Source organism: Lactuca saligna, chromosome 1 (genome assembly GCF_052625555.1).
Source record: "Lactuca saligna cultivar CGN05327 chromosome 1, ASM5262555v1, whole genome shotgun sequence".
Lineage (NCBI taxonomy): Eukaryota > Viridiplantae > Streptophyta > Magnoliopsida > Asterales > Asteraceae > Lactuca > Lactuca saligna.
The window spans coordinates 89,435,255-89,507,343 of NC_136417.1; the positions used below are offsets into that span (position 1 = coordinate 89,435,255).

The window sequence follows — 72,089 nt, forward strand, 5'->3', positions numbered from 1 at the left end:
GCTAAAAGTATCGCCGAATTTGTGAATTCGCTCACAATGTCATGGCGAAGCTGCACCATATCGAACCGAATAAATTTCAACGATGTTTATTAACTCATCAGGAGGTATTGCCTTTAGGTTTCTGATTTGCTCACCGGTGACGGGAACCAACGACTCTGGGTACCAAATTTCTGATATATTACTTTGTATCATTTCATCGTTCTAGCTTGATGCGATGAAGATATATTGATATTCTTACGCACGGGTACAAGTACTGAAGCAACATCATTGATTGGAGTTTGGTATTAAGTGAGATTCGTTGGAGAAGGAAGCTTCACCGGAGAGTTGCTTGTCACCGGCCTCCAAGGAAGTTCAGCGGGACGAGGTGACTGTAATACAGGAATGGTGAGCCTGGAATGCAGATAAGCGGAGGAATTGACAGATTCGATGTCTCCGGCTAAAAAGTTGTGGTCGGAATTAGAGATGGATGTCGTCGGTGAAAGAAGCAGTGGACGGACATGAAGATGGAGGCTAGGAACGACTACAACTGATGAGGTATGGAGTTCACTGTGTTTCTTTAGAATGGATTAGGTTAAAATTAGCTTTATCTAGTATTTGGGCCTAATTTAGGCTTCAGGTTATAATACTTCTTAATTGCAAAATTAAGAGGCAATATCTTAAAATTTCGGATTCAGATCGCTTGTTTAAAGTTATAATTACCTCTTATTTTTTCAGATATTGAACAAGGTCTGAAAAATAAAAAATGATGCGTACCTAATTTGCCCTAAAGAAAGACCGACAAACGCTTCATCGCCTTTCCTTCCCTTCGTGTGTGCTTCCATTCGCGTCTGCTTCTCTTCACCACCAAGATTCCGACGAGGCTCACGTCCACCCAAAACGTCGACGATGTTGCACCCTGCAACGCCGACGCCGACGCACGTCCTCTGGCTCGAACTCGTTTTCAAATTCTGCCCAACAGGTATGTTTCTCTTCTTCTAAAAATCGATTTCATTGCCTGCATCCGATCTGCAACGCCACCGGTGCCGCCGACTTCGCCTCCGACATCTTGTATAGGTAAAGTTTTTCTATTTCTCTTGCTCTGCAATCCGAGTTTAAATCTTGAAAATTGAGTCTCGTAGTTTTTCCCTTGAAATTAGAGTATCATTCCTGAAATCAGACCATTGTTTTCCTTTTTTTCCTTTTTTTTTTTTGAAATCAGGGTATCAATTGAAAATTTTGATATTGTTGTCTTCTCAGCACAACTGCAGGAAAAGAAACTAGAATTAGATGTAAGCTGATGTTTTCTTCAATGTTTGTACAGGGATACACACGACATATTCTGTTTTCACTTCATTATGAAATTATTGAAATTGCTTCCATATTCTGTTTTCACTTCATTCATTCATCTTCAATTTATCAAAAATCATGACTCCTTATTGTTCTGATGCATTGTCTATTAACTTGTCATCAGGAATTGGCTATATTGTGCCTCAATAGGTTGAAGAGAGTGATCCAATACTACCTGCCATTAAAACAATATATGGTTCAGCTACTACCCTCCCATTGCCAACCACAACTCTAATAGTTCCTTTAAAGCCATAGAAGGTCAAACCAGTCAAGGATCAGCTCTCAAGTCTCTATTGTACCCTTTTTATAGTTGAAAGAATTGTGAAGATCTGTGAAGCTCTTGAATTGGAGGTTTTGATTGTTTTGGGTGCCACAATTAAGAAATAGGTTTGTCATTTGTGATATAAATTGATTTTCTTGTATTATTGCAATTAGTTGGTTGGGGTATACTCACGAAATGATAGTGTTATGTTTGATTTGGTTATTTTATAAGAAAAAATATTGAATTTAGCAAAAAATAACATAGAAGGGCAAAATGGTCATTTTTTATAATTCAGCACTGCAATTCAGAGGTTCTAAACAAACCACATTTAAAAATTCAGACCATCTTAGAAATTCAGACCACTTAAAAATTCAGATCTTGAAAATTCAGATCCTACCAAACAACACCTTATTTCATAAAAATAATAAAATGGGTTTATTTATTTACTTTGAAGATATACATATGCTTCTGTATTCTATTCCTCATAACTAATATCTAATATTATTTTTAAAATTTATTGTTTTAATTATATAACCAATACGTAATAGTATCTAATGTTATTTTTAAAATTTATTGCTTTAATTATATAACCAATACGTAATAGGATCTAATATTATTTTTAAAACTTATTGCTCTAATTATTCATAATAAGTGTTCATATAAATTAAACATAAATTGTATTTTAAGAAAATATCCCTAAGGCTAATTAGCTAATATGAAAAATATTGTATGTTATTATGGGTAAAATATAAATAGAAAATGGCAAGTGATTCAACATGGAAATTAGTAAAAATGAATTTTGTCCATTTTAATCATATATGATTAGATATATTTAATTACATGTTTTTAATCACATTTTATTAAATACACGATAACATCTATTTAAACAAAAAAACGTGAAAACAAATCTTGTTTACATAAATCATGTGTGATTATCACATACAATTTATGTGGACAAGGTTCATTTTCGTGTTCGCGGTTCAATAGTTATTCTTGATTATTCAATCACATGTGATTATATATATCTAATCACATACGATTTATATGGATAATATTCGTTTTCGTGTTCTCGATTCAATAATTATTCTCATATATTTTAACCAAATGTGATTATATGTATTTAATCATATTTTATTATATGTATTTAATCATATATGATTCATGTGCACAAGATTTGATTTTGCGTTTACAATTTAAGAGTTGTTCTTTGTCGACATTTGAAAGGAATCTTGTCTACATATTCTGACAACCCGGAACTTCTATCAATACTAAACTCGACTCTGTCACCTTTTAACATCGTATAAGGGTCCATTTAATTGTTCTAAGCTTGAGTACAACCAAGGTTGAGATTAAGGATGAACTATAAAGTCGTAAAGTAGCAAAATCGGGCCATACACCCTCTTGGGAGGTGTGTCGACCGTACACATGGGTGTGCGGCCAGACACCCACCCCTCAACCGCACACCCGGGGTGGTGGGTCAACTACCCCTATAAATATAAGGAGACCCCTCTCATTCAGTCTTTTCTTCCTTTAGATGCACACTGCTACTTTCTCTCTCTAGAATCTTCATCCAAGAACCCTCCAAAGGCATAGAAAACGTAAGTGATTCATCCCCTAGCTCGTTATACTTGAAAGATCCCTTGACTCTTCATGTTTTAGGCCTTGTTCTTCATCCTTTGAAGGTGTACGGCCGCCACCTTCATAAGGTCGGCCATAAAGACCTTAAAGGCCCTCCAAAGTGAGAATTTGACCCCCTATCTTCTAGTTGGACACAACCCTAGCCTTGATTCTCTTGAAAATCGAAATTTTGGGCATAGATGAAGAGTGTGCGGCCGTACAGCCCTCTGTATGGCCGCACACCCCTTTGTACGGCCGCACACACATCCTCAGGGTCGCACACCCTCTTTGATGTTCATATTTGGCCTTAAACTTGCAAAACCACTAAGCATGGGACCTAGAACACCCCTTAGATGGTAGATAGAGCCTTGGAAACACCTCAAAAAACTCTCCATCATGAGTGTACGACCGTACACTCATGGGTCGTACACGCATGGCCATACACCTCCTTCACTCGATTACATATGGTTTTAACACTTGGTTCAAGTGTTTCCAAGTCCTTAGAGTGGTTTCCTATCATGTCTAGTCGTAAAATACCCTAATTTGAATCATATATGTGTCATTACATGTTAAATAGGGTCCAATTGTGTTCGAAGCTTCAGTTAACACCCAACATCCATACCGGTCTTACATTCGAATCCTACGTCAAAACGGTGAGTTCATACCCTACATTTTCCGAGTTTTTAAATGTTTTTAGGGGGAATACAAGTGTAAACACAAGTAATCCTCTGTTCAAATATATTATTTCGTTTAACATATTACTGTTATCAAGATATAGTGAATCTAGAAATCATTTTACATAACGAGTTAGGTTATGAACCATGAAAAGGCCATTTTCAAAACTAAAGAATGAACTTATGAATCATGAAACCAAAGATACTATCTTATAAAGATTCATATTAATAACAAAAAGGGTTTTCTTGTATTATTACTCGTAAAGTCATCACCTAAATTGGGAGACACGTCCTCGTACACTTTAATAACAAAGGGAAGGACTTGGTCCTTGGGTACTATCAATCATCAGCTAAATGGAGGACTACTCTTATGAACCAGAATTTCCTGGAAGGAAAGCATGGCTTTTGTGTATAAATCTATATGGGACTGACTAGCCCGCACCTTGCTGCTAGCTACAGTGGGACTGACAGGTCTACAGGTGACAAATGTCATAAAGGATATTGGCCTGGATACATGCCATATCAAGTTTAAGTATGGTCATAAAACTCACCAGTCGGACGGAGCTTCTACGTAATAATAATATACCTCTCTTAAGTAACTCCTTTAATAATATAAGTGTAGTACTTATATCTTACAATTTCGGAACTATTAAACTTAAACCTCACGTATTCCAGGGAAAATAAGGGATTTTCCTAGCCTCAACCTCTTACTGGTGGTAGCCAGGGTTTTCAAAAAGGAACTATGTTTAACCTATATAAGTATGGTAGATACTTATACTTTCTGATTTAAAACGAGTAATTCACTAATTTTCACTTAAAGGAAACGCAGGATTTCCCGGGGTAATCACCGGTATTTTATAAATAAATGGTTTATAATCAACTAACACACATTCATTATTAATTCCATGACTCCTTAGTTTATGCATCCGGGTTATGTATAAAGAATACCTGATAGACGGTGGATTGTGTGGCTTCTGCCTCATTCCTTGTTCCTTGTTTGGTTGTGGGTTTAGGGCAGATCCACACAATTAACTGTTTGTCCGATGTTCTTTATACATAACTAGTATGAACTAAGAAGTCATAGAAGGAATTTGTTAATCATACTTTTCATAAGAAAATAAGGGATTTTCTTGAGGTTCAATAGCAATAGATCAACACTGGTTAACGTTGTAAGTACCTAGTGAATACTTCAGGATTATGTACATGAGAATCTGACAACCAGTGGAATGTGTGGTCTCCGCCTCTTTTCCTGTTCCTTTTTTGGTTGTGGTCTTGGGGCATAACCACACAATCGACTGTTTGTTCGATTTGGATTGTATATGATTTGTATACACTAAGTACTCGCAGGAAGAACTAGCAGAAATCATTTTTACCTAACTTTTACTATATCAAAAAATGTAAGTTTTCTGGAGAAAAATAACGTACTTTTCAAAAGAACAAAGAACAGTTTTTCCAAAACAAAATGCTTATGAACTCACCAGCTTTATGTTGATACTCTTTCAAAACTTACTTGTATTCTCAGGACACTAGTAGACAGGTACACGCACCGGGTTCAAGAAGATGGAACATAGTAGCTTCGAGTCTTTATTTGTTATTTACTTTTGGCGTCAAACATGTATAATTCAAATGAAATGTAAACATTATACTATTAATACAATGGTTGTTGTTGCTTTGATTGCTATTATTCAATTGTTGTGATACTACATATGACATCCTCCGCCCCCGAACATTTCCACCGTTTCAGTTTAGGGGTGTGACACATATAATCATATATGATTTATATGGACAATATTCATTTTGCGTTTTGGATTCAATATTTATTATCGTGTATTTAATCGTAGGTGATTATATGTGATTAGATACATAAGAAAATTATTGAATCGAAAATTCGAAAACAAATCTTGTCTATATAAATAAAATGTTATTAGATACATATAATCACATGTGATTATATGTATTTAATCACATACGATTTATGTGATTAAATACATATAATCATATATGATTTATGTAATTATATTTATTTAAACACACGAGAATAACTACTGGATCACATTTGATTTATGTGGACATGATTCATTATTGCGTTCTCGATTCAATAATTGTTCTTAGTCAACTTTAATTATATATGATTATATGTATCTAATTACATATGATTTATATGGGCAAAAAGAGAATCTTATTTATATAAATCATATGTGATTAGATATATATATATATATATATATATATATATATATATATATATATATATATATATATATATATATATATATATATATATAATCATATGTGATTATGTACAAGAGAACAACCATTGAATCAAAAATGCGAAAACAAATCTTTGTCCATGTTAATCATATGTTATTAACTACATATAATCAGATATGATTAAATACATGAGAAAAATTATTGAATGGAAAACATGAAAACTAATATTGTTCATATAAATCATATGTGATTAGATACACATAATCACATGCGATTATATATATTTAATCACGTATGAATAATGTTATTAAATATATATAAATCACACATGATTTATATCATTATGTGATTTCTGTACACAAGATTCATTTTCACGTTTTTGATTCAATAGTTTTTCTTTTTCTACATTAATCATATATGATTAAATACATTTAATCAGATGTGATTATATGATTCTAATCACATATGATTTTATTTGGAAAAAACGAATATTGTCTCTACAAATCATATGTGATTAGCTATATACAATCACATATGATTATATACACAATAACAAATATTGAATCAAGAACGCGAAAACAAATCTTTATCCACACTAATCATATGTGATTAAATACATCAAATCACATGTGATTATATGAATCTAATCACATATGATTTATGTATTTAATAACATATGATTAAATATAATTAAATACTTATAATCATATGATTAAATTCTTATAATCACAAATGATTAAATATATGAGAAAAATTATTGCAACGTAAACTCAAAAATGAATATCGTTCATATAAATCATACGTGATTGGATACATATAATCACATGTGATTATATGTATCTAATCACTTATGATTAAAGTTGAAAAAAAAATTATTGAATCGAGAGCGCGATAATGACACATGCTCTCGATTGAACGTTATATATATATATATATATATATATATATATATATATATATATATATATATATATATATATATATATATATATATATATATATATATATATGATCATTTGAGAAACTTAAAGATTCGTTAAAACTCGAGAGCTTTTCTATTGGGTTTTTAAATACTTTGAGACATATATGTTTTTTAACAACATTAGACATTAAGTAGCTTATTAAGCAATTAGACATTAAGTAGCTTATTAAGCACTTCATTTGCTGGGAAAAAATGTGATTTTATTTGTAACATATATACACTTTTTCATATCTACATATCTATTCACATCTACACACAAAAAACTTCATTTTTTTTAATTGACCTTTGATAAAATTTAAATTTGAGAAACAAACTTACTTGCAAATGCTAAGAAATGATGATGTATGTGATATATTAAGTTTAGCCCTTGATTCAGACAAAGTTCAAGTCAATTGTATAAAAACATTCAATCAAGTTAAAAATAATTATCATACCCTTTTATAGAGTTTTGAGCTTTCAAATGGAGTTTTTTTTATAATATTATATTTAAATTCATCTAGTGGTACATTATAATTTGGATTATATTACTAATTTAGAAATTAATCATCAATTAGAATCATGTTTTGATGTATATATATATATATATATGGGAAAAGTGAATATTCCCTTAAGGGTATATAACCTTAGGTATCCAAACTCACCATAATACGCCGTTTTGTTTGATATATTCATTATAATGTTCTTAAACTTCAATCCTAACTTGATTTACTTTCAAGATTTTTCGAAATTTCACTATTACCTTCATCTTATATCATATCTTTTTGACGAACACCTATTAGACTATATATATTATAGTTAAAAATGAAAATTATGTAAAATGAAGATAAATGTGAAATGTATAAAATTTTTGAAAGTAAATCATGTTAGAAGTTGAATTATAAGAACATTGGACAATTACAATTTTTATATTTGATACATAATGACGTAATAATGTGAGTTTGGGTACCTAACCTTATATACCCTTAAGAGTATATTTACTTTTCCATATATATATATATATATATATATATATATATATATATATATATATATATATATATATATATATATATATATATATATATATATATATATATATATATATATATATATATATATATATATATAGAGAGAGAGAGAGAGAGAGATTACATCTAAATAAACATTGAGAGCCATTCATCATGCATATATGAATGGAATTTATGGGTAAATGATCAATGTCCATTCGTATTGGATGACATTTTAATCATTCACATATGAATTCCATCATCATGTAAATAATGAAATTCATGAAGATTCTCAATATTTGTGTGATTCTCATTTATAAGTAAGATAAACTTGTACTTACCAGGTACAATGAAGTATAACATCCGCAACAATAGATAAACCATCTTGAAATGTCAATGTACCATTTGTGCTTACATAACTTATCTGTCAAGTGTGCATATATGAAAATAAAACAGGAATCATTTATTCATGTAATCTATTTATAACATAATACTTCCCAAAGTAAATTTCTTGTAATTAAAAGCATGTATATAATTCTTTCATAAGACTTTATCAATCAAATTTGTCTTGTTGTATTTGTTTCTCGAGTAAAACAACTGAAGTAGTATTTATTGACATTTTTATCCAACATTGTCTTGAAAATCACCCAAAGTGAAATGAAAATTCAAGTCTGGTTTTTTTTTTTTTTTTTTTTTTTTTTTTTTTTTAAATACATGGTGTAAGAAATGTATAATTAAAAAAAAAAAAAGATATCAACTTATGGTATGGAGTAGGGGTGTTGATCAGGTAAAATTTTCGGGTTTCGGGTAATTCGGTTTTTTCATATAAAAAAATTTACCTGTTACCCTACCCAAATTAAATTCGGGTAATGGGTCGGGTAAGGGTAATTCGGGTATTACCCGATTTTTTATTTTTTATTTTTTAATTTTTTAATGGCACCTAAAAATAAATGTAATGAAATAAATATGTCATGTTAAACTTTGAACATTGAGAATTTTTACTAAATAATATTTGAGATATCAAGTATTCTTTCAAAACTTTTGATCTTGGATTGAATTCTTTATTTTTTTTTCTCTTTTTCTTGTGGAACTTGATCATTGGTTAGATTGTCAACTTCAATCGTCTCATCTTCTACTTCAATATAGTTATCCATTGGTGTCGAATACCAACGAAGAGCGGACGAGGTAAGATGATTTTTTGACGTGGGGAAAATAGAACGAGCCTTAACGAGGGAAATTGGGATTTGGGATTTGGGAGGGACATATAAACTCATAAATGGACATTATTTGTTATATATATTTCGGGTAATCGGGTATACTCGAAACCCAAACAACTTACCCTTTACCCGACCCGAAAAAAATTTCGGGTTACCCACTTACCCAAAAAAATTAATCCGATATCCGATTTATCCGACCCGATTTACCCGTTACCCAAAAAAATTGGGTGGGTAATTCAGGTAACGGGTATTTTTGACAGGTTTAGTATGGAGTTAAAACTTAAACAGCCAAAAATTATTTGGAAAATAATTCCTTATTAACCCATTAGCTGGCAATGAAACACCACAAGGAAAAATGCCATTACCGGCGACAAAAGTCGCCGGTAAAAGTCCCAAAAATCGCCGGTACTGATAATAGCGGCGTCGCGTCGCCGATAATGAGTCTCCGCTACTGCCTCGTCGCTATTGATCAGTTTGTCGCCGCTAAAGATAATAGTCGCCGCTATTAGTATGTCGCCGCTACTGAGTAGTTGTCGCCGCTAATAATGTTGTCGCCGGGAATGACATTTGTTGCCGGTAAAAGTGTCGCCGGTAATGAGCTCTGTCGCCGGTAAAAGTGTCGCCGGTAATTTGTTTTCAATTTTTTTTAAAATAATGATTTTCGTTGCCGGTGATAATATCGCAGGTAAAAATGTTGCCGGTGATAATATCGCAGGTAAAAGTGTCGCCGGTAATAACAATATTCGATTAAATATCAAAACCAATAGTGTCGACGCTAATTACAAAACAAACATCCTATTAAATATCAAACATAATAGTGTCAAACAAACATCCTATTACAAACAAACATCCAAAATACAATTAAATATCAAAAGTCATACTATCCGAGTAGCAAAACAACAAAATTTTTACAATCTACTAAGTAGCAAAACGAGACAACATATGCAAATAAAACCCATTCTTACATACCCTCATCGCCGTTCCCATCATTTCCTTGATTGTTTTGGGATTGAAAAAACGAATAAAGCTCATCCCTACATGCCGGGTCGGCGAGCATTGCACGAAGATTTTCCAACTATATAATTAATAACAATATATATAAAATTATAAGTTAGATCGTCAAACATAAACAAAAACTATCAAAATACATTGTTATTTTTAAAGTAAGATAGAAAACCAAAGTACATTGCTATATTTTGCACTTGGGACAAAAACCAAATTACCAAACTTTTTAGCAAATAACCACCACAAAACCAAAACTACCAAATCAACATGCATTTTACGATGCTAAAGTAGATTGCTATTTTACCTGTGATGGTTGTGATGGTGGTTGTGATGGTTGCGAAGGCTGTGGAATCGTCGGGAGACCAGAAGGTTTGCGGCCAATGCCTCTAATGTGGCCACGTCGCTCTCCTAATACTTTCTCGAACGTAGCTCTTTCTTGAGTTGGCGTAAACTCACTTTCACCTTGAGTTTGTTCTAGCAGCTCTTCAACTAACCGATTCTGTAACTCCCAAAAGTGAGTAACAATTAAGTATAAATAAACATTTAAATATATGATAAAATTATAATTAAATACTTACATATTGTTGTTCCGATTCAGCAGTAACAAATACACCATTCTTATCGGTATGAGCTTTGTGAAATGTTTCCACTCTCTTAAGGTTCTGTTTAAGTTTAAAAATTAGATTATATTTTAAATAAATAATTACATGTATCGTACGGTACCTTCTTATAGCAAGTACTGCTATACGAGCTCGAACCCCCACGATTCACAATTGTTTGCTTTTCACGGATTTTTTTGTTCCTTTCTGAAGCAATTTTGTGTTCGTCAGTTTGAAAATACTCAACTGTCTTCTCCCAGTTATCAACAAGCATACCATCCGGAGGATTTGCCAATGCTCTCGGGATATCTTCATACCCTCCGACCATGTTGAAATATTCTTTTGCGTCGGCTTTACGCTCTCGAAAACCTCTTAACAAGGCTGCTTGAAAACTCTCTGTCAATAAAGTAGCTTGTGCATCCTGGTACATTTGATTGAGATCAAACTTTGTCTACAATAAAATAAAAAGTTAACCAAGTAAGAAACAATTATAGTTAAACCTATAAAATATATTTAAATAAATAATTACCGCTAAATGTTGTAATACAGTGTCCTTTATATCAGGGGAAACTTTTTTCCAACTCCATTTGTCGAAAGGGACCATCTGCCACATTGTTTTCCCAACTTCTCGGGAAAACATGTCTCCCGCCTCTCCTACGGGATTAAATGTGATATCCCTATCAAATTGCATGGCTATTGGTTTCCCCTGGTTCTGCAAGATTGCTTTTTCAAGCTTTATATTTTTTGCTTTTCCTCGAGCTTTCCTTCGGGCACGTCCCTCAACTACAAATGTAATTAAAAATTATTAGAAACGACATTTAATTTATGATAATTGAACAAAAATAGTAAATAAAAATTCATGATAAGACTTACCGTCCTGCTCGTGCTGGCCAGGACCTCTACCACCTGGGAAAGGTGGGTCCTCAGCTCCGTCTCCCCCATGTCCACGACCCATGACAGCAGCCATGGTAAACATAAACAACAGCCACACTCTCATCATTTCTTGAAAAATTATAAGATATACAAATACAATTTTTATTATAGATACACATTACATAGAAATAAACATTTAGATAGGAATAAACATTTAGATAGGAATAAACATTTCCATTTAAACTAGAAATCCAAATACAGTTCATATTACAAACACATATTACAAATACATATTACATAAGAACTATTCTAATCAGAATCTTCCTCATATCCTTCAGTGTCTTCTTCGGTATCATAGTCAGAATCGGTGTCATCGTAATCAGTATCGCAATCAGAAACATCATTGACTCTACCAGTTGGCAGAGGAACTTCAGATGCACTTTCTACATCAACAATGACTCTAGGAATGTTTTGAAAGTACATGCTGAAATCGATAAAAAGTGGAGCATCGGATGAAGAGATATTTTGAAGTACATCGACATCGTCTACATTTTCGTGTGAGACATTGTCAACATTTTGAACAAGGTCATCGTTCGATGGTAGATCCCAAATACTTCGATGATTAACATGCTCGACAACACACCGATGGTTATTGTTTGGCTCTCTGATGTAGAACACTTGTTTGGCTTGTGACGCATATATGAGTTGATCATCTTTGTATGCTTCGCGTCGTGTGTCGATACTGGTGAAACTATCACTAGAAATAACTCCTGTTCGAGTATCAAACCACTTGCAACGAAATAGTACAGTTGAATAATCATGTGTATACCTCAACTCTATAATCTCTTCTAACTAGCCATAATACTTCTCGCCTTTCTCACCCACCGCTAAAACCCCAGAGTTTTGTGTTGTACGTTGTGTGTCACGACTAAGTACCATAAACCTAACACCATTGACTATGCATGCGGTGTAAGAATAGGCATTCATTTGCGGGCCCATTGCAAGAACCGACAACTCTTCGTGGAATTCTGGAGATTTTTCTATTTTCATTTGATGAACCTAACAATTATAAATTAATATGTATTATGTATTCGTTAGATCAATGAAAAAAATTTGTTTATTAATTTATATTACCTTTTCACGAAACCAATTACGAAATTCTCTCTTTTCATCACTTTGGGGATGCTCAGATTTGAATTTCCTATGTTGATGACCAAAAGATATAGATTTAAAAAGATAAAATAAAAAATTAAGAATGAAAGTTAGAGATAAGATTAATTACTTGATATACTGTCTGACTTCTTCACAGCTATTCAATACAAACCATTACATGTTATGCATTTCCGTTAAATTAAGAGTTTTGATTTGAGTTGTGCTGGTCGGTCGACATTTAGACTCAAACATCCAAAACTTTGTTTTTTCAATGACAACATCTACATTTCTTTCCGGACGATTCTTTACATCTCGAAGGTACATTGAATAAAATGATAAAGCTTCTTCAGCAACATAACCCTCAGCTATAGAACCTTCTGGCTTCGCCTTGTTTCTGACATAGTTTTTTAGTTTTTTCATATATCTCTCGAATGGAAACATCCATCTCATACAAACCAGGCCTCCAGCAATTGCTTCATCAGGTAAATGCAAAAGTAAATGAACCATAATGTCAAAAAACGCCGGAGGATAAATCAATTCTAACTTGCACAAGATTGCAATAATGTCTACTTTTGCTTTCCTCATATCCTCCACCTTCAATGTTCTGGAACAAAGTTGCTTGAAAAACGTACAAAGGTCTACAATAGGTGTATAAGTATCTTTGTCTAACAACCCTCTTACTCCAATCGGTATCAAACGTTGAATAAGAATGTGGTGGTCATGCGATTTCAACCCAATAATGTTAGTATTGGTATCGTTCACTTTTTTTTTTTTTTTTGGAAAGGGAACTTTCCTAACGAGGGTTTCCGGGCCAGCTTTCGCGCACCGGCTAATCCCCCGCTGCAAACATAAAGCTTTGCCTTATGCCCTGGAGTCACTGCAGGCGAACCTCCATGGCCACAAGGGCTGATGTTAGAACCAAACCCATCCGACAGCTTAACCTCTTTTATAAATTGACAAAAGAGTTGTCGACTAGATTTCGTGAAAGAGTATCTTGCCTGGGGTCTATGAAACTTGTCACCATTTTTTTGCAACCATTCATTTCTCCGAATGTTTAGAATTCTCAAGTCCTCTCGTGCATTTGATGTGTCTTTGGTTTTATCGTTCATTAGGAGAGTACCTAACAAACTCTCGTCCACATTTTTCTGGACATGCATGACATCTATATTGTGTTTCAACTGTAGAGAAGACCAATACTCGAGTTCGAAGAAAATGCTTCGTTTCGACCAGTTCAACTCATAATCTTGCCGCTTTGGCTCCCCGCCTCCATGCTCAAGATGTTTACCTGGTTTACGAGTTAGTAGACGACCTAGCTGCTCTTGTATGTCATCATTATTAAAGTGTCTCGGAGCGGGTCTTGTCTCTTCCATCCCATTAAAGTCCAACCTCTTTCTTAACGGATCATTAGCATCTAGGAAATGACGATGACCGATATATACGACTTTGTTTGTTGCACGGTACGAAGGAGTGTCTTCATTGCAAGTAGCACATGCTCTGTACCCTTGCCCACTCCAACCCGATAAACTACTACGAGCTGGCCAATCGTTTATTGTCCACAACAACATAGCTCTCATCGTGAAGAATGTGTTTGTCGCCGCATCTTTAATACGTACGCCTGAGTTCCACAAATGTTTAAGCTCTTCCACCAACGGTCTAAGGAAAACATCCATATCCTTACCTGGAGCTTTCGGTCCTGGAATCAACAAAGTCAACATGAATGATGACTCTTTCATACAAAGCCAGGGTGGCAGATTGTATGTGGTGAGTATGACCGGCCATGTGCTATGTGGATTACACATGTTTCCAAATGGATTGAAACCGTCAGCTGAAAGACCTAGTCGTACGTTACGGGGTTCACTCGAGAAGTCGGGGTATTTTTTATCAAAATCTTGCCAATGTTCCCCATCAACAGGATGAATCATCACACCATCTTCTGAACGTCTGGTACTATGCCAAATCATATTTTTGGCAGTGTGCCTCGAACAATATAAACGTCGTAGTCTAGGGGTCACAGGAAAGTACCGTAACACCTTATGAGGTACTTTCTTACCCTTGGTGTTTTTATCGATCCATCGGCTCTCTTTACAAACGGGACAAACTTGCAATGAATCATGTTCTTTCCAAAAGAGACAACAATCGTTTTTACACACATGTATCGACTCATACCCCAGGCCAATAGACTTTAGTTTCTTTTTGGCTAGATAATGTGAAAGGGGAACCTTGTTGCCTTTGGGAAATGCTAATTGCAAGAGCTCAAGGAGTTGATCAAATGAACTATCAGTCCATTTGTTGTTCACCTTGATATGCATTAACTTTGCTAGAAACTCAAGGGAAGAAAAGATGCAACCAGTATACAATTGAGTTTCCATTTCTTCCAACAACTGTGCAAAATCATCATCCACACCGCTACCCCTTGTATTCGAGGTTCCTTCATCGAGGTTGGTATCATTTTCTCTCGACTCCCACATCACATCGTCGATTAAATCAGCCATTTCGTTACTTGGCAAGACGACGGGAGGAATAAAAGATTCACCATGATAGATCCAAATTTTGTACGCCTTACTGAAACCATTTATAAATATATGGCGTTCAACTACAGTCGGGTACTTGAAGTAACGGTTATCACATTTTTCACACGCACATCTGATTTTACCATTACTATCAAGGTGCAACTTCGACTTCTCAATAAAAGCTTTGAGTCCTGCTTGGAACTCGGGATGGTTTCGATATGGATTAGTAGTCCAGCTTTTATCAATAGACATGATGTTGTTGAAACATAATTTTGGGTTTAGAGTTTAGTATACAGAATTAGCATTGTTTTTTTTCAATCCACATTTTTTTACATCTAAAATAATACAAAAATTAAGTAATAAAGAAATGAAAAAAATAAATTAAAAATTTTTATTTATGCATTTTTTTAATTATTTTTAATTAAAATTACTTGTAAGTTAGCTTGGGTAAAAACTAGAAGCTTTCTAGTTTTTGTATATAAGTTTTTAAACAATTTTATAGTTTTTTTTTTTGTGTTTTTTTTTTCAATTTATAAAAATAATGTATTTTTTCTTTTCAATTATAGCATCCTACTTATAAGAAAACCACATACTTTTACATACGTATTATGTTGTTGTGTTGTTTTTTTTTTTTACCGTCGAGATTAAAATGTATATAAGTTTTTAAAGAATTTTATAATTTTTTTTGTGTTTTTTTTCCAATTATAAGTTAACTATATAACTTATTGGTTAATTAATTTGGAGTTAGCTTGGGTAAAAACTAGAAGCTTTCTAGTTTTTGTATATAAGTTTTTAAACAATTTTATAGTTTTTTTTTTTTGTGTTTTTTTTTCAATTTATAAAAATAATGTATTTTTTTTTTTTTCAATTATAGCATCCTACTTATAAGAAAACCACATACTTTTACATACGTATTATGTTGTTGTGTTGTTTTTTTTACCGTCAAGATTAAAATATATATAAGTTTTTAAAGAATTTTATAATTTTTTTTGTGTTTTTTTTTCCAATTATAAGTTAACTATATAACTTATTGGTTAATTAATTTGGAGTTAGCTTGGGTAAAAACTAGAAGCTTTCTAGTTTTTGTATATAAGTTTTTAAACAATTTTATAGTTTTTTTTGTGTTTTTTTTTTTCAATTTATAAAAATAATGTATTTTTTTTTCAATTATAGCATCCTACTTATAAGAAAACCACATACTTTTACATACGTATTATGTTGTTGTGTTGTTTTTTTTACCGTCGAGATTAAAATGTATATAAGTTTTTAAAGAATTTTATAATTTTTTTTGTGTTTTTTTTTTCCAATTATAAGTTAACTATATAACTTATTGGTTAATTAATTTGGAGTTAGCTTGGGTAAAAACTAGAAGCTTTCTAGTTTTTGTATATAAGTTTTTAAACAATTTTATAGTTTTTTTTTGTGTTTTTTTTTTCAATTTATAAAAATAATGTATTTTTTTTTATTTCAATTATAGCATCCTACTTATACCAAAACCACATAGTTTTACATAATACATAAGAAGGTGAAATTCACATACTTTTACATACATATACCACAAATACGTCAAATACAAATACACACAAAATAACATCCTATTTAAACCAAATACACATAATTTCACATATATATACATAATAACATCGTATTTATACCAAATACAAAAGTTTCACAATCATATATCACATTTACAACAAACATACATACATTCACATACACACAATAACATTCTACTTATAACAAATACATATAATTTCTACTAATATACGACATATACATCAAACACACATACATTGGAATATATATACCAAATTCACATATATTCAAACAAATACAAAATATACAATCCAATTTTCACATATGACAATTATCACATAATTTCACATATAAATACAACTTGAAGCTATACAACTAATTGCAATTAAATAACCACAAACAAAAAATTGAATAACTTGCTTCTAATCCAAAACAATACCACCAAAAACAAGAATATGAACAATTTATTATCATTCAATCATTACATAAAGCTACAAATCGAAATTCATACAAAATAAAAATGAAATCATCAAAAAAAACTTACCTTTCTTCAAGAAATGGAGGTACCTAGAAATTGATCCCAAAGCTTTAACCACTTGCTTGGAACAATGCTTCTAATCCAAAACAACACCACCAAAAATAAAGAACATGAGCAATTTATTATCATTCATACAACATAAAAATGAAATCATCAAAATAAAACTTACCTTTCTTCAAGAAATGGAGGTAGAAATTGATCCCAAAGCTTTAACCACACCTAGAGACACTTGCTTGGAACAATGAGGGGAGAAATTTGCTTGAAAGAAGCAGATTGAAGAAGAAATCGGCGATATGGTGAAGGAACTTGGAAGCAAACAGAAAGGAATATGAAGAAGGGAGGTTATCTGCGTGCGTTTTTTTTTTATCTGCGATGACCAATAGCGGCGACACCTTTAGCGGCGACGCTAGGGGCAATACCGGCGACAATCAGTAATAGCGGCGACAAACTGGAGGGAAGGGTACCGCGTCATTTTTAGCAGACTATTAGCGGCGATTTTTTTGGAGTTTTAGCGGCGACATCTGTGTCGCCGGTATTAGGTTAGACCGGATAAGGCACCCCACCCGTTGGATTGGATATCTCATCGAACGGTTGAGATGCAATAGAGGGGGAAAGTGCGGATTCGGGTGACAACCCTTTAGCGGCGACAAGGGGCTTTACCAGCGACTCAAGCTAGAGTTGCCGGTAAAGCCCCTTGTCACCGCTAATAGTGTCGCCGCTAAAGGGTATATTTCTTGTAGTGAAAGTTAACAAACCCTAAGATTGGAATCATAACGAAAAATTCAAACTTGACATTAGGCTAATCGAGTTGCCAAGGAAGACCTATATAACAAAACTCACATTGTCAAATAATCTAACATTATATTATAATGTTTCCTACTTTCCTAGGTAGTCCTAAAGGCACCCTAAGTTGCTACATAGCATCACCAAGCCAACCATGACACACAAACATGGAAACACAAACTTGGAAATCAATCAATCATGTAGTCAACTTGCATAGGTTAGCCTAGCCTTAGATAACTTGAGTTATCAAGGCATCCTAGTTGTCACTTTGTTTGTAGAAAATTAACGGATCCTTAGAGTATCTTAAAAACACAAAGTGTGTATACATACATGAGGCGTCAATCACATCTACGCTACATATATATGTGTATTACTCTCACTATAACTTCCACGTTTTTTAAATAGATGGCTAGAAACTACTTTCCATATATACTCACTAAAAGTTTGGCATCCCACCTATGTTTGACAACCTGATCCCACTTTTCTCAGCCTTTTATTTTCCTATTACAAATATATCCTCGAGTGAATATCTTATTCACTTTTGGTCAAATACGGATGTGTGATAACCATTTGCTAAGATTTCCTCCCGCTTAATGGATAACCATTTGCTACCAATGGAGAATTGAGGTGAGTGGATTTACACCAATAGAAACCATAAATTTCATACACAATAAAAGGGATATGCTCCATTTTCTTATTTTTAGATAGGAAATGTAGTTCGTTTTCCATTCTATCCTATTTGATCATTGATATTCGAACATGGCTCTCTTTCCTTGTTCTAGTTCATGATCTAAACGAGTCGCACATACACCCTAGTACATGTTCCTCGACGCTGAGGGCATCCCCGAAGCGCGGGGGATTTTGTGACATTTCTAATTGGCTGTCTTGTATTTCTAATAAGTTGTTTAATCATTGGCATGTTGAATTCCTTTTATTGAATAGAATAGTAAATAAAAGTCATAATATATTAATATGAAACTCGGCAGGGGTAATTTCAAATCACGAATTAATGCGAAATCCAGGCCATGCTATTGTCATTCAACCGCTACAAGATCAACAATTTCATAAGTTTGGGCCTCTGTTGTTATATCTATCTTCAAGTGAAGACAAGCTCCGTTTATATAATATACAACTAGATAATAAACATCTAGATTTACACATGTTCAAATTAGAAAAAAAAAAAAAAAAAAAAAAAAAAAAAAAAAAAAAAAAAACCTTATATTTTTTAATTAATTCGATTGAAATAAAATTTGAGGTACAAATTACACTTCTTTCATATGAATTGAATTTGTTTCTTATGTTTGGTTGAATTTTATTCTAATGAATGAAATTTGTTTGTTACCAATATGGTTTATTCATCTTCACTTATGATAACAAAGTGTCACATGGAATTTGTGTAAAGGTTGCTAAATCTAATTTATGTAAAGGTTGCAAAATCTAAAGATGGCTCTATAAGACAAATATAGATCACTTAAAACATCCTGCCAATTCTAAAAAGTTTTTAAGAGTCTCCTTAGTCATTTGATCATGCAAAAGACAGTCAAAAGGGGTGAAAGGAAATAGAGACCATAGTTTGGTGCTATACTAGCTAATAAATGAAATGCTAAAAGTTGGATTATGAACATAGGTAATATTGGTAATGAAATTGTGAAGTACCATTAATTAGGAGTATAAACAAAAGTAGCCAAATTAAATAATACGAAATTACGAAAACATATCCTAACATATATAAAAGTTTATCTCTTGCATTTATAAATAACCACTGAAGAAATATCAAGCCATTTTATATATAAGCATAAGGGAAAGAAAAATATGATGTTTTCTTTTTTAGCATCATAAGGTATAGTTATATGGTCTTGGATGATAGTGAATTAGTCATGAGTACTTTTTATCTAAGCTAACCTGAAGTTTTATGCAAAGCCTTTTGTTGAATCATTCATCAATCCATAGGCACATGGGATTCTTAATTTATGAACTCAAAATGAAGGAAGAAGTGCTATATCATGATTATTCTTCCGGAATTCATTGCTAATTCATTGCTATGGTTTTTCTTAAGAGCGTAATCTTACCAATGATTATAAATTTATTGGTAAACCATAGGTAGTATTGTAATAAATTACCCACAGACATTCTTTATTTTCAATGGATATTTTCCATGGCTAAAATTCTGTTGCTAATACTTTTGTTTTCTAGTAGTGAGATTTTAACTATACCTTAGGACCAAATATTTTATAGGGAAAACATATATTAGAATTCAAACTAAGAAAACTACGATTATAAACTAAAGTATATAAATTATATTACCTTGGAGTGTTGCCATAGATTATCAAATTTCTCCAGTTTTGACATGTTAACCAGTGGAGATCTTGACGACATATGAACTTTTGCAACCATTGCTATTTCTTTTGATATGTCAGTTGCGCTTGGTCCACTTCCAATTACAACTACAATCTTTTTTCATTTACAAACCACATATTATATTGTAACATATGTGACACAAAATATGCAAATAAATAAAAATGACTGTTGATGTGAAAATGTATATCATACACATAATATGAAGTTAATACATCTGAAATTAAAAATAAAAAATAAAAACTAATCAGAAGGGCCTATTTAGTTAACATAAGCTAGCAAACACGGTTAAAAACGTTTAAAGTTTAATGGTTTATAAATGGAGTTTTGTTTACATGGAGTTTTGTGCTACTAACCTGGTTTATAAATGGTTCAGGAACACGATAGTTGTGGCTATGCATTTGTTTTTTAGACCATGTCTCGATACCTGCTCCAATGTTTACAATATTTCAAGTTAATTGGATATGAAATCGCTACAAATTATTTTTAATAAGGTTTCAACATTGTTGTGTGATTTTTGTGTGTTTTATATATTGCAAATTTTTTTATTTAAAAACAATACGGTTCTTGATCACTTTTATGTCTAAATTAAATAATATAGTTAGCTTTGGTAGTTAAATCTCTAGTAACTCTCAATATTTAGTCTAATTTATGAAAAAAATCTTAAACTAAATTTTATTTATAGAAAAACACAGAAAAACGGTTAAATTTCTAATAAACCCTTTTTGATCGGTTTCACAGAGTTAGCCGGAACTGATCCTTTTTTGTTAATTTTGTTAAAATATTAAGATTTTTTGTAAAAATTAACTTTTTTTAACTAATAACCAAAATATTATGACTTTTCTAAATATTAACCTTAAATTAATGTATATTATCTTTATATTATAAAATATATTTGTTATTAATTTCTAGAAATGTAAAAATGGACAGCATATTCTATCCTTTGCTTACCACTTCAAAATTTCTATCTTCCTCTTGTGCTTTCTTGTTTCACACCATGTGGGTGTTCCTTTTATATTCTTTAATCTAACTATCATCCAATCTCTCTCTCTCTCTCTCTCTCTCTATATATATATATATATATATATATATATATATATATATATATATATATATATATATATATATATCTTATCTAGTAACAATCATGGACTAACATACATCCATCGAGATTGGAAATTGAACTTAGAGTAACAATTTAAATACATAATCACTCTTAACTTGTTTCAAATTAAAATTTTATTCAATGTTTATTTTTCATTCTAAATGAATATGTGTTAGTGATGGTTATTACTTATATGTAAGGTATGAAGGTTGAATCCTAATTAGGTTAAAGAACATTAAAGAAACACCAATACAAGAGGAATACGATAGAGTGCATCTCATCATGACACACAAACGATGTATATAAGTAAAATAGCGGGTTTGAAGTAGTCAAGAAACAATAAAAGAATATTTAATTAGTCCACTGACAACTATATTTTCTTTTAGAAATGCCTTAATATTTTGGTTATTTGTTAAAAATAGGTAATTTTCAGAAAAATTTTAATATTTTGACGAAATTTATGAAAAAAAAATATAAGATACGGTTAAATCTAAAAACCTGTTGAAAAAGGGTTTTCTCTAAACTTTAGCCTTTATTGTGTATTTTTTTGTAAATAAAATTTATTTTGACACTTTTCCATAAACATGGCTAAAATATTGGTATTTTATGGAGATTTCTTTTCTTATTAATAATGTTTTTATTTAACATTTCAATTTTTAAAACAATGATTCACTAACACCATCTAGTAACAATAGATTAGTAATATGGTTTAATGACAATATATTAATGTGTCGATAGTTATATATCAATGATTTAGTACCACTAATGAGTATATGTTTTTACATAAAAACTGAATAATAGGTTTATGGTTGTTTTACCAGAACATTGTTAATATATAATATCTTTTACACAACAGTTATTGTTGCAAATGATTCGTTAATACTTTAGTAAAATTATTGAATGTGAGTTTTACATAATATATAAGTTTGTACCACTGAGATGACTTGCATGACCGAATATTTTTTGGAATGCATGAGCCATTAACAATAATGTAGTAACATGTTTCGGCTACGACAAACGACTGATACAGTAATATTATACAAAAATAATAATAAAATAAATAAATAAATAAACTCCAAATAATAGATTTTTTTAAGTAGACTGCACCAAATTTACACAAACAAATACTAAATTTACCAAAAAAAATACATTTGTTGTTGAACGAAAAACTAGCTCACAAACTATTATTGTTTTCAACAAACAACTTGCATTTGTTTTAATAAAAAACCTGACAGTGTTTTAAATTCTCCCTTTTATTAAAATAAATAAAACTAAAATATTTGAACTCAAAATTTTACATGTTATTTTAACAAATCATAAACGAATTGTGGTGAATCATAATTATAATTTACATACAGGTGAAGACTGAAATTAGGCATTGAGCGATTGTATTTATGCTTTTTTTAGTCACCAATTTTGTTTAATATTTAAATTGTCATTCAACTTGTTTTTTTAATTTAATTTGGCCCTTTTAACATGAGAAATTAGGTTTCCAACGTTTTTTTAATTATCTAATACCATTGAGCTTTTTAATAGCTTTCCTAAGGTCTAGTTCCCGCATTTTACCAAAGAAAAGAAAAATAGAGAAAGGAAAATAATGGGAGAAAAGAAGAGGAAAAAAAAATTGTGCTTTGTGTTCCTAAGAAGTAAAAGTAAAATTAAAAATTTTAATCTTTCTTTTGAAATCATTCCAAATCGGAAATGAGAAGGAAACTTAGATATAATAGTTTTTTCAAAACTTATTAATTAGCAAGTTTTTCTCTTCAAGCTTTTTCAATAATCCGATGGGTCATATGATTTTTTAATCAATAACAAATAAACAACGACGACAAAAAAATCAATTTAAAAAAAAATCAAAGGGGAAAATCTCTCGTATTTTCAAAGATACAAATACTTTTTTCATTTTAAGATTTTTAATGAAAAAGTCTTCTACCGGAGGTTCTAAGATCACTTAATTTTTTTTTAGCTACTCTTACTTTCTTTTTGGACAAAATTACAAAAATGGTTCCTATGGTTTTGTCAAAAGTTACAAAGTCAATCTCTGTTAATTTTTTTTGACGAACATGGTCCCTGTGGTTTCCAAAACTTGCATCAATGGCCCTTTTTGCTGACGCCGTTACTGTTCATCCGTTACTGTAGGGGTATTTTGGTCTTTTCAAGTAGCAGAGATTGGGTTTGTGACTATGGGTAAACCATAGGGACCATTTATGTATTTTTTTCTATATTTTATGTTTATGATTTTATGACTTTTCCATCCATTTACTTTTTAAAATATCACTTTGAACCCTTCACTTTAAACTTTGAAAAATGTTACTTTTATCCCTCTATTTTCTAAATTTTCGTGTTTAACCCCGTATTATATATAATTTGTTTTTTATTAATAGCTTTTGTTCGCTAATCTAAAAAAACTATTTTTACGTGTTTATTTTCATATATTTGTCAGTATAATTGAAGGTGATCAACGTTTCGATTATAATTTAGAACTTTCTTTCGTTATTTTTTTAAAGTTACATGGTTTTTTTTTTTTTTATAAAATTGTCGGTTTAAATTCGAGCTTATTTTTCAAAATAGTTTTTATTTTTATTTTTTATTTATTTTTTTTAAAAACTTTATGTACGTTTCCTACGTATAAGATGGGTCATATATAATAACTTTCGTTTGTTAATTTTAAAAAATATATTATATTAGTAGTTTTTTTTTTTTTTTTTTTTAACTTTATGTACGTTTCCTACATATGAGACGGATCATATATAATAACTTTCATTTGTTAATTTTAAAAAATATATTATATTCGAGATTGTCTATGTTTTGATGTATTTTTTATACATTTTGTGCTTAATTTTATATACATTCCTACGTATCATTCGGTTCATATATAATAACTTTCGTTTGTTAGCTTAAAAAAAATGTAGTATATTTGAGTTTGTCTATGTTTTGACCTAACTTTTGTTTCAAGTTTTTTACGTATCAATATAGATTCGAGTTCGTCTATATTTCGACGTAATTTTTTTTTTTTTTTATGTTTCGTGCTTATTTTTATGTACGTATTTTTTTCATTCATGTTTTTTTATGTCGAAATGCAACTTTTATGACTATAATCACCAAAATTCAACTTATAAAATTCAAGCTGATAATTACGCTTTTATCTATTATATGTGAACAAACTTATACGTAGGAACATACATAAAATAAGCACCAAAACATACAAAAAAATTAAATCACAACATAAAAAATAAAGAAAAAGAAAAACTCAAATTTATATCAGCACGTGCATAAAAATAAATAAGATTTTTTTAAGTTAACGAATGAAAGTTTAAATAATAAAAAATATATAATATGTGACCCTAATCATAAGTATGAAACGTACAGAAAATAAAGCACGAAAACGTTAAAAAAATATGTTTCGCAAAACGTTTTGGTGCTTATTTTATGTATGTTTCTACGTATAAGTTTGTTCACATATAATAGATAAAAACGTAATTATAAACTTGAATTTTGTAAGTTGAATTTTGGTGATTATAGTCATAAAAGTTGCATTTAGACGTAAAAAAACATGAATGATAAAAACAAGTACATAAAAATAAGCACGAAACATAAAAAAAAATTACATCGAAATATAGATGAACTTGAATCTATATTGATACATAAAAAACACGAAACAAAAGTTAGGTCGAAACATAGACAAACTCGAATATACTACATTTTTTTTAAGTTAACAAACGAAAGTTATTATATATGATCCAAATGATACGTAGGAATGTAAATAAAATTAAGCACAAAATGTATACAAAATACATCAAAACATAGACAATCTCAAATATAATATATTTTTTAAAATTAACAAACGAAAGTTATTATATATGATCCGTCTCATATGTAGGAAATGTACATAAAGTTACAAAAAAAAAAAAAACTATGTCGAAAAATAAGCTCAATTTAAACCGACAATTTTATAAAAAAAACCATGTAACTTTAAAAAAAAATAATGAAAGAAAGTTCTAAATTATAGTCGAAACGTTAATAACCTTGAATTATACCAACAAATATATGAAAATAAACACGTAAAAATAGTTTTTTTAGGTTAGCGAACAAAAGTTATTAATAAAAAACAAATTATATATAATACGGGGTTAAACACGAAAATTTAGAAAATAGAAGGGTGAAAGTAATATTTTTTGAAGTTCAAAGTGAAGGGTTCAAAGTGATATTTTAAAAAGTAAATGGGTGGAAAGTCGCAAACTCATAAACATAAAATATAAAAAAATACATAAATGGTCCCTATGGTTTACCCAGAATCACAAATCCAGTCCCTGCTACTTGAAAAGACCAAAATACTCATACACTAACGGATGAACAGTAACGGCGTAAACAAAAAGGGCCATTGATGTAAGTTTTGGAAACTACAGGGACCATATTCATCAAAAAAAATTAGCAGGGACTGACTTTGTGATTTTTGGCAAAGGATAAGGACCATTTTTGTAATTTTCTCTTCTTTTTGGCTATTTAAAACCACTTCACATTTTTTTTAAACATTCAAGGTCCTTACGTGTTTTTTTACTACTTTCTATTTATTTCATTTATATATTTTTTCATAATCTGTTTTTAAAAGTTAAATTTTAATTTTGTTTTTACATGTTATTTCACTAACCGGTGTTGCAAGTAATAAAGAAATTGATCAATTGTACTATCTAAAGACCTATGTTAACCTATCTTAGAACCGACGTAGAAGGTCAATCGTGAAACTAATAATGTTTTGGTATACCAAGATTTGAACCCTATACATAGTAGAATTTCATTTTTCAACTACTAAGCTTCTAGAGTAAATTACACGAGTGGTCCCTATGGTTTGGGGTAATTTGCACGTTTGGTTCCTAATTTATATTTTTAACTCGGAAGGTTCCTACTGTTTGTTTTTATTACGTGTTTGGTCCCTACTGTTTGTTTTTGTTACGCGCTTGGTCTCTATCTTACCTAAAAATACTATTATTTAAATAGGAAAAAATGGTAGGGTAGGTAAGGTAAGGTGAAGGGGGTGGGGTTGGGAGTGGGTTTATCTAAATAAATTAAAAAAATCAAGGGCAAAATAGTCTTTTTAGCTAAGACAGGGACCAAACGCGTAACAAAAACAAACAGTAGGGACCTTCCGAGTTAAAAAAATAAATTAGGGATCAAACACACAAATTACCCTAAACCATAGGGACCATTCGTGTAATTTACTCAAGCTTCTATCATATTACTATTATTTCCTTAATAGAGTTAAAAACAAATTTGAACCTTAAATTAAATAAAACCAACAACCCAATGTGAACCAAATGTAGAAAATAGATGAAAGGACAAATTCTCATTATTCCAAACCATGATTGTTACAATCGTGATCCTGATTGTAGGAGCATACGATCCTACGATCCCACATACATAAATCGATCCCGATTTTACTTGGATCGTTTTCAGTAGGGTCCCGATATTATTGTATGATCAAATCGTAGGATTGATCGTAAAATCGTTAATTTATGTATTCTTTTTAAAATCAAAATTTTTTTGACTAAATACTTAGAATATCCTTTTTGAATTGTTTATCATTAAATAATATATTAAAAATATATTTTTTATGTTTTAAAGTATTTATTGTTAACTGGATGGTTAATTGAGATATATATATATATATATATATATATATATATATATATATATATATATATATATATATATATATATATATATATATATATATATATATATATATATTGTGTTTTAAAATGTTTTTGGTACGATCTTACGATCCGATTCAATCTTATGATTACGATCTTGCAAAGCAAAAAATGATCATCTTGATCTTAACAACCTTCCAAAGTGCAACACTATAATGATTTATTAATTAATAAAACAAATTTCTAAATAAATTTATGAAACATAAGCAAGCATGTCCGTAAACTAAACTATTGCATCTTCTATGTAGTAGTAAATAAAAGTCGTGAGTTTATTAATAAAAGCATTCGGAGTTTTATACATAAGTTTTTTATCAAACAAAAACCAATTAACTTCAATTTTATACGATCATTGAACATTTTGAAAAGTTATATTATAAAACTCCCTCATATAAAATTTCCATATTTTACACAAATGAAATGTTACACGAACGAAAAAAAAAAATAAATAAAAAAATAAATAAAAAACATTTAATTAAAATAATATATAACGGTATAGAAACCGACAATTAAACTAAATGAGTATTTAAAAAAAACCCGGTATCATAAAAACCCAAAACTAAAAACACAAATTTCTCCGGTACGAAAGATAATAAATTGTTACATACTTATACGAAATACTAAATATGTTATATTATAACTAAAAATTTAATATTTAACATCAAACATTAAAAAATATATTATTTAATATTTATAAAAATAATGGTAATAAATAAAAAACGATTTAAAGTATAACTATAAACTTAGGAATAAAATGCATTGGGTTAGTTGGTTGAATTAAATATCAAAAAAATTTAATTTATATTGAGTGTTTGAATTATTTGACAAAAATATGCATAGTTTCCAATACTAAAAACCTAGTTTTCATGTGGATTTTAAATATCCAACCTCTATATCGATTTCTAATTGGAGATGTTCTAAGTAGTACTACGTCTTATATATACCTGGAATATCTGTAGCCAATCGAGGTTCAAAGTTGTGACCATTACAGACAACAACTGCATCGAACTCCTCCACCTTATTCACCCCATTTGATGTGGATTTTAAATATCCAACCTCTATATCGATTTCTAATTGAAGATGCTCTAAGTAGTATTACATCTTATATATTTGTAGCCAATCGAGGTTCAAAGTTGTGACCATTACAGACAACAACTGCATCGAACTCCTTCACCTTATTCACCCCATTTGTTTTCTACTCAACCACAAACTTAGTGATCCCTGAGTCTATTACCTCGACTAGGGTTACCAACGTATTGAACCGAATCAACTTGATAAGCTCAAAATTATTTGCAAAATCTTCCAAGAATATTAGAACTTCATTGTGGCATGGAAACATTCTCGCATCTCGGTATATTTTCTCGCTAAATTTGAAATCCGTGAAACTCATGAGCTCACGAGGAAGATTCGTGCACAAAGAGTTGTAAAGAGATCCATGAACAATATCTCTATTTGGATCAAGTCCCAGAAGATCCGATTCCACTCGTCGATCATAGGCCCAATTTCCACCAAGTTGGTGCGACTTTTCAAACAACACAACTTGGTGGGATTCTCTTTGAAGCTCACGAGCAGCTATTAGTCCAGAGACACCAGCACCGATTACAGCCACCTTTAAGGAAGTTGCCATGGCAGGTATATAGCTCTATGTTCTTCAAGTAGAAACGTTTAAGAATTACTAGGCCATGTATATAAAGGCTTTATTGGCCAATTACCAAAGTAATTTGATTTCCAACATTGAGGGGTCTACAAAGTTGGACTAACATATTTTAGACAATCTTAAATCCTTATTATATGAAAACGAGTTGAAGGATTGGAAAAGTTAGTTTATTATATTTTAGTCTTTATTTTATTCTATTATGGATATGTATATTCGTTAACTTGTCACAAAACTCCAAATGCTTAGAAAACTATCTCATAAAACATACGATAATAGATGATCATATAAATCATTGTTTGCTGATGATGGCCCACTCAATCTCTGGACCATCGGATGTTAGAAAAACTAATTAATTGGAAGTATCTAGTGTCGAAGTAAATGACATATACTAAGTTCTTGATTAGCTTGTTTTATGAGTAGGAGATCATGATATATTTTTTAATATTATTTTTTTAGAAATGGTTATTGGTTAAACTTAGCCTTTTATTCATGTAAAAGTTATTCAAAGAAACAATTTTGACTTGGCCGACTCAAGTTAGAAGTAGAAGGTTTGCTAAGGCAAAGGGTTTGTAGAGCTTAACATAGACCTTGCCTAAACACTTCCTCACATTAGTTATCAAGAGCAGTTCCTCAACACGACACCTCATGAGCTGTTTGATAGTCTCTGACTGTAAGTTCAGAAGCACTTCGCAGATGTTTAGAAGAATCTACCAAGGAACTTTTACCAACATAAGATAAACTGGATTTATAAATCTTGGATTGAAACAAATACATATCTTTATATAGATAAAACAATTAAACAAAACAATCTCAATGATATATTCAAATAATAGATATTACATAATAAAGTTTATATTAAAAAGAGTAAATTACACGAATGATCCCTATGGTTTAGGGTAATTTGCACGTTTGGTTCCTAACTTATTTTTTTAATTCGGAAGGTCATTACTATCTGTTTTTGTTACGCACTTGGTCCCTATTGTTTGTTTTTGTTACACGTTTGATCCCTATCTTAGCTAAAAAGACTTTTATTTAAATAGGTAAAAATGGTGGGATAGGTAAGATAAGGTGAAGAATGTGAGATTGGGAGTGTGTTTATTTAAATAAATCAAAAAATCAAAAGCAAAATAATCTTTTTAGGTTAGTGAGGGACCAAGCGCGTAACAAAAGCAAAAAGCAAAGACCTTCCGAGTTAAAAAAATAAGTTAAGGACTAAACATGTAAATTACCGTAAACCATAGGGACTATTCGTATAATTTACTCTATTAAAAAATCAAACTAACCTTTAACCAAGTATAGTAGAAAATGTTTTTTAACTATATTACGTGTTATAATAGATAAACTTAATTATAAAACACTGAACCTGATTTGGGTAAAAAAAATCATCATCATCATACACATGGACCATAAACTATTTGAAAATAATTAGAATAAATCATCATTATCCACATCTAACCCTTTAAAATAAAGGGAGAAATCAAACGTAACTTTCATAATAATGTAAAAGTCCTTCTCGAGAACTTAACATATAAAAACCGATAAATACAACAAGATAAGTATAAGAAATGCAAGAAACATATAAAAACGTTTGAACATTTTACACAATTATTTATTATTATTGGTCAAGTGGGGTCCACTCAATTCGAAGATCCATTTCACCGGATTCGACATTTTGGAGTTTTAATTTAACCTCTTGTATGACTTTCCCATCGATAATATTGACAATGCTATCTTCCAAAAGTGCATTATCATGTGATTTTAGCCATTTTCCAATTTGCATATTTTCTAATATTCCCGCATCCCCAAATGCCATTGCGGATGTTATTAATGGCATAATATAAATCTCCGCTTCCCCCATTATATCATCCGCTGAAAATGTATCGTGATCAAACACTTGCTACATTCACAAACCATGAGGAATTAGTTTAAAGTTAAAAAGTTTTAATGTAAGAGAAAAATACCCAAAAAAAATGATGTAAATCACACGAATGGTCTCTATGGTTTGGGGTAATTTGTGCGTTTGACCCCTAACTTATTTCACGAATGGTCTTTTTAAGTAAGACAGGACCAAGCGCGTAACAAAAACAAACAGTAGGGACCTTCCGAGTTAAAAAAATAAGTTAGGGACCAAACGTAGAAATTACCCTCAAGACCATTCGTGAAATTAACTCAAAAAAAATGTACTTTTATTGTTTTATCGATTTAGCCACTTAATTGTAGTGTGGTGATTAAACCGTTACAATTTGGGCTAAAAGCAAGAAATATAAATGTACTTTCATTTGTTTGTTGGGTTAATCTCATAAAAGTCTTATATTTTGTGTTTTTTTCTATGGAAAATTGTCAGGAAAGTTACACTTTAGACCCAAGTTTTTTTTTTAACATAAAAGTCATGATTATTTCATTTTGACCCATATTAACAAAAAAATCTTTTTTTTTTCTTTTAACAGGAAATGACATATGATTGTGTTGGGAAATTGTCAGAAAAGTCCCAAAATCTTTGAAAAAGTTTCACTTTAGTCCCAAAAAAAATTTAAACATAAAAATCATGATTATTTCATTTTGGCTCAAATTAACAAAAAAGTCATGTTTTTTCTTTTAACAGGGAGTAAACTACACGAATGGTCCCTATGGTTTAGGGTAATTTGCGCATTTGGTTCCTAATTTATTTTTTTAACTCGGAAGGTCCTTATTGTTTGTTTTTGTCACGTGCTTGGTCCCTATCGTACATAAAAAGACTATTTTGCCATTGATTTTTTAATTTATTTAAATAAACACACCCCAACCCCACCCCTCTCACCTTACCTTACGTACCCTCATCATTTTTTCCTATTTAAATAATTGTCTTTTTAGGTAAGACAGGGACCAAGCGTGTAATAAAAACAAACAGTAGGGACCAAGCGAGTAACAAAAACAAACAGTAGGGACCTCCCAAGTTAAAAAAATAAGTCAGGGACCATTCGTGTAATTTACCCTTTAACAGGAAATGATATTATCGTGTAAAATCAAATAATCGGACTTTTCTGTTCAAAAAAAAAATTAGGACCAAAGTGAAACTTTTCTGAAAATATTGGGACTTTTCTGACAATTTCCCTATCGTGTTTTTACAAATAATTGGAGCTTTTACGTTCAAAAAAAAACTTGGGACTAAAGCGTAACTTTTTGGAAAATATTTAGACTTTCCTAACAATTTCCCTTTTTTTGGGATTAAACTTCAACTTTATTTAAACCATCGAACTTTTTAGTTTTACTCGAAAAACCCTCACATTTTACAATTTTTGGAAAAAAAAAAATGACTAAAAGGGCCAGATCGGGAGAAATAAAAAAATATAAGGTCTTTTTCAGGCGAAAAACAAATTTGAGGATTAATCCTGAAAAAACACAAAATATAAGGTCTGTTTTGAGAATAACCCTCTAATAATAGGGCAAATTGTGGGAAACAGAAACATACTTTGTCTTCTTTATGGATATACACAATATACTTTGAGTTTTATCATTAATGAAAAATGTTGATGTGGCCGATCAGAGAACATTTGATTCATTTGCCACATCAGCATTGTCAGATGCCACATCAGCAAAAATATGAAAAAAAAAAAAAAAGAATTAATTGTATAGTTACCAGTTTAACAGGCCCGTAATTCTGAGGAACAGAAAGCATAAGCTCCTCATTCCAAATTGGATTCAAGTTGCTATTCCTTACAGTTGTTTGTGCCTTCTATTTCCATTTCAAAAAAAAAAAAAAAAGAAAAAAAAAAAAAAAGGCATCATGATTATTGTTAGAATCATTTCTAATAATATGATATGATTTGTTTAAGGGAAAAAGATTCCCCTTTATGTTTAAAAGTATCAAATAGAAAAGAAAAATTATATTCTATTTAGCCACTTAACTATTTATGTAGTGACTAAAACATTATACTTTTGTTTACTTTAAAAAAAAAATAAAAATAAAAATAAAAAAAAAAAACTATTTTTTCAAGGTACTTTCATAATGTATTGATTTAGCTATTATGGACTATTATTGTTACAAATAGTTCTGTGACTAAATAGATAATAGAGTAAATTACATGAATGGTTCCTATGGTTTGGGGTAATCTGCACGTTTGGTCCCTAAATTGTATTTTTGTTGCGTGTTTGGTCTTTACCGGATCTAAAAAGACTAAACTGCCCTTCTTTATTCCTTTTGTAATCTGTTTATTCTTTATTTGTTACTTATCTTTTAAAAAAAAATGTGTATTTGGACACTTTTTATAACCAGGAAAAATGATTTTTGAATGGTCAAAAAATCTCAAAAAAAACCTTATATTGTATTTTTTTTGGATTAAACCTCAAATTTATTTTTTCCTAAAAAAGATCTTGTATTCTTTTGTTTTTTCCAAAAGCCCTCAACTTTGTATTTTTTTCCGAAAAAACCTTCAACCTTCTAAATGCTTCCAAATAAACCCTCAACTCTTTTAATTTTTCTCAAAAAAAAACCCTCACATTTTGCAATTTTTTTTTTTTTGGGAAAAAATGACTAAAAGGGCCAAATCGGGAAAAAAGAAAAAAATAATAAAAATAAAAAGGTTAAAAAAACACAAAATATAAGGTATTTTTTGAGTTTAACCCAAAAATGTATAATGATTTATTCACTACAAAAATATGTTAAGTGGTCAAGTCAATAGAATGGTGGAAATATATGCATCTTTGAATATTGTTTTTGTACAAATACTCTTTTGTATTAAAACACATACATGCACTAATAATCTTTTTATATCTATATTTTTTATTTGAGTAAATTACACGAATGGTCCTTATGGTTTAGGGAAATTTACACGTTTGGTCCCTAACTTATTTTTTTAACTCGGAAGGTCCCTACTGCTTGTTTTTGTTACGCGCTTGGTCCCTATCTCACCTAAAATGACTATTTTGCCCTTGATTTTTTTAAATTTATTTAAATAAACACACCCCCCAACTCCACCCCTCACCTTACCTTACCTACCCCACCATTTTTTCATATTTAAATAATTATCGTTTTAGGTAAGATAGGGACCAAACGCATAATAAAAACAAACATTAGGGACCAAGCGTGTAACAACAACAAACAGTAGGGACCTTCCGAGTTAAAAAAATAAGTTAGGGACCAAACGTGCAAATTGCCCCAAACCATAGGGACCATTCATGTAATTTACTCTTTTTATTTTTAATTTATGGTAGGGGTATAAATGGAAACTGACCTGTTGTCCTAAAGTAAGGACAACATATGGATCACTTGAAAGCATGTCACGAACAGCAAGGTTTTTTCCTCTTATCACTGTGATTTTCAAGACTCCAATGAATTCCACCATGCCTTTCTGTCATTATATTTTAATAATCATAAATATAGATAAAATAATGATTCAAAGGAAAATTTTCATAAATATATCATGACATGTATAATTTTTTAATAAACTTACATTACTTGGAACATTGTCCATAATCTTTCTTGATAAACTTGATTTTAGAGAGCTAGAATTACTTGATGAGATCCTTAAACTTGGTTTCAAGAAATCTTGAAGCTCATACTTTGACCTTCATGGAAAATGGTCAAAGATTGAGTTGACCAAAATAGACAGATACCCATAATAGAAACTCATTAAAAGATTAAAACCCACATAAGATTATAACAAATGATATAGTTTCTAGGTATTTTTAGAAGGGTTTTATGCAGAAAAGTCTCATTATTTTGGGAAAGTTTTTCGATAAAGTACTAAATCGTTTTATTTAGAAAAGTCTCGTTATTTTGTGAAAATCACATAATCTGTCATTTCCTATTAAAAAAAAAAAAAAAAAAGACTTTTTCGTTAATTTGTGCAAAATGTTAAATAACTGGGAGTTTTCTGTTAAAAAAACAGATTTAGGAGTTTATCGAAAATTTTTCCAAAATAATGGGACTTTTCTACATAAAACCCTTTTTAGAAAGAAAAAAAAAAATATTGAAATTTAATTTAAATCATGAATTTTTTATAGCATCCTAATTTCATTTCTTTATGTTGGTGGAGATTTAAGATCATAATGAAGACAATTATAAAATGGATTTAAGAAAAAAGATTCAAAGTACAATGTTCTTTAAAGTAAAATTCCTATAACAACAAAAAGGGTTAATCTCAAAAAAAAAACCTTATATTTTGTGTTTTTGTTTTTCCGGATTACACCTCAAATTTATTTTTTTCCCCTAAAAAAGATCTTGTATTTTTTTCATTTTTTCCGATCTGATCCTTTTAGTCATTTTTTTCCAAAAAAACTTGTAAAATGTGAGGCTTTTTTCAAGAAAAAACTAAAAAAGTTGAGGATTTATTTGGAATCATTTAGAAGGTTGAGGTCTTTTTCCAGAAAAAAATACAAAGTTGGGAGGCTTTTTCACAAAAAATGAAAAAATACAAAATCTTTTTCAGGCAAAAAAAATAAATAAAATTCAGGTTTAATCCGGAAAAAAACACAAAATATAACGTCTCTTATGAGATTAACCCTAACAAAAAAGATCGAAACCACAATGTTGTAACAAAAAAATAAAATAAAAAGCATGGTTATTATTTTTTTTTATAATCCCCAATTAAATAAAAGTATGTTGTTTTTTCATTAAAATCAGTTTGCTCATGCAGATTTCACAATCTACTTTTTCTTGATATTCAATCAGCACATAGTTGGGAAATCATGTTTCATGGAATGGTGAAGAGATGAACAAAAGGGCAAAATCGTCAACCTGATAAAATTTGAACGATGTTCTTGAGAAGCATCAGGTCTAGGTTTAGAAATTCCTTGAGGAATATATGCTTCATAGATTGAATTTGCAGATGCATTTCCTCCAACTTCAATCATGGCATCAATTTCAGCATCACTCCATGAATCTAATGTCACTGATAAAACCTGTCAAATTCATTCAGATTATTATTATCATTAAAATTTGTTTCAAGAATGTATTTATTTATTTATTTGGAGAGGGGTAACCTTGGAAATATGAACACCAAGACTTCTGTGAACACCACAACATTTTAAGCATATGAACACTCCGATATTAGCAGAACTGAAATTCAAGATGAAATATTTTCATATGATTATACATGAAAAAAAATGTAGAAAACTGTTTTTGTATAAAAAAGAAAAAAGAAGGGCTAAAATATAAATACAATCATAAATCAAGTTTCTGTTCACAAAATATATATAGAATCAATTTTGTGTGTTTTAAGGACACTTTAAAGTAAATGAACAGATATTAGATGAGAAAAAAAAAGAGAGTTACATAATTTATATGTATAAAGTAGATGACATGTAATCATTAACAAAGTAATAATAACATTGTGTTCTCTAATTTTCTTTTGGTGGGAAAGAAATAAAGGAAAAGGGAAAAGAAAGGAAACTAATTATTTTATTCATGTTCTACAGTTGGAAAGAAAGAGAAGAAAAGGTGACAGTTTTTAGTGTTCTTGAATTAAGGGAAAGGAAAGAAAAGTTTAAAGTTTTACCATTTTGTTTTTTACTGAGTAAATATTTGAAAATTAAAGTTCTTTTAATTCAAGATAAAAAAAAAAACTCACGCCCATTTAGGATCAGGTGCACCACAATCAGCACATGTTCGATTATCACGTTGCTGCAATAGATCTTTTAATCTTCTGTTACCTACATTATCATAAAGAGTTATATAATCTAATAAATCAGCCATTAAAACAACTGTTAATATTCAAGAAGCTAAATATACATGAATAGGACTCAAACTCTTAAGTCAATGGGACAAAAGTTGCAAAGTATTTACTTGAATACCCTTTTATTTTACATTCATAACACCTTCTAGGTATAACATTTGCACTTTTTTGGTGTAGGATTCCAATTTTCCCCAAAAGTTAGTAGTCGATATAACAGGGCGTAAAAGAGCAATCTACAAAAGATGCGAAATCTAGACATAGATAATGATTTTCTTCCAATTTTTGGGGGAATTGGAATTTCTTAGTTTATCATTTTATACTACAATTTTTGGACAATTCAACTAATAACAGGGCGTATAAAATCAAAAAGCTCAATCGAGTATACGAATCATACCAGAAGGTGTTTTCCCAAGTGCAGACGAATGGTGACTCATCCTTTTGCCTACAGACCACAATCAGTCAATCACCAAACAGAACTTTCAATTCTCTAACTATGCAGCTCTACACCACACCGAAATCCAGAAAAAGCTCAAAAGCAATATCAGATTTAATCAATCCACAACGGATTCTCAAAGTCGCGCCTTCTTTCTCCAAATCCAACTCGATCGAACTAGTTTGTAGTTGAAAATGAGCAGAACTTGAATCCTTCAAAGTCGGAAGAGTTTAGAGTTGCAATCACGGATATAGGCGAAAGTTAATTAAGATTTGACGAAGTATAATCAAATTGATGTGAACGAAATGGAGCAGAAATCGCGATGAAGGATCCAAAGGTTTGAACTTTTACCTGATGGGTATTGTCAATTTGAGCAGGTCTGTTAACGTTTGCGTTGGAATGGAAGGTAAGAGGGATGTGAGGAGAACGTGCTCCGTGACCAGTTGGGTCACGAAGGGGGCGGTGTAAATGGATGTGTTATTTAATGCTTTCATACATGAGACGCAACAACGATAATGAAGTCAAATATGTTCTTGTCAAAACCGAGTTTTTTTTTTAGGAAATATGTTTGTAACCTTCTTGTCTTTTACAATGAATCTATTTAAATATATAGGGATAATGACTTGAAAGGGTAACGAACTTTCGATTTTTGTCACATTTAGTCACTAAACTTTTTTTTTCGTTATCTATTTGCCATTGAACTATTGAAACTGTTCACATTTTACCCTTATGACCGGCTGTTGCCGGTCATAACGGTAAAATGTGAACAGTTTCAATAGTTCAATGACAAATAGATAACGAAAAAAAGTTTAGTGACTAAATGTGAACAAAATCGAAAGTTCGTTTCCCTCTAAAAGTTCAATGACTAAATATGAACAAACTTCCTCTTGTATTATGTTTTACCAAATTATTTATTTTTGTTAAATTGTAGCAACATTTGTTGATGAAGAAATCTATGAAATAAAAAAAACAAAAACAAAACCCGGAAAATATATTTAAAAAAAAAACAAAAAACAAAAAACCGAAATAAAAAACCAATGGTTTGACATTTTCCAAAATAAAAAATCAAAATTTCCAAACTGATTTTGGTTTTACAAAAAAATGAATCATTCTCACTGATGTGAATTATGACCATTGGTTTGGCATGCGAAATTTGTGACATCCCATGAATATGTAGTTACAACATTGTCTGAACTCGTAATTCATAGTAAGGGGTTAGAGTATCATCGCATAAATACGTAGTTACAACATCACCTGAAATCGTAATTCATCACCTACAGGTTATGGGCCTGCTGGTGTTTCCACTGGGTTGTCTAGAATAGTCTGTAGTCGCCATCTATACTCTGGTAGATTACTACATCGCCACATTATTGGTTAAGGTTATGGTATCTCCTTTCATCCTACATCACATATTCATCATCATCTATTTACTTAATTATCATCACCTTTCTATCATCACCTATCTTTCATCATTTTATTTCATCACATTGCTGGTTAAGGTTATGCTTCCTAACTTCGAACCCCAAGGTTTACTCTACGAAAGCATCATATTCTCAGCTCTCTGGACCTAGAAGGGTCCAGATCTATCACACCATGCAAAAAGCTTAAGATAGCTCTTCCTCTCACTCTACACATTCAAGCTCGCTAGGGTTCTCACTTATGGGAAAGGTAGTCGCAATTGAAGGCCATAAGTGCCTTTAAATATGGCTCGGGCCCAAAGATTTAGGGTTTCTGCCAACAGCGCAGACTCGTTGAGTCGCCTCACCGACTCATCGAGTCCATTCATTAATTTGAGTCATCAGTCGCGACCTTACTCGACGAGTTGAGGCGTCAACTCGTCGAGTCTCTCTTCTTAACTCAAAAGAAAAATACTTAAATTATGATACGTGGAAATCCGGATGTTACATTTTTTTTATTTCATAGATTTCTTCATCAACAAATGTTGCTACAATTTAACAAAAATAAATAATTTGGTAAAACATAATACAAGAGGAAGTTTGTTCACATTTAGTCATTGAACTTTTTAGAGGGAAACGAACTTTCGATTTTGTTCATATTTAGTCACTAAACTTTTTTTCATTATCTATTTGCCATTGAACTATTGAAACTGTTCACATTTTACCCTTATGACCGGCAACAGCCGGTCATAAGGGTAAAATGTGAACAGTTTCAATAGTTCAATGGCAAATAGATAACGAAAAAAAGTTTAGTGATTAAATGTGACAAAAGTTGAAAGTTCGTTACCCTTTCAAGTCATTATCCCAAATATATATGATACTAATAATAATAATAAGAGGGAAAAAAACAAATATATTTGAATATCAATAAAAACATGTTTTAGAAAATAACTAATATTTTAGTTAAATTATTGCGATCGATATTATAAAGTTGATAGACGATCTGCAAAATCATCAAAACCAATGTGGTTTTGATGAAATTCGTAGAATGTTTATTTTATTTTTTGGAAATGATAATTGTGAAATAGTAGGTTTCAAAGATTAGACATATAAAAAGTGTTAATGACATAAAAAAAATTGTTTTGTGTTTACATTGGTCAATAATATTTGTTTTTTTGTATACATGTCATTATTGAACTTGTGTCGCATGTTAAAATAAAATATAAAATTGTCGATCGTTATAGGTAAAAAAACTTGTTACCTAAAACAAAATATGTTAGTCATTAACCCTTTTTTTTCTATATAATTTTTTTCATAGGCTGGTGTTTTTCCTTTTTGTTGTGGAAGCCATTAAAAAAAATAACATAATATGAAACCACTTATATTTAAAATTGTTATATTAACTTAATTTAATAGAAACTATGTATAACTAGATGAAATTAGATGCGCATTTGGTTCTGGGTTTCTTTTTTTTTTTTTTTTTTTTTTTTTTTTTTTTTTTTTTTGTTATTTGAAGGTGTATTAAATAAGAAATCATCCACAGTTCTTCAATGTCTTTAAATGTTGCAATCCTTCACTTGTCACTTGAGAAGTTGATTAGTTTAGCGACACCAATTGTCTCTGACCTGCAACAAAACACAACAATTAGACAATTAGCCTTATCTATCTTAAAATATTTCATAAATCCATTTTCATCTAACATTATCTGTTTTTTCATCTAACAATGGTATCATATGCAAACCCTTTCCAGTTCAACAAAAAGTAAAAGCTAATAAAACAAAAAGCTAATCTAATTTATAAATATAAAATAATAAGTTTATATTACAATATAGATAAATAAGTGGTTGATAAAAAGTATAATGAAAATGAAAACTTTTAAAATTCTTAAGTGTTAAAATAGTCAAAAGCATTGTTTTTTTTTTTAATGTATAACAATTCAGCCCTGATCACGAAATCATTATTGAAAAATAGAGAGTGAAACTGTAGAGAAAAACTGACAATCACATATGTTGGAAAGTGACTACCATGTAAAGCAAATTAGCCATGGTTTTTTATCCTACCCGGTTAATACCTGAATCAGTCCCGCATTCGTAAAACCAATCCGGCTAGATTGCAGGTCAACAAGGGTACAATTGGCATTACCTGATGTGTGAAGCAATTTGGACTAATATAGGTACTAACTTTCATCCAAATTTATCATAAGTTTTATGAAATTTGTTCACATCAATGTTTTTTCATTGCTTCCATGTCACAGAGTATACAAAGTTGCTTCAATGATGAAAAAACAAATTCAAATCATTAGCCACTACCCAAATAATAATAATAATAATAATAATTATAATAATAATAATAATAATAATAATAATAATCAAAACTATTTTCATTCAAAAGTAACCAAATTTAAACTTTGTTCAAGTGAGTACCTCAAACTAATTTTCTAAAGCATTAACCACCCAACTTACAATTTTATTCTAGTATTACGATATTTTGTATTTTTTGTTCCATGGTTATAAACTTTTTTTTGTTGATGTGACAGATTTATTGAAACAGTTTCGTTATATAGTTTCAATAAATATGTCACATAAGCACTTTAATGTTTTCATCATTTTCATAATATCATAACAAAATTGAAATGTGGCTACTATTTTAACAACTTTTTTCCCATAAACTTGCCACACTCAAACAAACAAAAATAAAAAAAATTCATAACAATGAAACAAAATTGAATGTTCAGTAAGTTTATGATACGTATTTGAACAAATATAAAAGTTTGTTACTATTTACTAAAGTTTTTAAATTTTCAATTACCATAGAGTGACAGTAGCTGACATCAAATATGAGTTGTTGAAAGAAGAATCGACTCTTCTCATAATCAACATAATTAAATGTTTGCAAGAAAGAAAAACAACAAATGATTTCATATAAAATTAAAAAAAAAAAAGGAAAAAGAAAGAAAAGAACCTCGTCTTCATTAAACCTCCCTACAATGCATATTCGATCAAAAAGTTCCCCTTTAGAAGCATATTCTATCACAATTGCCAAATGGGTTAAAGTAAATGGTAAATTATCTTATTGTGAATTTTTTTTCTTTGTTCTTATAACCTAGGCTTTTAGGATAAGAAAACCCATCTATCATTCTTCGTGGCTTCCTTGACATTTCATCAGGTTTTGATTGGGTGAAAAATAGGTGTGTAAAGAACTCCTCAAAAGTTAATTTTTCCACTGTCCATCAAAGTAACCATAATTCTTGATTAATTGAAAATTAACCATGCTTCTAATTTCTTTTATCAGTCTAAATCATAAATACCTGGATTATATCGTAGTAATTTTTGACAGAGATCAATGCACTCGGGACTTAAGTCCTTTACATCTGGAGGAAATTGCAATTTTGTTGATTTCATGATATTTTGAAGCAACTGCATGAAAGGTGAAATGATTGTTAACTTAAACTATTATATAAAAAAAATATTATATCCTTGAAAGCAAAACACTTTATGGAAATATATAAATCTGAATTTACAAGTTGAAATAGAATGGTACCAACACTCCATAGATCAACATGTTTTTCCATTTCTATGTTGATTTAGGATATTGATTGAAACAGAAAGTAAACTAAAGGATACCCTGACATTTTACAGAATGTAGTACCTTTGCATCATACTTATGAAGTTACATTATTTCTGGTGACAGTTCACACAATTGTTCAGATGAAATGGAGATCAATTTCAAATCTTCCAACACATATTCTCAAGTCAGGTGTTCCTCTCTTAAGGACTCCTCATCGCTTAGGCCTGCATATACATACAACTGATGTTTAATCCCCAATTCCAAAGAAAAAAAATAAACAAAGCAACATAAACACACACAATACACAATACACATCACGATTCGATTCAATTTGATTCCTCCAAATGAAGTTAAAAACATAACAGAAATACAGGACAATAGAAAAACACATATACAGATTAATCTAAAAAATCAATGAATCGGACTTACTTTAAACCAGGAGTGATGAAGACCAGTCTCATCGAAGCCGATAACGTTTCTGATGGCAAGAAGATATCCGAGACCTTCATTTACCTCAACAATTTATCGTATATGGTGGGAAAAGAAAGAGCTGGAGAGGTTTCGATGAGGAAAATCAACTAATACAGGAAGGCGTGACAACCTACTTACCTCCATCAGAAGCCTTTCGCCATTCATGGCCTCTGACGATGCCGTAACTGACAAACGACAGCAACGATATAGCTATTGTCTTCATTCCCTATCTCTCGCTCTCTCGCTCTCTCTCTCTCTCTCTCTTTCCGATCTCACTCTGTCTCTGGGACTCTAAAACACAAATAGATTTTTGGGTGAAGAAGACGAATAGGGATTAGAGGGAGAAAGTTATAAGGAGACGGAGAATTGGTGCGAAGAAGAAGGATCGAAAGACGAATTAGAACGACACTCTGAGTAGAGGAAGAGAGATGTGGCGATGGGATCCAGAAGATGAAGAAAGAGTAAACAAGAAAGAAAAACAAACCGTATTGGAGGACAATGGCGACAATCGACTTTGAGGAAGATAAGATAAGCATCAGGCGGAGTAGAAGTTTCAGAGGCAAAATAAGAAAGGAGAAGGCTTACGTGTGCAAATAAAAAAGAGAGAAAAGGTAACTGTAGCTAAGGTTTTGAGAATTAATAGTATATGCTAATGCGTGGTTAATACCTTTAAAATGATACTAAAAGTGAATATTATTGATATGTACTTTGATTTACTATATACCAAAAATAAACATGTGTTTATTTGCATTAGTGTAGAGTAGTCATTATTATTTCATTTATAGTAACATTAAACATTATTGATGTAGTTTTCTATTTTTTAATATATAATATACAAGATATAATTATGTTATTAATTAAGGTTGTGTTTGGCGCACCACAACTAGCTTATTTTTTGAGTTTTTTTATGTTGTCGTATTTGACAAGTGAAAAAGTAGCTTATAAGCAAAGCATATAACCTACTTTTTTAAAAAACTACTTAAACTAACTTTTTAGGAGTTTTTTTTTTTTACAAATATATCCTTAATTAATTATAGAAACATGTTTTCTTAAATGTTTTTTTTATATTTTTCAGCTAGTTTACTAAATGTTATTTTTTATCAATTAGTTTTTCAACTAGCAGCTAGTTTGTTATTTAACAACTAGCTTTTCAGCTAACAACTACCTTTTAAGTTTGTACGTCAAACATAGCCTTAATGTTAGTCGGTCATAGTCTCTCTTATCAATGGCATGTTTTAGGGATATATATTTTCTCTTATCTAATGCATATATCATTTTCATATCTTTCTTTCTCTTTATCAACAAATGTCTAAAAAGTATCAACATGTCACCTAACATGACCCAACCACTTTAATTCATACAAAAAACAATTAACTTAAAATACAAATTTTGTTGAACTTGTAACTTGGCTCATTCAATTTGCATTCATTTTGTGATCTCAGTTTAACTCTAGTGGAGAAAATGAAAAATATGATTATAACATAGTCTAGTTTTTTATTTTTATTTTAAATAAGGCGACTTACTGATTTTTAACAACATGTTTTTTTTCAACTTTATTAATTACTATTACTCAATATTTAATTATATTAGATTTTTGTACTTCATAGCGTCAATTAACAAGTAATATACTTTCAACTACAACTATAATTTGGCTTAGTTTATGACTTTTTTCTATGATTAATGACTTAAAAGGGAAACATATTTTGTTTCATGTTCAAATTTAGGCAACCATGTTTTTTGTACATATTTGATCATTGAGATTGTTTTACGGGTTAAAAAAGGGTAATACTACTGTTTGTTATAGATAATATTACCTTTTTTGAACATGTGAAATCTGCAAATACAAAAATCTCAGGGTAATGACCTTACATCTAATCTTCTAGTTCCTATGTCCACTTTGAACCCTTACGGTGCTACTAATGCACATTTACTAATCCAACCACCTTGGTACGCAAGGTCTTAGTCTTCTTATTCAAAATTATGATTTTCTTTTCCACACAGTTCAAGCACTCGTTTACATGAATATTGTCCAATGGTACTACTAAAGTCACATCATCAATGCGCTTCCTTAGATGAAAGACATGAAAAATGTTATGGATCTGACTAAGCTCCTCAGTCAACATCAATATTAACACTAGGGAGAATCAATTGTTACAAAATATATAAGAAACTTTTGTACTGAACCCACGAGTTCAACATAACCATGGTAATGTTGTATTATACTTTTATTGTCATTTTCTTTTAATGCTGCCAAAATATTATCAAAATTTTACAATAGTCAAACACATATTCAAAGTTTAGTGGCCAAATATATAAACAAAGATTTGAATAATTAAATGAAAATTTATAAAATAGGATTATAACTTAATGATATTATGCATCTGAGCTAGAAGGAAGTGTATTATTTAGAATGGTTGGTAAAGGAGCTTATTAGCGGTTCCACGCCGCTATAAACTAAAAAAATATTTGTATAAAAACAAATTAAAGTGATGGAAATAGCTGATAAAATATTTTTTATAAGTTACTTTATTCTAACTTATTAGCTTATAAACTAATAAGTTAATAAGCAATCAACATTTTTGCCAAACACCCCCTTGTAATCATAGACTTCTATTAATTAAGACATTATTGGTTTATTGGTACAACAAAATTCGATCGGATTACATGACTTGTTTGGTTGTTAAATGGATATAATTAGTGTCAAATTCCTAAATTCCATGTTGGCTGTATTTTCCTATATGGAAATATCCAATTCCATTTTTTTTATTAACCAACCAAAATACTTCATTAATATGTACAATGAAATAAATAAAATAAAACTTCCAACTATAAGAAAATTTTAAACCTTTTCAATATTATATACATATTATTTTGGAAAGTCGATGCCACTCACGTAATCTATTATATACATATTATTTTGGAAACTATTATATACATATTATTTTGGAAAGAAGATAATTCAATCTTTTAATAAATAAGTATTCTCCAAGCCTCCCATATCGATTTTTTCCTGCTCATATGATGAAACTAAATTTCCCAAATTGCCATTGCATTCCATTTTCTCAATATCGCCGTTATCTACAAACCCTAAAAGAGCCACCATTAACTATATTCCTGTGTTGATGCTTCTATGCTGCCATTTCTCACTGTTTTCTCATTTAATCAGCGATGGTGGTGCCGGTTTAGGGTTGCACCTCTTATTAGGTAATTATTGCTCTTCTTCTAATTGTTGCGTTTATTTTTTTCTGAGTTCTTCTTCTCCATAAATCTCACAGAAACCATTTCACTCCCGATCCAATCTCAAAACGTAGTCACTCCTATTCAATTTGAAATGCTTAAACCATATCTTATTTCTAATTCCCCTTACCACAATCGGATACCAAGAAGATAATTCAATCTTTTAATCAGTATAATTTTTGAATGGTTGAAAGGTGTCGCATTCAAATTGTAGTAGATGGGATCTCGCAAACAATTGATAATGATATTACAGTGAGTTCTATCAAGTATTATTTTTTATTATTTTATTAAAGTGGAGGTCAATATTTGTATAATGTCAATCTTTTAATATTTGCATGAAGTGGAGGTTTGTATTATTTCTTCTACTATGCTAATTACGTTCTATAAATTACACTATTGAGAACCAGATTGTGATGATTGATGATATGCAGATTGTGGATTATTGATATGTGTAATTTCATTAATTACATCATACATGCTTCAGGATCAAGAGGCACATGCAGCACATGTATTTGATTAAATACCACTTTCATATGAGTTGCCGTATGTTTTATACCCCTCTGTAAGGCATTTATGGACATAGCTGAAAGTGACGTCATCGGTAACAAAGAAAAACTTCATTTCTCTTTCAAAAAATGGTTGTAGCTGAAAGTACATTATGAAGCATGATTTCAGGTTTGCATTAAAAGCTCCCTTTTCTTATTTGCTCATAAGATGAGGCAATGATGCATTAATAGATTGATTCTAAGTTATTTATTAATAATAAATAAGTTGCTTTCTTCCTTGTGTTGTGATCCCTCTTTACATTGTATCTATTTGCAAGACCCAAGAAGGGTAAAACAGCTGTTCTAAGCATTGTGATATGTAGTAGCCATTGAGAGAGAAAGAAGAAGAAAGTCTTATGTAACAGGTAAATCATTGCGGCTACTTTATTTGAATCTTGCATGATTTATATCCATTTTAATATATTTTAATTATGAACAAAGTAATTCTATTAGTTAGGAGGGTGATGCTGAAAACATCATTGAAATGGTAGAAGAATATGTAGAGGAATGGTAGATGACATTAGAGGTACAAATTATTTCTTTAAACACATACCTAACTTGAAAATGTCCAATATTTATTAGTAATGGATTGGAAATACTTTTACTGAACTGAATTTAAGCTACTCAATTATGTAATTTTCACTTGAAACTACAATGTGAGGCAAAAATTAAGTAATTGATATTTGTTATGTTTCTTCAACTATAGTTTCTTTGATTTATAATTTTGTATATGTTTATTTATCTTACATTTATATCAATGTAGATCATTGATGTGCTATTTCCAGGAAGGGCCATTGGCATCGACCAATTCCATGAGAGGACAATATGAAAATGTTCTTAATGTGGAAACATGATGTATGCTTATATTTTCAAAAAAAATAAAATAAACTGTATAAATTAACAAATTTGTAAATCCACTTTTATATTTCCCTTTTTTTTCCTAGGTTTTATATTAAAACATGAAGAAACTTTCAAAAGAAAGATGGCATGTAAGAGGGCAATATGTGGAGCAAATAAGTTGAAAAACTTTAAGAATTTGGGGTGAGATTATTCTAAGATATTGCTGAGTTTGATTTTAGTTTATAAATATTCAAGAAGTAAGAAAATAAAATTTTCCATAATGACTTAATTTATATATTATATGCTACTATTAACATGAGTTATGAGTAATCATAGAGAACCCTGGAAGGAAAGACATTGTGTCGGACCCAATTGGAGAATAATTTTAATTTATTGTTTGTTTTGATTTAATTTGCATTAAACTAAGCGGCAATTAACTGATATAGTTGTGATAATTATGTGTTTTAGCTTGCTGCTTTCAAATTTGAAATTTATACTCCATGCCTTAATAAAGTATTTTTGTGCAATGCTTTGGTTAACATTCTACCTTCACCAAAGTTAGCTATTATTTATATTTCAACCAAGACCGATCAATGAAAAGCTTTAGATGTCCATTACATTGAGACTTAAATATATAATATGATAATATAGTGTTGTCCCTAATCAAATGCAACTTATTTGTAGTAATGCTAGAATTTAAATTTAACATTATATATCGGCAATTGGTTAAAAATATTTGTATATTGATTTTTATTCCATAAATTTTATAAATGTGGCATCTTTTACATATGTGTTTGGAATTTAATTAGTTAGTAAATAATATATCTAATCAGAACTCACGTTTATACAAGATATATTCTCAAAAAGTTAACCACAAATAGAATCCCCTAATCTAATAAATAAAACCAATTTCGTCACGTGACAACACACTTGGTTCTTTGTACGGATTCATTATATGAACTTCAACGTGAGGAAATCATTTAAATTGTTTTTGATTTGTTGACATTTATAAGAACTCACTCTTTGTTTGTGTTGCGGGTTGTGTATAAAAAGAAAAATAAAGCTTCCCAATTACAACATTGTATATTTAGAGTACAATGTTATTAATATTTAAACTATTTCATGTGGGACATATTTAATTCTACTCATAGGTAAGTGAAACACCCTTTGTTTTGATTCGTTTTGGCTGAATTAGTAGCCTCAATAACCTAATTTTTGCTTAATGTATTGTTAATTGTTTGCAATGTATTTGACATGTTTCTGGTTCACTGATCCATCTGCAATTATCAATCAGGAAATTAGTTGAACTTAATTGATAAATTAAATCTTCACATATGATTTAAGAAGCATCTGAAGGTGAATATATTCTTCTGAAAACCTGTAAATCATATAATTATCTTATCTACCTATAACATTTTACCATATTTGATGAAGTCAAAGTTCAAGAAGCCAACATAAAAAGAAGTCACAAACAGGAAAATGTTCAAATTGAAAGATACAAAAATCAATATCGAGAAGCAACTTGAAGATAAGAGAAACCATCATGTGTGGGATGATCATCAACCCCCCAGTATTGAGGTAAGAGTTAATTAATTAATCATTCGATTTTTCTTATTTTTTCTTTCACTGAAATGGTGGTTATTAATGTATGTAGGTAAAGAGATATTGACATAATACTTTATTCAAAGTGACAACTCACCTCTAAGTATTTGGTTTTGGTCCTGAAACAAATTTGAATTCATGGAGCATGAAAAGAAGAAGAGACACAATAACAAATAGGGAAAAGCTAATGAGAGGCCACCTACTGGTGTTGGGGAATAGAATTCTGAAAACAAAAATCATGACATAGTGAATAATCAGAATCTAAATTCTGAAATGCAGATGTTCATAACAACCGTCTGCGTCCCATTAGTGGAGCCGAAACTGTTACTTTCTTATGACCAAATTAGATTTCCATTTTCTTTTTAATAAATAGTCTGTATCTTATTATTGATATTTTGACATTTTGGTTATACAGACATTCAATTTTCGTTGACATTTTGGTTATACAAACATTCAATTGTGGCTCATGTGTTACTGTTAGTAACAATTTAATATTCTATCTTTCTCTTAATTATTTCATGTGTCTCTATCCGCATTATATCCCAATTCAACAAGTTCTTTGCCATGTCTTCCCGGTAAGGAAATTAAGCCGGTTGGGAAAACAATTTGGTTTTATTATATATATTTTTATCATCATGTTTGCTTTGATTTTCGAAAACGATTATCTAGATTGTTATTAATATATTTTCTAATTTTTTCAGCCTTTTGCTTGTTATCATTTTGTTTCATCTGCTAATTTGGAGATGCATATTAGAATGGAGATTATGTATTAATTGAAGTATCACAATATGATGATTTGCCTTGCAGGTTGGATGTTTTACAAAATGTCTGAATGAAACTAATCAGATTTTGATTCTCAAGAAAGCTTACTTTTGATTTTTTTTTTTTTTTTTTAAATTATGTTTTCATTAACAGATTGATGCTTAGTTGCTAATGGTTAGTGACATCCAAGATAGAATGTACATTAGGTTTTTTAGTTATAATAGGGACAAGAAGAAAGATAAAGAAATATTAAAAAAAAAAAAGACAAGAAGAAACATAAAGAGAAAAGAGTCGAATGGAAAAAATGAGAATCATAATTGAGAAACACAGATTCAAAACAATGAGCACAAAAAACAAAAAATGAGACTGATTATCAGTGGTGAATTGATAGCAACCAGACATCATGGAGGCGTATGTCGCTTAAATCTTGATTTTTTTTAAGTTGTTGATTAAGATTTCAACTTCTCTTCATTATAAAAAAAAAGTTAAAATAAAGAAAATACTTATTCGTATTGTTTTTCAAATTAAATCTTTACAGCTTGCCTTATGAGTGCATCACAACTTCCATGTATTTAATAAATTAATATAAATAATGCTCCAAAAGTGTTATTATGTTGCATTATACAAACTCTTGACTTTTATAAGATAGGTGGATTTATATATATAATTAAATACTTCCAAATTACAAAGTTATTAAAAAAATACACTATTACAATTCATAAGTTTTTTTTTTTTCTTTAAATTAATGATATATTATTTTATTACATAATCAATTTTTTAATTCTACTTAAAATTAACATCCATAGGCTCCACGAGTTTTAGTCTGGTTTTCAAACGTATAATACAAAATATAAAAAGAAAAGTCTCTCCAAAAATATAAATTTAGGTTCTGATTATAGCAAATTCTCATATTTATATTTTCTTCCTTCAAAATTTTTTATCTAACAATTTTCTTTTTATAATGTTAATGTTAAATTATCTTTATTTTACAAGTTATGATTTTTTTTTTCTCTTAATGTATTTTTAAGTTATATTTTTAATAGGGAGAATTTCATATATGCACCTCTTAAACTTCAAAATATCATATTTTCCTAGTTTAATTTATCAATATCATATTTTACCCTTTATAAACCTTCAAAATATCTTATTTGCCTAAATCTTTTTTTATAATGTTTTTAATATTTTATAATCATTTTTATACCTTAGAATTATTATAATAATTAAGAAATTTAACCATATTATCCTTACATCTATAATAATGAAATATGAACTTTGAAATTGTTGGAATATCGGCCTCTTGACAGACAAAAAGATTCATCTTCAACCCTTTCTATGGAATGTACATTTTGATTGTTTAGTTTTTGTTGTTGTTGATTGTTATCATGTTGTAGATTGATGATATTTTAGATATTACCATTGATATTTTGATGTTTAAAAAGTGCATATACGATATTTTGATAATTAAGAAGGCCATATATGATATTTTGATGTTTAAAAAGGATATATATGATATTTTGAAAATTTATGAAGGGTAAGTATCATATTAGAAATTTTATGAAGGGTAAATATAATATTTAGAAATTAAATTGGGTAAATATGATATGTTGATGTTTAAGAAGAGCATATATGAAATTCTCTCTATTTAATATAATTTTTTATAATTTTCGTTTTTATTAATATTACTTTTTATTAAAACGTTCTAAACTTTTATGTTGTTTGGATCGAAACTTTATTTTGTTACATTTATAGTCCCCGTGACATGATATAATCATCACCATACTATATATAGATGTAAATCACATTCTATATACGAATTGCAAATGAGTTATCTGCACATTAAAGTTTTTTGGTGATCTCTTATTTAATTTCTCAATTATAGTTTTTGTTTTTATTCATTTCAAATAAGTTCTCTGCCGCAACACACAAAATAACTTAAATACTAGTTTATCATTATATTCCATTCCAATTCCCTCAAATGCAGACCAAAAACAACGTAGTTGCAATTATTCCAAATTCCATTTCTTTTAAATACCGTTCTTGCCAAAAACATTCTGCAAATCAACTCAACCTTAGTTTTTATACCGTTCTCTTGATATATTGAATCAGCTAGCATGCAAGAAGACTGCTTTCCAAACCTGGTCATTTCTAAATTAAATCAATTAAACATCAATAATATGGTGAACAATCACAATCTTCTTTTTACATTTATAAAGAATTCTCACAATTTTTATATATTCCAACTATGAAAAATGAAGAAAAAAAAGGCAACACTTTTCAATCATGCCCGCCCATGTCACAAAATATACATACAATCTTAGCCAATACCATAATTTTAGAATTTTGTTTATCTTGTAACAGCAAAACTTTTAATAGGTTGATAATTAAAAAACTTCCCTTCTCTACAAAAATCTTCTAGCAACTGCTCCATGATTGTCAATGATGTTATACTATCCATCGAAAATGCTCTCATCTCATCACATAGACCTGCATCACAAATTAATTCTAGTTATTTATATGAAACAAAATTTCAATTTTGTTTGAACTACGACATTAAAAAAAATGACATGTTATTAAAAGTCACATGCTTAAAATTGGGTTATATTGATAATTTTCATGATGGAAGAAGAAAACACATTCAACTTAGGTATGAAAAGTAACAAAACTGAAGAAATTACATTTCTTAAGAATGATCCATTTTATTCATCGAACAAAACAATCAGAATTTTATTCATTCTGATTGAATGATCGATTCCATTCATGTCCTGATTCAATCATACCCACAACTAACTTAATGAAAAAATATTTCTAGTTATTTATAGATTTTTTTAAAATTTTAATTAAAAGTATTTCAAACTACTATGAAATTATAAAAAAAAAGAAAAAGATATGTCATGACTCATGAGATATTACATAAATACAAATGGATTTATTGAAGTTCTCCATTCTATTCCATCATTAATTGAAAAACATCCCTAGCTAAAAGGAATGAAATGTCTTCAAGAATGGTCAATTTCATTCATCTGGATATGATTTTATTCTCTTTTTTTTTGCTCATTGCTCCATTTTTAAAGCAGAAAACATAACATGACAATTAAATAAAAATAAGAAGTAATCGGACCTGATTGATACAATACATGAAGCAATAGACGTGAAGGATGATTGTTAAGGAAATGAAGCAGGTCTTCCATGAGTTCCTTGGATTCCGCAGATATAAACATTTCCTTACATTTATTATAAAAGTGGAAAACAAATATTATTATACTCATAAAATATAGCTCATATAGTTCAGTCCCATTTGATAGGGGAAATATTTAATCCTTAGGCTATATGAGTATATTTGGCAAAACTAGTTGTTAGCTGGATATTGAAACAATAGATTTTATTTGTGTAGTTGTAAGCTTTTTTGAAAGGTGTCAAAATGATAAAACATAAAAACTAGCTAAAAGCTCCTAAAAAGTAGTTGTAAGCTTTTTTGAAAGGTGTCAAAATGATATAAAACATAAAAACCAACTAAAAGCTCCTAAAAAGTAGTTGTAAGCTTTTTTGAAAGGTGTCAAAATGATATAAAACATAAAAACTAGCTAAAAGCTCCTAAAAAATAGTTGTAAGCTTTTTTGAAAGGTGTCAAAATGATATAAAGCATAAAAACTAGCTAAAAGCTCTTAAAATCTTTCAGAAGCTACTTAAGGTAGCTTAACTTTCATATTAAGATTTTTTTGTTTAAATTAAAAGCTTTAAGCCCATACTGCTCAAGAAACTTTTTTCTTTAATTCAATTCTTTTTTAAAAGCTAAAAGAACAACACCATATATGATTGTTTCTTTTTGACTCAATGCATAAAGAACAACTTAATAGACAAAATTAGAGAAAGAAGGATTTCTCCCCTAACCTTGAAGCTCTTATGAAGATTGTGATAACCCGAGACAATTATGAGCAAGCTTAGTTTATTCATTTCTGCACAAAAAAAAAGAAACAAAAATATTTCGTTACAAACAAAGCAAATTACAATATGGATTTGCTCCAATTTGCTATATTTAATGGAGGTAAAGTGGTAAAGCACAAACAAGAGATATCATGAAGTATAGACAAGAATGCAAGAAACAAATAAAGCAATTTTTAAGTTTTCATGCGGAATATCAAAAACTAAATAAAAAGTTACAGAAGTTAGTGCTAATAACACATTATGAAATAATACTCACGCTGAAAGAGGATAATTTCTTGAATTGAAGTCTCATCATGTGAAAGAAGCTGAGAAATAGACATCCCAACTGCACTCATCCCTACACTCTCAGCTTTACCTACTTTAATAAGTTGACATCACCAAAAACCACATGATGAGAAAGAAATACCTTAAGTAGAATTGTACTTTGAAAAAATCTTCCCAATTATAGCAATTTATCCAAATACATAACAATTTTCACTACTACAATTAGGTTGATTTTCCAAAGTAAATGCTTTAACAAGAAAAAATATTTGCAAGTATAATGTTGTAGACTTGTAGTAGACTAAAACAAAAATAAGATGCTACACAAATAAATGAAATTAAATAGTTGATTCTTGCATTTAACCAATGAAAAAAATAAATATTATTTACTAAAAAGATAAGAATATATTCCAAACCTGGTTTTGTCCACTTTCTGAAGTCTTTGTGCAAGATTTGTCCAACACTAAGGTATGATACATTGTGCATTTTGTCACTCACTAACAACAATAAGCAATAACATCAGAAAACTTGACTTTCACTAATCACAATCCTTATGAAAAAGCTATTTTGAAAAGTGCTTTTGAGTTTGCCAAACACTTTTTTTTGGCTTATTAGCTTTTCAAAAAGTCAATAAGCAAATAAACACTTTTCAAACGCAATCCCAAACACCCCCTTATAAATATATGAATATTTTAAGCTTACATATTTTGTAAAGACCATTGCATCCAAATCGACCAGCTCCATTAAGTAATAATGTTGACATGTACTTATCGACTGAAGTACACTTGGGACTTGTCAAATTTTCAGTATCCAAAAGGATACCTGAAAGCTGCAACAAGTAGAAAGGTACATTTTTTTATATTTCAAGAAACAGATATACAACTTCCAACAAAAACAATTCTTCGAGTTCTATTTACCAAATTGTATATATTTACAGATAATATCTCAAAAAAAAGAGGAAAAAGAACAGATAAAAATACATAGAATTTAGAGTAAATTACACGAATGGTCTCTATAGTTCGGGGTAATTTGCACATTTGGCTTTTAGCTTATTTTTTTTAACTCGGAAGATCCCTCCGGTTTGTTTTTGTTGGGCGCTTGGTCTCTATCTTACCGAAAAGACTATTTTGCCATTGATTTTTTAATTTATTTAAATAAAAACACCTTAACCCCACTTCCGTCTCACCTTACCTACCCTATTTTATTTAAATAAATTAAAAAATCAATGAAAAAATAGTCTTTTTCGGTAAGACAGGGACCCAACGTGCAATAAAAACAAACTGTAGGGATCTTCCGAGTTAAAAAAATAAGTTAGGAACCAAATATTAAAATTACTCCAAACCATAGGGACCATTCGTCCATTCGTGTAATTTACTCTAGAATTTATAGATTGTAGAAAAAATGCGTACCAGAAGGCGAGCAAAACCTTTCCCTACCAATATCTCAGGTGATTTTGATGCAAACTTTTCAGCAATTAGGGCACAACATGAACATTCCTGTGGTGCAAAAAAATATCATTTTATATATCCCATACTTTTAGAAAGTGAAAATAATAAGAAATAGTAATGTACTTTTTTTTAACCAATAAGGGCAATGTACCTTTAATATTACCCATAATAGCAACATATTTACAATTTTCTAGCTTAGAAAGGAAAATTTGTAAAAATAGTAGAAACATATTTGCTTTTTCATACATTTCAATTCCTTTTTAATTTGTACCTATGAAGATGAACATAATTGCATAAAAAAAATGAAATTTCACATTTATATTTCCAAATCAACACTGATTGCATGCCAAATAAGCAATAAAAATGGATCTTTCAATCCCTTCAAAACATATGTGCATGCTACACTTTACATTATAATAGTACATGTAAAAAAATCTTAAAAATTTATGTAGTTCCAAAATTATGGTAACCTGTTCTTCAATAGTGTCATCTGAAAGATCAGCAAAACCACCCTATAAAAGAAATCAAAATTCATGAAAGATGTTTAAAAAGCATAAAAGACAATGTAATAAAAAAGAGTCTGACCTTTCTACCCTTGAATATTTCAACTAAAGATTCCTTTAATGCCTGTTCAAAGAAGGCCAAAGTAGGTATTCCTAAAATTTTACTGTTTCATAACTAATAATAGAGATTGAAATATATTTTACCTCTTGTTTCTCTGGGAGCTTATCAGCATTCAGTAAAACAACTTTAAGACTTCCAAATAAGTTATAATATGAAAGGTCAATCTGCACAAATAATAAACACAAAACTTGATAATCAAGAACTGAAGGGAAGATAAACCTTCGTTTAGAAAGCAAAATGTAAAATAAAATATATTATTAATTTATTATAAAATAAGATATTGTGAAAGTGTGAACCCTAAAGATACTAAAAATGGGCTAATCACAAAAGTGACCTAAATGGTAGGCTCCAATTAACAAATGTACCACCTATTCACCATTATACCAACAATGACCACCCATTTCATAATATGAATTTTATGAAATGCAAAATCACTTTAAGAATGGTCCCATCTCATAAAATCTTAAAAGATTTTAGATATATTTTTCTTTTGGAAAAGACATCATATTTTGCGATGCAATTTTGCAATTCTTTTAAGGTTTCTTCATTTCTTGTGGGGGATCATTTCTAAAGCAATTTCACTGTTCACAAAATCCATATTGCAAAATAGGTGGTTGTTTCTTATAGGAATTTTCACATAAAAGTCCTTAAATTTGTCAAGATTTTATTGGTTTTGTCCTTGTCACAAAATCCATATGGCAAAATAGGTGGTTGTTTCTTATAGGGATTTTTACATAAAAGTCCTTAATTTTGTTAGATTTTATTGGTTTTGTCCTTGTGATGATTTTTTGTTCGTTAATGTCTAAAATTTGCCATTTTTTTTTCCAATTTTGTCCTTTTTACAATTTTTTTTTTTATGTTTTTACCCCAAGTATGCTTTTCAAATTTGCAAAAAAAGCCTTATGTTTACAAATTTTATATGTTTTTATCCTAAGTATGTTTTTCAAAATTTGACTTTAAAGTCTTTAAGTTTGTTAAATTTTGTCGGTTGTGTCCTTGAACACCTACTATTATAGGTAACAAGGGCAAAAATGAAAAAACTTGGCAAATTTTGGACATTAACAAACAAAAAATCATCACAGGGACAAAACCAATAAAACCTAACAAACTTAAGGATTTTTATGTCAACAGCCCTTTCTTAAATGGGTCAGAGGTGATCGATTTGTTAAATGGACTTTACCATTTTTAGTCATATTAGAGATTTGCCCTTTATAAATATATAAAGGTTATGAACTTACCTCATTAATGAATATAATTGATGGTTGATCAATATTGCATGAAGTAAGTAACCATTCCAGCTCAGCATGAGCTTTAAGGTCTGCCCTTTTAATGTTAATAATAGGCACAGTGCAAAACTGAGAGTTCTTGTCTGTTTCATTCAAGTAGAATGAATACATGATTGTTGAAATAAAAGATCCAACATCTGCATATTATGGCAACAATTTTTTTTACATGATTTGTGTGATTGTTTAAATGAGAATCTATAAAAAGAAAGAGAAAGAAGTACTATGAAACATGTCTCGTTTATCTTCCCTTCTTATCTACTACCATCTTTTCTTAATTTTTGTTTGGAAAACAAAGGGACCAACTTGTCATTTCTTGTAAGCTCAGGGGAATATTAGTAATTTTAAAAAGCATAGGGTTGAGTGTAACCCTCTAAATGTTGAGAGATTGAGTTTTCATTTTTTTGAACATCTAAGGGACCAATTTGTTATTTACTTAACACATTAGGGTTTGTTTAGTACTAACTAAAAGTTGAAGGAATTACTTCAATCTAGCCTATAGTTTGAGCAACAATTTAATCATTTAAAAACAGTATTGGGTGCTCCAAAAAAATTCTCTTTTTCTTTTTGTCAGCCAATAATTATGCATTATTGACATTCTAACATTTCTATCACCAGATTCTTCAAGAGGACATCTAAATAAAGCAACCCATTTTTTAAAATTATTTTTATTTGTTTCAACGGTTAACAACAAAAATATGCCCCAAAATAGATCCATTTTCACAAATTAAGTTAAAATTGCCATTTTTACTATTCATTTAAGAACAAAGATGTTTAAAACGCAAAACAAATTAGAAAAGTAAAACAACATTTTATGCATAAGGGAACTAATTCATACACAACAAATTTTTTCCATACACAACAATTTGTGCATTAAAGTGTTGTATTGTACCACTCCATAAAGCATAAATTATTGTGTATGGAGAAAAATTATTGTGTACAAATCACTTCCTTATGTATAATGCTCGACAAGCTTTTTAAGGTTATTTTTCATGATTAAAAATTTTTCATGTCTTTTGTACACATAAAATATCAAAAGCGTGACCTTGTCCCACATTGTAGATAAAAAATTGCAGTTTTTGTCGTATTGTTATCAATCTTAGTCTCAGTCTCAGTCCAATAAATATCAAAATCAGTAACATGTTCTGTCAATGCGTACCTGAGACGTGTCCAAGTACAGCACGCAAAAACTGTCCTGGAACACCAGCATTTACAGCATCTTTGCATGCTTTCAGATACAAATTAAGCCTTTGAATACCTTCACAAGACTCCACAACATCCATACTTGGTAAACCACGATAATAGAATGATGCTGCAGATGGAGGAAGTGAAACTCCATGGACAACTTGTTTCATCTTACTAACACTAAATGATTTTTCAATCAAGGCCTCTTCTCGATCACCATGAACACCATTTGCTTCAAAATCTTTTGCAACACTCATGTCAACACTAGATTTTGACTCAAAACCTGATATCTGAGATGAACCTAAATCAAGACTTCGAGAAAAAGACAACCCAAAAGGCTCTTCTCTAATGTCGAATTGTGAACCTTTTGATGAGTTGTATGATGATGCATGTTCTTGAATTCCACCTTTACACCCCGCATGTCCGATAACAGAGTTGGAACGTGACATTTTCTGCTTACCATTGCTTCCTAAAAAGTCGAATATGGATGTCCTGTGATTCATAGATGTATTCCCTCTTAATCCATCAAAAACTGGGTTCTCACGTCCCCGAATGTATTTTTCCTGTTCATAAACGACTTGATTAACTAATATATGCACTAAATGGATAGATTATCGATAACAATAATAAGTTGGAAGAGTAAGCTTGAAGGAATAACAATGGTTACCTGGTGGTTTTGTAGCATTGAATCAGATTGTGAAGCCATGGTGGAGATGGAATTGAAGTCGGAGAAATAGATAAACAGTCGGATAATTAGAGAGGTGGTGGTTTCTGGAGGAAGTTAAACGGCGTAGAGGAAGATAAAGTAAGAGTAAGATGACAAGATTAGAAATTATTGAATTCTTCTTCTTCTTCTTCTTCATAGTGGAATCCGCCATTGTTATGTCCTCATTTCCAACCATTGTATTGATCGCAAAAATTCCATCGTCGGAGCAGTTTGACATTTTATTATTATTATTATTATTATTATTATTATTATTATTATTATTATTATTATTATTTTTTTTTTTTTTTTTTTTTTGAAAAAAAAAATTTAATTGAAAGAAAATGATTAGTATTTCTTCCTTCAAATTTTATTTTTTTTATTTTTTTTGTCACAGCAATATATGATCGATAGAAATTTAAAGATTTATTTGTTTGGTTTAAGATAATTATTTTTTCTTAACTTTATTTATTTATTTTATTTTTTTATCTGATAAACGGAGACCTGTATTATAAAACAATATTTCCTAACTTTTTTTTAATAGGTTTTAGATATTTTAATTGATTTAACTTTTTATAAGAACCACAACTCACCTCTAACTCAACTTTTTTATTTTAAGGAAAGTGATCCGTAAACAATAGTTTTTTGCCATACATAAAAATTTATGTATTATTGAGTTGTACAATACAACATTTTAAAGCACCAATTATTATGTATGGAAAAAATTGTTGCGTACAAATCAGCTTCCTTTATTTTAATTTTAATTATTAATTTTTTTTAAAGAAAAAACAACTCATGTATTTTTCTTATCTATTTTTTTACTTTTTTGAAAAATAATACGTATTAGAATTAATTATTGAGCAAATAAAACCATTAATACATTGCAGGAATAACATCTATAAAACAAATTCTTAACAATTTATATGTTATCACAATGGAAAACAACCAAACTCGGTTAAAACTGATTATTTTGTTGATCCTACAATACAATAAGTTGAGTATCAATGATGATCATATAATGCGTTAGCCACGACCGACTGAGAGATTTCGGAGGCTCGTCCAATTTAACAAAGATATAGGTACTAAAATAGTCATCTTTATAATATTTGTTGAAATAATCTTTTCAATTTCATCTTTATAAATATCTTTATCCAAAAGATTCTTCGATTCTGAAACTCAAATAGTAAAGTTATAATACATGTGTCCTCTAAACCCAATAAAAAATCAGATGCAAATCATAAAGAGAAAAAAAATTAGAAACCAGAATCTTATATTACATTATCACTAGGAGAACGTCTCATTTGCTCCTAACTTTTGAAACTCCAAACAATTCAAGAATAAGAAACTTCGAAACCTAGAAGCTGGATTGATAGATTTTTCTTTTAGTATCAAGAAAAATAGGAATCATAATGAATTAATGAAAGTGAAAAACAAAATTTACTACAAATTTTGAGGTGAGACTTACGGTAATACCTTTAGGTTTTCAAATCATGATTTCTTTTTACAAAAAATTTAAATTCAAGAAAAAAGACACATAAATTATTACCATACAACATCTAAACAATAAAATATATGTCTAATATAGATTAAAAAAGTGTATAACACCTTTAGATTTTCGTCGATACTCCTTAATACACAAATTCTGATTTTCAACACCTTTTATCGACGATTGAAGGCTTTTGATTTCAATCTAATTTCGAAGATTTATGAAAATTATTGAAGATTTATGAAGAAACAAGTAAGAAGAAATAAATAAGAACTCGATGCATTTGAAATCTTTGTAATGTTTTTCGAAGTTCGAAGGGTTTCATATGAATAATTTTACTACTTTTAAGAAAATAATGAAAGAATAAGACCGTTACCAAGGAGATTGATGATGATTTGCTATTTCGCTGGCATAATTAATTTGTTCCCATGCCTACATTGTAATCACTGTATGTGATATGTCGATATTGAAGGAACCTAAGCAACATTTCCCCCCCAAAACGTTCAAATTCATGCTCATGATTCTTGCTTGTGTCATTTCTTTCCTTCGCTGATACATAACCTAATACTATTCAGGGTAAAAAATAAACCTAGCCTAATATAAATGTTAAGAAAAATTTGGGCCCTTAGATTTCAGTAGGCCGGGTTCATGGCCAGAGTTTAAAAACCCCTTGGGCCAACTTTAGGATAGGCGGCAAAATATTTTCATCACTATTTTCCTCATAGAAGATGACATAATATTAGTGACGGTTATCTTCTTCTTCTTGTTGTTAGTTGAATACTTTTCAAAACCATTGTTTACAACAAACATGAGAAGACAACCACAAGCCTTAGGTCGGTAATTTCACAACAAAAAAAAGAAAAAAAACCCACATTTTATGGCGCACACACATAGGTAGACATGTTTTGGGTTTGCTTCCATGTTGTAAGCACCATACACACAACTTTTGTAATGCTCCTAGTAAGTTTATAAAACTTTTTTCCCCTTGTTTGATACCATAGATCTCTCAACATAGATCTATCAGCATACACTATAAACCCTCAGTTTCAGGAAATAAATTTTGAGAAAAAGTTTAGCAAGCTCATATGTGGTAATAGAGCCGGAAGGAAGGTCATATAGCCACTTTTCAGTTAAATCTTGTAGTAAGAATGAAAAATGCCCTTAACTTGATATGATCTTTTATGAAAGTATGCCATTTCATCCCGAAACAAACGACATTGAATTCTTTCATAAACTTATGTTGTAATATCCCAAAAATGCGGGCCAAAATTTTCGGTTATTTATTTATTTATTTTTTTAATTAAGCGATTTGAAAAGCGTTTGCAACAAAATATCACACAATCATAATATTTGATAAAACATGTCTCGTGATCGTAAACCAAAACATAAAACATGAAAATGTCAGAATACAAAATCCCAGAATGACTCTTGGTGCGGAAATCAAAAGAGCATGTGTGTTGCGCCGCTACCGCGCCAGCTCCTTCCCCTTGACCGAAGAGATACCTGAAACAACAACTGAAAACCGTAAGCACAAAGCTTAGTGAGTTCCCCCACTATACCACATACCATATAATCACATAGCATACATACTGCCAGACAATTCTAGGGTGCCCGACCTACCCGGTACGACCATTCTAGGGTGCCGACCTACACATGTCAAGCCATTCTGGGGTGCTGACTACCCTTCGGTCCTAACAACCGAACCCCGGGGACTATTTCACCCCCTACTACTGCTATCACATATAACATAAACATAACATATTACCAGACATATCTGGGGTGCCTGAGCTTCCCTTCGGTCCTAACAACCGAACTCGGGGACTGGTCCCCTCCTACTACCTCTATCGCATATAACATAACAAGTCAGCATGCAAACATACCATCACATACTGTTAGACGTACTTGGGGTGTCTAACTACCCTTTGGTCTCGCTCTACAGCTCTCTAGAAGTGTTAGGGACAAAGGAGGCCAAGTTAGAGCATTTAAATAGGCTGCAAACACTCGGATTAGGGTTTTTGCCCAGACAGGGTCTACTTACCGAGTCCGGGGACCGACTCGCTGAGTCCAAAGTCCAATTCCCGCGCATTATCCCACTTCTACTCAGTGAGTTGGCCCATCAACTCGCCGAGTCCAAGGCAAAAAAATGCATTATTTTAAAATGTAAATAACAAGGAGTACGTACCGGAATGTAAATAACAAGGAGTACGTACCGGGAACCAGGTGCTACAAATCTCCCCCACTTATCTTTAGACTTCATCCTCGAAGTCTGATGCTCGATCCTGAAATAGGTCGGGGTAGTGCTCCATCATCTCTTCTAACGGCTCCCAAGTCCACTCTAATCCCTTCCAGTGCTGCCATTGCACCTTCACGAGTTCCACCCTTTTGTTCCTCAGATCCTTCGACTTCCTGTCGAGGATTGCCACAGACCGCTCAATGTAATTTAGACTGTCGTCGACCTGAATATCCTCCAAAGGCACCACTGCCGAGTTGTCCACCAAACACTTCCGCATCTGGGAGACGTGGAAAGTGTTGTGGATCTGGCTGAGTTCGGTTGGCAGATCCAACGTATACGCCACCTTGCCCACCCGGGCTACAACCCTGAATGGCCCGATGCACCTTGGGCCTAGCTTTCCCCGTTTTCAGAATCGGATGACGCCTTTCCATGGTGACACTTTCAGAAGAACCATATCCCCGACTTGGAATTCCAAGTCTGAACGGCGCTTGTTGGCGTAACTTTTCTGCCGACTCTGAGCAGTTTGAAGCCTGCTCTGGACCTGCTGAATCTTCTCTGTCATCTGGAGCACCACTTCGGTGCTTCCCATGACCCTCTGGCCAACCTCCCCCCAACATATCAGGGTCCTGCATCTCCGTCAGTACAACATCTCAAAGGGAGGACGGTCAATACTCGCGTGGTAGTTGTTGTTGTATGAGAACTCAGCTAAAGGAAGATAGGTATCCCAACTACCACCGAAATCTAGCACGCATGCCCGCAACATATCCTCAAGAGTCAGGATAGTCCGCTCACTCTTACCATCCGTCTGCGGGTGGAAGGCAGTGCTAAAATGTAGACGAGTGCCCAACTTATCATGAAACTTCTTCCAAAACCTGGAAGTAAAACGCACATCTCTGTATGAAATCACTGATACTGGCACCCTGTGCTGCGCCACTATCTCCCTGATATAGATATCGACCAACTTCTCGGCCGAGATGCTCTCCTGAATCGGAATAAAATGGGCGTTCTTGGTCAATCGATCTACGATGACCCATATAGAATCCACTCCTCGCGTGGTCCTGGGAAGCTTCGTGATAAAATCCATCGTAATATCTTCCCATTTCCACAACGTGATATCCAACGGCTGCATCTTGCCGTGCGGTCTCTGATGCTCGGCCTTGACCTTCCTGAAGGTCAAACACCGCTCAACGTACCAAGCCACATCCCGCTTCATGCAGGGCCACCAACAATCCAGACGAAGATCCCTATACATCTTCATCATCCCGATATGAATGGAGAATCGGGATTTGTGCGCCTCCTCCATCAAGATCTGGTGCATGCCTCCGAGGTATGTGATGTGTGTAAAACTCACTTAGTTTTAAACGTACTTTAATTATCAAATAACACACAAAAGGCAGTGAACCTATCAATTGTGGTATAGCTAAATAAGCAGGGTATCGAACACAGGGAACGACAAATTAAATTAAAAACTAATTCTATCTAAGTTGATTAAGAAATAAGGGTTTTTCCCTAGTTTTACAAGACTAGAAACTTACTAACTATAACTAATTTAAGACTAGAAAATAACAATTTAACTAGATTCAATAATTGGAAAGGAACTTCTGTTTAGTTCAACTCGGTTAACTCTATGGTTAATTTCAAGGTAATAGTGCAATGGATTAATTCTTTCGTTGGTTACCGATTCAAGTGATTAGGTTCATGTTCACTACCCTAATCCTTAGCAAATAAACTAACTCAAACAGTGGCTAATTGCTTAATTTAATTATATTTACTAGATTAATTATTCGGGTTAAGTTAGACTTGCAATAGCTAATTAATTTATTATTCTTAATTAACCTCTTGTTTGATGGTCATTTTACAAGCTTGCACATAAATTTACTCAATTTCCTTATTAATTCTAGTTTCATATTCATTAATCCTAGACATATAGTATAGTGGTCACATATCATACGAGGTTGATAATCAATAGATGTTCATGCTAATTAATTATCTTCCTATTAACAGAAAATTAATTATTATTCATACACAAGGTTCTTTAGCAAGCTAAAATAACAAAAATTCACCAACTTGGAATTAATCCTACCAATCAATCAAACCATATTGTCAACTTTGTATTCCCAAACAGAAGTCTAAAGATTTTAGTTCATAATTAAAGTAAATAACAGCAAACAAACGAGTTCAAGTTGCTTGATCATATTGAATAAACAAAAGAATAAGTAGAATGATGAAATTGTGCCTTAATTACTCCCGGAATTGAATTCTAGCTTTCTTTGTCGACTTCTAGGGTTCTTCTGGCTTCTTAATCGCAGCAAAGCACTTCTGAAACTTCCCAGAATTCTTCTCTCTCGATCTGTGAAGTTATCTTTAAATAAGCGATCCGACTCGTCGAGTCTAGTGGTGACTCGTCGAGTCCCTCTCACATTCTCCGTATTGCGATAACTATCTGGAATTCCGAATCATTATCCTTCTGATTCCTCGACCGGACTCGTCGAGTCCAGGCTCGACTCGCCGAGTAGAAGCCTTTTTTAGGTGTTTTTCTTCTTCATTCCACTCTCGAGCTCCTAACCGCTTCTCTCGCTTCCTTTTGCTTCCAAGCTTTATCTTTGGACTGAAAAACATAATTTAACACTTTTAAGTACCTTTTGTCCATAATATGCGATAATTTAGCTAATATATGAATAAAAAACTATACTAAATACACACTAAATATGCACATATCAGTATGGCACCCATACCCTGCGGTGTAATGTTAATAATCCCCTGCTATCATAGTTGAAGGAGGAAACCTGACCCACTATGCGCTCACTCTTCCGATGTTCCTTCTTTAGGGCCTCCTGCTGGGCCTCCCGAATCCGCTCCAAAAGCAGAGTCACCACTGTCATCTGCATGCAAATATCCCTGATCGGCGCCGACTTGCAGCTAAGCGCATTGGCTACCACATTGGCCTTCCCCGGGTGGTAAAGGATCTCACAATCATAATCCTTCACCACATCAAGCCACCGATGCTACCTCATGTTCAAATTTGGCTGATCCATGAGGTACCTCAAACTCTTGTGGTCCGTGTAAATGGTACATCGAACCCCGTAGAGGTAATGTCGCCAAATCTTGAGGGCGAAGACCACCGCTCCCAACTCTAAATCATGCGTCGGGTAGTTCGCCTCATGAGGCTTTAGCTGCCTCGAAGCATAGGCAATAACATGCCCCCTCTGCATCAGTACCGCGCCCAACCCCGAAATGGACGTGTCACAGTATACCACAAAATCCTCTACGCCCTCGGGCAGGGCTAAGATTGGCGCCTCGCACAACCTCCGTCTCAGAGTCTCGAATGTTGACTGCTGCTCAGGCCCCCATCAAAAGACCACATCTTTCTTAGTTAACTGTGTCAGGGGTACGACTATCTTAGAGAAATCCTGGATGAAACTACGATAGTAGCCCGCTAATCCTAGGAAACTCCGAATCTCAGATGGAGACTTCGGAACCTCCCATCTCATCACGGCCTCCACCTTGGCCGGATCTACTGAAATCCCATCCTGGTTGACTAGGTGCCCCAGAAACTACACCTCGTGCAACCAGAACTCACAATTGGAGAACTTGGCATACAGGCTCTCCCTCCTCGAAGTCTCCTGCACCTCTCGCAGGTGCTCCTCCTGCGTCTTAGAGTAAACCAAGATATCATCGATGAAAACTATCACAGACCGATCCAGCATCGGTCTACACACGTGGTTCATGAGGTCCATGAACGTGGCAGGAGCATTGGTGATCCCGAACGGCATCACCACGAACTCATAATGGCCATAACACGTCCGAAATGCGGTCTTCTACACATCCTCCTCTCTGACCCTCATCTGATGATAACCTGAACGCAAATCAATCTTGGAGAACCAGGATGCTCCCTGCAACTGATCAAAGAGGTCATCAATCCTCGGGAGTGGGTAACGGTTCTTCACCGTTACCTTGTTCAGCTTCCGATAATCTATACACATCCGATGCGACCCGTCCTTCTTTTTCACAAACAGGATCGGGGTTCCCCATGGTGAACTGCTTGGTCTAACGAATCCCTTGTCTAACAGCTCCTGTAGCTGTGTAGACAACTTTTGCATCTCAGGAGGAGCCAACCGATACGGTGCCTTGGATATCGGAGCCGCACCAGGAACTAGGTCGATCCTGAACTCTACCTGTCGCTCCGGAGGTATTCTAGAAAGCTCCTCCGGGAACAAATCAATGTAGTCTCACACCACTGGAACCTCGTTCACCTTCGCCTTACCCGCCTCCCGGGTATCCACAACATACGCGACATATCCCATGCATCCCTTCTGAAGGTAGCGCCTGGCTCTTGCTGCTGAACATACTCCGGGTCCCTATTGTGGCCTCTCGCCGTGGATCACCAACTCTCCCCCACTTGGGGTCCTGATTCGCACTAGCTGTTGTGCGCAATCTATCACCGCCCCATTAGGGTTTAACCAATGCATGCCTATAATCACCTTGTTCCCACACAACGGAATGGGAACCAAATCCACCAAGTAGCGCTCCTCGAATAATCTCAGAACACAATCTCTGAACACCACTGATGCCCGCACCAATCGATCATCGGCGATCTCTACCTCTAAAGGGAAATCCAACATGCCTGAAGACTCATTAAACTTCTTGCTAAGTGCAAGAGAAACAAACGATCTGGTAGCACCCGAGTCAAACAACACCTGAACAGGGATACCGTTCACATGGAATGATCCTAAAGCATATACACAGAGCACATATCAATAACATAACAACATGAAAATGAAATAGAGGGAAAGAATCATACCCGTCACCACATCCGGTGCGGCCCATGCCTCCTCGGTTGTCAGCTGAAATGCCCAAATCCTCACTACTAGAGTCTCTGCCTTGCCCTGTCAGCCATCAGTGATCCGCAGGGTCGCTAGAGCTGGCACCTTCACTGGCGCGGGTGCTGTCAACTGAGGGCAATTGGCCTTCTTGTGGCCCTTCTGGTTGCAGTGAAAACACAGCAACTCAGACGTCTATATCACAGGTGCAGGGGCTGTACAATCCCTGCTGAAATGCCCCGTCTTGCTGCACTTATAGCAGCCCGATGATCCCAGTCTACATGCCTCCTCATGAGGTTTGCCACATTTCCTGCAGCGGATCGGTCTTGACTGGCCTTTCTTCCTACCATCTGATCCCTTGGGCTTCTTCCCCAAAGCCCCTCCTGTCTGTCCCTCCACTGTCTTCCTCTTCCGTATGTGCTCCAGATATACCTCCCTCTCCCTTGCCCTGACAATCATAGAGTCCAGGGTAGGGCAAGCTGAAAAATTGACATGCTCCCGAATATCAGCTCGTAGCATGTCATGATAGCGGGTCCTCCTCATATCCTCATCACCCGCGTACTGGGGCACCAACAACACCCTCTCCCAGAACTTAGTGGTGATCTCCGCCACGGTCTCCGTCGTCTGCCTCGTATCTAAAAACTCACTGGCCAGCTGCTGAAGCTCGGAAGCTGGTGCAAACTCTACCCTGAACCTGGTCGCAAAGTCCGATGAGGTCATAGCCTCGACAACCGAGGCTCCCAACGATTCACCAACGAACTCCCACCAATCCCTAGCTCGATCTCGTAAACACCCTGTTGCACACCTCACATTCGACTCCTCAAGGCAGAAGCTAGTCAACTATGCAGACTCAATGTTTGCAATCCATCGCATGGCATCTATGGGGTCCTTTGCCCCATGAAAATCCGACACACCACTGCCTCTGAAGTCCTTAAAGGACAGTGTGCGAGATCCCAACTGGCCAGATGCTATGTCTCTCCTGAATGCCCTAAGGAGATCCTCCATCAACTCAACTATCCCCTCCTTGATCGACCCGAAGATGATGGGGATCGACTCAAGTATGCCTCTGGTGATCTCTGACGCGATGAACTCGTATAGCCTCTCATCTACTAGCTCGGAACCTGATCCCGAACCCGATCCCTCTCCTGAACTGCCAATTGTCGGCCTCGGACATAGTACCACCATTCTGCAATACATAAATAACACCCGCTAGTGATATTGATACCTCTTGAGGGATCACCTCTACTACAAGTTCCCTGGTCTTATCTTGGCCTTCCTTGGTTCGGGTACGGATCCTGTGCTTCCAGTAGTACGGGCCCATAGTACCTTCCACATCTATCCATACCTTCTTCAAGGACTGCCTCGACTCCACCAGATCCCTTTCACTACTGTTGATCGCTGCTATACTCATCCTAGGCTTTCCCTTGGGAAATCTATGACTCCACCCTACCCGGTCCTCAGCTTCTGAAGGCCTCCGAGTAAAGCCACTTAGCCATTACCTGAATACCATCACATATGATGAGGCTCAGATAATCTTTCGAGTAACAGACTCGTCCCTACAATGGTTAGACTCAAACAAGAGCTGCACAATAGGGCCAAATCCAGCACTTTAAGATTATTTAACCCTGATCACATGTGACGTGACGTATTCACCTAATAGGTAACTCCCATCGCTCAGAGTCCCACGAAGCATAGAGCAAGCAACATTCAGACAAAAGGAAACAATCTCAAGCAACTCTGCTCTCATAGAGAGAGACTGAACTAACATACAATGCTAAACTCATACTATCAGGCATAACCCTAACAGGCTATCCTACTGCTATCTACTCAATTCTAGCATGCAATTTTTATACACTGAAGCACATAAAGTAGGCACATAAGGCATCAATCCTAGATCCTTAGTCCTATTCTAGCATGCTGTTCTACTGAAACTGATAAACATAACATAAGCTTGTATGGGTACTTTGGGGAATACTTACTTGAGCTCGGCCGGTCGCGCACATCACACACTTCGTTCCTTCTTAAAAACTCTTAGAAAACATTTTCTTTTTCAAATTAATTTATTGCCTCAATTTGAGTCCATACACCCCCGAAGGTGTGTCCAAATCCCTCAAACCAGGGCTTTGATACCAACTTGTAACATCCCAAAAATACGGGCCAAAAATTTCATTTTTTTTAATTAAGTGATTTGAAAAGCATTTGCAACAAAATATCAAACGATCATAATATTTGATAAAACATGACTCGTGACCGTAAACCAAAACATAAAACATGAAAATGTCAGAGTACAAAATCCCATAATAACTCTTGGTGCGGAAATCAAAAGAGTATGTGTGATGCGTCGCTACCGCGCCAACTCATTCCCCTTGACAGAAGAGGTACCTGTAACAACAACTGAAAATCGTAAGCACGAATCTTAGTGAGTTCCCCCAGTGTACCACATACCATATAATCACATAGCATACATACTGCCAGACAATTCTGGGGTGCCCAGCCTACCCGGTACGACCATTCTGGGGTACCGACCTACTCGTGTCAAGCCATTCTGGGGTGCTGACTACCGATGTCAAGCTGTTCTGGGGTGCTGACTACCCTTCGGTCGTAAATCATGCTAGCATATAACATATTAGGTAGTAGCAAACCTAGATGATATCACAAAGACAATCATCCATCATACGTCTCCTACTGGTAGGCCGACATTGTGGCCTTAGACCCACCGCTACAGGAAGGTAACTCACCTTGAAAGTAGCTGCTGAAGTCTGCTTGCTGAGCGCTTGACTGCTGAATCGCAAATCCTCCGACTATAAATCATAAACATAGGTTAGACACCCATAAATACCCTTAGGTCTAAAGACTGACCCTTCCTTGGTCCAAGGTCAACTCCTTGGTCAAATTTAACGTCCATTTGACTGGACTCGCCGAGTCACAACATAGACTCGCCGAGTCCTTCTCCTATTAACCCGGTCCTACTCGACTAGTCCTTCTTCCCACTCACTGAATCACCCTTAACTCATTACTTGGGACGATTGAACCTACTCGCGACCGACTCGCCGAGTTTGAAGAACGACTCACCGAGTTCTAGGCAATCTTCATAGGACTCGCCGAGTTGTTCATCCAACTCGCCGAGTGTAAGGACATCTTCATGAAACTCGCCGAGTTCCTCCTTGGGACTCGCCGAGTCACTATGACCCATTTCCCATACAGACCAAATTTGAGACATGCAACACTTCCAAACCATAGATCCATGTTCCTTGAGCATGCTTATCACGTAAAGTTGAAAACTTTACGTGCATGCATGGCCTTATAAGCTTAAAAGGCCAAAATCAAACTCTTAATGAGGTCATACACTCAATGGGGACCTCAATCACTTCAACCACATAAAATTTATGCTTCTAATTCGTCCAATAAGTCTAGATCTGAAGTCCTTTCGGATCATTTAGCACAACACATGGAGATTGGTGTTTTAGGGCTTGAAAACCACCAAATTGGGACAAAAATGGTAACTAATGACCTAAAGATCAAGTTAGGGACTTTTCTACCTGAATGGAAGCTTCTCCCTGAGTAGAGTTCGGATCTACTCCTTTCCTTGCACTCTTCAACCACCTCTTTCTTCTTCTAAGCTCCAAACCTTCTTCACAAAGCCAAAAACACTCTCAAGAACAATATAGGGGCTAGGGTCTCACTCTACAGCTCTCTGGAAGTGTTAGGGACAAAGGAGGCCAAGTTAGAGCGTTTAAATAGGGTGCAAGCACCCGAATTAGGGTTTTTGCCCAAACAGGGTCTACTCACCGAGTCCAAAGTCCAATTCCCGCGCCTTATCCCACTCCTACTCGGCGAGTTGGCCCATCAACTAGCCGAGTCCAAGGAAAAAAATGCATTATTTTAAAATGTAAATAGCAAGGAGTACGTGCCCGGAACCAGGTGCTACATATGTAGGTCCTCATTTTCCAGCCCTCGTTAGGGCGAAAGTAACTGGATTAACCCAAACTTTAGATCGAATTTTTAGACATAAAAAAAGTTAATACATAGGGCTTTTGGGTTACTTCCTGAGTTGTCCATAGTCAAAGTGTTCTTTCTGGTATAATTTTGGTTGCTTTGGGAGTGGATGGTTTGGAATCGGAATATTTTGGGGTTTCGAATATAACGGAGGATCATTGTAACGTCCCGAAAATCCAAGTTAATTTTTTAAATTATTTATAGCAATAAATCATACAAACTAGTTGTTCCAAAACCGCTCAAAGTGAATATATCATTTAAACATCATAGTAATATCATTAATTGCCAATGTGGAAAATTTTAGGGGATGTTGTGTAATCATGCTGACCCCTTCTCTTTCGAACCGAAAGTACCTAAAACCATAAATATGAAACCATAAGCACAAAGCTTAGTGAGTTCCCCAAAATGCCACATACAAAAACATACAAGTTCCATATGCTACCCCCATGGTCTTTCCTTGCATTTCCGAGGGCCAAATCTCGATCTTACATATAACTGCCAGGACCAGA

The 72,089-nt window shown here is 32.2% G+C and overlaps 3 protein-coding genes and 4 long non-coding RNA genes across 27 annotated transcripts in view; 2 read left to right on the forward strand and 5 right to left on the reverse strand.

Annotated features, from left to right (window-relative positions):
- The window catches only part of LOC145041271 (uncharacterized), a 1,938-nt gene extending 154 nt beyond the window's left edge, over nt 1-1,784 (forward strand). Inside the window, exons 1-4 of one of the 4 annotated variants that reach the window (XR_013680015.1) lie at nt 1-534; nt 715-1,053; nt 1,199-1,268; nt 1,451-1,784. The exon at nt 1-534 is cut by the window's left edge and continues 154 nt beyond it. This is a non-coding gene — a long non-coding RNA (uncharacterized LOC145041271). Of the gene's footprint in view, nt 535-714; nt 1,269-1,450 lie in introns of all 4 variants that reach the window. The other 3 variants (XR_013680016.1, XR_013680014.1, XR_013680017.1) reach the window with 3 other exon arrangements.
- Nucleotides 1,785-12,061: 10,277 nt separating this feature from the next.
- LOC145009602 (uncharacterized) lies at nt 12,062-15,666 on the reverse strand. Its single transcript, XM_078968267.1, has 5 exons — nt 13,829-15,666; nt 13,164-13,508; nt 13,035-13,061; nt 12,887-12,953; nt 12,062-12,541 (listed from the first exon to the last, which is right to left on the reverse strand). Exons 1-5 carry the CDS (start codon nt 15,664-15,666, stop codon nt 12,062-12,064), a joined length of 2,757 nt encoding a protein of 918 aa, XP_078824393.1.
- A 4,434-nt stretch (nt 15,667-20,100) lies between these two features.
- LOC145041287 (uncharacterized) lies at nt 20,101-29,086 on the reverse strand. The gene is made up of 3 exons (XR_013680019.1): nt 28,381-29,086; nt 20,983-21,053; nt 20,101-20,722 (listed from the first exon to the last, which is right to left on the reverse strand). It is a non-coding gene; the product is annotated as an uncharacterized LOC145041287 (long non-coding RNA).
- Nucleotides 29,087-30,493: 1,407 nt separating this feature from the next.
- Nucleotides 30,494-37,683, reverse strand: LOC145041293 (ADP-ribosylation factor GTPase-activating protein AGD12-like). Of its 2 annotated transcripts, XM_078989305.1 has the most exons (9): nt 37,530-37,683; nt 37,140-37,390; nt 36,641-36,722; nt 36,054-36,129; nt 35,809-35,972; nt 34,523-34,637; nt 34,304-34,420; nt 32,710-32,805; nt 30,494-30,990 (listed from the first exon to the last, which is right to left on the reverse strand). In XM_078989305.1, exons 2-9 carry the CDS (start codon nt 37,177-37,179, stop codon nt 30,709-30,711), a joined length of 972 nt encoding a protein of 323 aa, XP_078845431.1. In that variant the 5' UTR covers nt 37,180-37,390; nt 37,530-37,683; the 3' UTR covers nt 30,494-30,708. The 2 variants fall into 2 exon arrangements, with proteins under 2 accessions (XP_078845431.1, XP_078845432.1); XM_078989306.1 differs by lacking the exon at nt 32,710-32,805.
- Nucleotides 37,684-41,403: 3,720 nt separating this feature from the next.
- On the reverse strand, nt 41,404-43,192 carry LOC145000070 (uncharacterized). Its single transcript, XR_013661106.1, has 4 exons — nt 42,572-43,192; nt 42,224-42,366; nt 41,883-41,991; nt 41,404-41,797 (listed from the first exon to the last, which is right to left on the reverse strand). It is a non-coding gene; the product is annotated as an uncharacterized LOC145000070 (long non-coding RNA).
- A 2,377-nt stretch (nt 43,193-45,569) lies between these two features.
- Nucleotides 45,570-49,272, forward strand: LOC145041301 (uncharacterized). Of its 17 annotated transcripts, none has more exons than XR_013680058.1 (7): nt 45,570-45,817; nt 46,282-46,525; nt 46,674-47,250; nt 47,340-47,436; nt 48,530-48,591; nt 48,670-48,813; nt 48,890-49,272. It is a non-coding gene; the product is annotated as an uncharacterized LOC145041301 (long non-coding RNA). The 17 variants fall into 17 exon arrangements; XR_013680080.1 differs by having other exon boundaries at nt 46,674-46,760; nt 46,837-46,921; nt 47,159-47,250; nt 47,340-48,813; XR_013680079.1 differs by having other exon boundaries at nt 46,674-46,760; nt 46,849-46,921; nt 47,159-47,250; nt 47,340-48,813.
- A 2,561-nt stretch (nt 49,273-51,833) lies between these two features.
- On the reverse strand, nt 51,834-59,227 carry LOC145000075 (polyphosphatase-like). The gene is made up of 13 exons (XM_078959226.1): nt 59,010-59,227; nt 58,317-58,905; nt 57,113-57,297; nt 55,958-56,038; nt 55,836-55,877; nt 55,721-55,762; nt 55,212-55,298; nt 54,505-54,631; nt 54,219-54,299; nt 53,798-53,896; nt 53,488-53,552; nt 52,718-52,820; nt 51,834-52,083 (listed from the first exon to the last, which is right to left on the reverse strand). The coding sequence occupies exons 1-13, from the start codon at nt 59,046-59,048 to the stop codon at nt 51,944-51,946; spliced, it is 1,680 nt and encodes a 559-aa protein (XP_078815352.1). The 5' UTR covers nt 59,049-59,227; the 3' UTR covers nt 51,834-51,943.
- Nucleotides 59,228-72,089: the final 12,862 nt, after the last annotated feature.

Coding starts and splice junctions, on each gene's coding strand:
- LOC145000075 (XM_078959226.1), bottom strand. CDS start 59,048: ATGGCTTCACAATCTGATTCAATGCTACAAAACCACCAG. Junction 55,878..55,957: donor AGCTCCCAGAGAAACAAGAG/GTAAAATATATT, acceptor TTCTTTGAACAG/GCATTAAAGGAATCTTTAGT. Junction 55,763..55,835: donor AAATATTCAAGGGTAGAAAG/GTCAGACTCTTT, acceptor TTTCTTTTATAG/GGTGGTTTTGCTGATCTTTC.
- LOC145041293 (XM_078989305.1), bottom strand. CDS start 37,179: ATGAGTCACCATTCGTCTGCACTTGGGAAAACACCTTCTG. Junction 36,130..36,640: donor GCACCTGATCCTAAATGGGC/GTGAGTTTTTTT, acceptor CTTGAATTTCAG/TTCTGCTAATATCGGAGTGT. Junction 35,973..36,053: donor TTGGTGTTCATATTTCCAAG/GTTACCCCTCTC, acceptor TGAATTTGACAG/GTTTTATCAGTGACATTAGA.
- LOC145009602 (XM_078968267.1), bottom strand. CDS start 15,666: ATGTCTATTGATAAAAGCTGGACTACTAATCCATATCGAAACCATCCC. Junction 13,509..13,828: donor GAGGTTAAGCTGTCGGATGG/GTTTGGTTCTAA, acceptor ACTTTGTTCCAG/AACATTGAAGGTGGAGGATA. Junction 12,954..13,034: donor GAAGTCAGACAGTATATCAA/GTAATTAATCTT, acceptor TCATCAACATAG/GAAATTCAAATCTGAGCATC.